Source organism: Pongo abelii, chromosome 3 (assembly GCF_028885655.2).
Source record: "Pongo abelii isolate AG06213 chromosome 3, NHGRI_mPonAbe1-v2.0_pri, whole genome shotgun sequence".
Lineage (NCBI taxonomy): Eukaryota > Metazoa > Chordata > Mammalia > Primates > Hominidae > Pongo > Pongo abelii.
This window is the reverse complement of record NC_071988.2, coordinates 187,668,247-187,729,194: the sequence shown is the minus strand read 5'-3', so window position 1 is coordinate 187,729,194 and position 60,948 is coordinate 187,668,247. Positions and strand designations below refer to the sequence as shown.

At 36.9% G+C, this 60,948-nt stretch overlaps 1 pseudogene; it reads right to left on the bottom strand.

Annotated features, from left to right (window-relative positions):
- Nucleotides 1-15,721: 15,721 nt before the first annotated feature.
- Nucleotides 15,722-17,187, bottom strand: LOC100459865 (E3 ubiquitin-protein ligase TRIM38-like; annotated as a pseudogene).
- Between the last annotated feature and the right edge of the window lie 43,761 nt (nucleotides 17,188-60,948).

Genomic DNA, 60,948 nt, shown 5'->3' with positions numbered 1-60,948 from the left:
TGAGATCAGGAGTTCAAGACCAGCCTGGCCAACATGGTGAAACCTCGTTGCTACAAAAACACAAAAATTGGCCCAGCATAATGGCGGGTTCCTGTAATCCCAGCTATTCAGGAAGCTGATGCAGGAGAATGTCTTGAACCCAAAAGGCGGAGGTTGCACTGAGCCGAGATGACGCCATTGCACTGCAGCCTGGGTGACAGAGGAGACTCCGTTTCAAAATAATAGTAACAATAATAATATAATAATATCAATGATAAATTATAATATTCACATGTTCTCCAGTATTCTGGGATTATCATTTTCTTTCCCTCACTGCAGTATAAATATGAGTATCAATGGGTATTTTAATAAAATCCAAAAGGTGAAGGAATGTGAGGAGGAAGGAGTTACTTGGCCTCTTTTGTGTTATTTCTTCGTCTTACACGAACCTGCTGCTCCAGGCTTTCCTTCAGTAATGCCTGCCTATCCTATAGGCCACGGCTCCTGTGCATCCTCATTCTCTGAAATCTGCTTCCTCACCAAAGGTGGACTAGCATCATAGATTTCCTTTGCATGAACAAATTAATATGGCACCCAAATTAGCAAATGAATCTTGCTACCATCTCTGTATATTTTGTGTGTGTGTTTTGTTGTTGTTGGTGGTGGTGGTGGTTGTTTTAGAGACAGGGTCTTGCTCACGTTGGAGTGCAGTGAAGCAGCCATGGCACACTATAACCACAAACTCCAGGGTTCAAGTGATCCTCTTGCCTCAGCCTCCAGAGTAGCTAGGATGACAGTGTAGGCCACCACACCCGGTCACCCGGTTAATTTTTTATTTTTGTAGGGACTGAGTCCTGCTATGTTGTCCAGAGTGGTCTCAAGCTCTTGGCCTCAAGTGATCCCCTCACCTTGTCCTCCCAAAATGCTGGGATTACAGGTGTGAGCCACCACGCGCAGACCCTGTATATTGTTAAGGTCTGGCATGTTTTCTTTCTGCTAGAGTAAGTTATTAAAAACTATTAAATCATAATAGTGATTAACATGAATTATTTACTAATTTCCCAACATGCATTCAATCCTCACAATCACTCAATGAAGTCAGTACAATTATGAAAATCTCCATTAACAGATGAGGAAAATTTGGCTTAGAAATATAACCAACTAGCTTAATGTCATGAAACAAGTTTGTGAGTCAGGAATCAAGCCCAGGTCTGTCTGACTCCAAAGCCCGCCATCCTTTACCATTTCCAGCATAAAGTATACTAAATCTCCTTTGGAACCAGGTGGAAAAGTGAATGAATGAACAGATGAATGATTAATTGCACCCTTTTTTTCATCTTATTAATGGTGTTTAATAACTTAATTTTGAACTAACTCAAAGAAGGGCTGGTTTTTGTCGAGGGAGAGCATTCTGCAAATAGGGGCCATTAAGCAGACAGCCTGAAGGACCACCTGCCAAAGATTGAGCAGAGGATGTTTCTGAGCTGTGTGGGAGGCAGAACTCCATAACCTCCAAGGTCTCTTCAAGGTCAAGTGATGCATTCTATGATTCCAAGAGGTTTTTAAAAAATGGAAAATTTAGAATATATATGGTCTATATAAATAGAAATAAAATTAATCTAACTTCATCTTTCTTTTATGCTTTTCCAAAAAAGAAACAATTATTTTAGGGTGAATCCAGGAGATAATAATCAGAATATCAACATTTTGAACTCTATCAGCTTTAATTCATTTTTCCCTTTGAGTTTATACTTTTGTAGCACTGACTTTTCTCTAGAGTCAAAGAAAATAACAATGGTAAATAACGAGCTCTTCATGTTCCTGAAACAAACTACTCAATGCTAGAAATGTCGGCTTCAGCATGTGCTGAGAAAACATCCAGATGTTAGCCAGCTGAAACAATATATCCTAGTGCATCTAAATAAAAAATTCATCTTCCTTTAAAAATTGGAAGTCAAAATGGGGTTTAGGATTCCCAATAAGGGTCAAGAAACTGCAAGTATTTATGAATCTCTGAACCTGCCTATTGCCAGAAGGTATCTGTACAGTTCCTAGAACACTGAGAATTAAAAAGTAAATAAAATGCTAGATATAATAGCTAACCTTTCTGATTACTATAAATTGAGCTAACAATAGCAAAAGTGCCTAGTGATTATTTGGTTATTACTTGTGAGTTTCACATACCGTGGTCATGGGTTGCTCGGAAGAATGAGCTGTAGGAAATGCAAGAGACAGGAGAGGCGATAGAGGAATTGGGAGTTGTGCAGATCATTGGGAGGTCTAGGGACAGGGAGGGGCATTCTCCACCCACTCCCCCTCAACTCTTTAGAAGGGCAGATGAGTAAAACTGTCAAGCAAACAGAACAAAAAGCTAAGGAATCTTGAAAACTTTAGAAATCAACATTGCTTTTCAGAGTCACAGAAGAAGAAAAGTTCTTTCCTATAGAAATGAAATTGAAGAAAAAATGAATTAGAAATTAAGACATAAAACGTGGATGCTTTGATTTTTCCTCAGGACTCCTGCCATCAGTCGAGCCAGGATGGACTAAAGTGTGTTTCCCAAAGTGCGACCCATCCCCCCAGCATTAGACTCATGGAGTTGATTTAAAAAACAAAAAACAAAAAACAAAAAAAAAAAAAACAGAGTGGAAAAAAAAGAAACCAATTTCTGAGCCTCACATTAGACTCAATGAATAAATATTCATGGATATTGGGCTCAAACAATTCACATTTTATAATAACACCCAAGTGATTCTTATTTACACCATAGTTTGAAACCTTTGGGATGTGAATAGCATTTTGTGGTAACTAATATTTTAGAGAAATGTGAAGTGCAAGGCCATGATTAATTTTGAGCATGAGAATAAAGGAAGAATCAGCTTAACTTTTAGAAAACAGGAGGCAAATTTAGCAAACAAACAAACAAGAACTGTTGAAAAATAAGGAAGCTAGAATGAAGTTTCTCTTTTCTAACGTCCCTTTCTTCATTCTGTCTTAGAACAAAAAGGAGAGGCAGGAAGTAAAAGAGGTTGACTCGTTTGTTAACAGAACATTATCTCAGTTTACCAAGATTCTTCCACAGTCAAAGTCACTTTGCTTATCTGTTCTTTTTCATGTTGGGACAGCTTTAAAACTAACAATAACCCAGAGCTACTCTTAGGCAAAACTGGGAAATAATAAGTTTTCCTAAATAAGTAATGGAGAGGTTGCGTTAGTGTCCTGTGCCTGCCATAACAAATCACCACAAACTGGGTGGCTTAAGACAACAGAACTTCATCATCTCGCAGTTCTGAGGGCAGGAGTCCAAAATCACAATGTCGACAGGGCGGTGCCCTCTCCAGAGACTCTGGGGAAGAATACGTTCCATGGCTCTCGCTAGTTTCTGCTGGTTGCCAGTCATCGTTGGTGTTCTCTGGCTTGAGGATGCACCACTCAATCTCTGCCTCTCTCTTCCTGTGGCACTCTCCCGGGTGTGTCTCATCTTCACATGTCATCCTCCTCTCTCTGTCCAAATTTCCTCCTTCTTATAAGAATATTAGTCACTGGGTCTGGCACAGTGGTGCACACTTGTAATCTCAGCTATTCAGGAGGCTGAGGTGGGAGGATCACTTGAACCCTGGAGGCAGAGGTTGCAGTGAGCCAAGATTGAGCCACTGCACTCCAGCTTGGATGACAGAGCAAGACTCGGTCTCAAAAAAAAAAAAAAAAAAGGAACATTAGTCATTGGATTAAGGCCTACCCCAATGCAGTATGACCTCATCTTAACTTGATGACATCTGTAAAAATCCTATCCTATTTCCACATAAGCATAATGTCACATTTACGGGGACTAGGAGTTAGGAATTAAACACATCTTTTTGGAGTACCCAATTCTACCCAGTACACTAAATGAATGTTAAATGGATGCTGGGAGACAGAACTGAAGTTGTATTGTTTTTATTTCATATTGCCTTCTTCTCTGTGTGTCTATACCGTTTCCTATTCTGTCTCTTACAAGGACACTTGTCATGGGATTTAGGCCCACCCAGATAACCTGGGATAATGACCTCATCTGGAGGTCTTTAATAAGTTTATCTGAAAAGGTTCTTTTTTTCAAGTAAGGTAACAGTAACACATTTCAGGGATTAGGACGTGGACATATCCTTTTGAGGGCCACCATTTAACCCACTACAAGGTGATAAAAACTATTATTTTTTTATTTTTGTAGAGATGAGGTCTCCCTATGCTGCACAGGCTCATCTCAAACTTCTGGCCTCAGATAATCCTACTGCTTTGGCCTCCCAATTTGCTGGAATTAAGAGGTGATGGAATTTAAAAACAGACTGTATCTTCACCTTTTCTGAAAGGGTTTGAGTATATTCTTGCCTAGAGCAGATAAAATTACTCTTCAAGGTCATTCCTAACTTATTTAATTCTCTAATTTTATAATCTTATGAGAATTTGTGTTATCAAGACCTTAGTTAAAGCAGAGAAAAACAATTCTAGGCAAATCTATTATTAGTAAGTCAGACAAAAAGTATTCTATTTTCAATAAGTTTAAATTCACGAAAATGATTTCTTCAGAAGGACAATGCATGTTCATACTTAACTCTAAACAAGGAAGATTTTTTTAACATTTAGGAACTTATAAAATGATGTAAATCTGAAAGACAAGCCAAGTTATAGCTTGAATAGATATTTATTCAGCATTAATCTCTCAAATCATTTGTGACATATAGGTCAGACCTGGGCAGTGAGAAGATTTAAAAGACACAATATGTGCTAAAACCAAGTCTCGGGGGGGATATTTTGTCCTTTCTGTGTCTGTACAAACTCCCTCCCTTATCCCTAACCCAAAATTTGAAAATTTTCACGTGTTCCAAATGACTTAATTCCAGTGAAGACTTAAGGAAAAATAGAAGATGATTGTAATGAAATGTATCAATTCCCATCATCATTGTTTTTAAATCTTGAAGTTACTCAGGCATTCTAGGTTTTATATTCCAAATATAACATAACCTGGAAGGTAGGTTGTGTTTCCAAAATACTCTAATAGGCAGCCAACTGATTGAAGGACTCAACAGTAGTGAGTTTCAAACGGGAAACGCCTATGAGAAGAGGGCTGCCGACGTGAAAGAGAATGAAGTCAATTTCTTCACACTTCTTAGGACCCAGCCTTAGAACTTGCTTTCTAATATTTGGAGTATTCAGAAATATTTCTGAGGGTGAGGTACTCAAAATTTTCCTATACAATTCCCAATTTCAGGATTAAAATCAGGAAAACCAAGAAAAAAAGCACAAATTCATGTAGATACACACATAGAGTCATGTCCTGTATTGACAAGTCTTTGAAGGCTAATTCCATGAAGTAACCACACTGAGCCCAGAAACCAAGTCAGCCCATCAAAATCTATAATTTTTCTGCCAAAGCAAAGTAAATTTACCATGTTGCCAAAATTCACGTGAAAGTATATAGCATCTATTTCTCTTCTTATTTTGTAGTTGTTCAAATCAGTGGTGTCTAAAACAGAGTATGCATGGTCATCTACAAGGGTGAAAAAGAACATCTGCTTATATTTATTTTTAATCTTAAAACATAAGAAAGAAATCAAGCTTTACTTATATTTAAAATATGTATTTCTATAATTCATAAATTTTAAAGTGATTATATTGAGATACATAGCCATAATGTTTTTACTCATTTAGATATGTAATATTTTTACTTACATAGATACATAATTAAAATGAATTGGAGGCTCCTGATTTAACCAAATTGGAAATAATTTAGTCACTTTTTTCTTTCCCTATAAAGCATGGATCTTCATCGTTTTTTGGATTTCTGAATTTTATGAGGATATAAATTATATAATATAAATTATACTCATTTCAATATAAGTATAAATTATATGTAAGGTCTTGAAAATGTTTTTGAGTCATTGTAGGCTAAACTGGTCCACATGCTTGTACAAACAGTTCAATAGGATAACATCTACATAAAAGCATCCAACATATTACATCTCTAGGAAAATCTCTTCCAAAAACATGAAGAAGAACATTAAGAAATTATACCGCAGTCATTCTTGTAGTTTAGATAGTATAGAGAAAACAAAAAACAAATGAGGTCAAGTTAGTGATTTCTTCAGTCTTCATAAAAAAAATCAGTATTTACTAAAGCTGCATATGAGACATCCTGCAATTTAAATGTTGCAGTCTAAATCTCAGGGAGTTTTGGATTCCATTTACTATCTAAATTATTTTTCCCTCCCTGACATTTTTAAGTCAACGAAGAAGCATACGAACTACTAGAGATTTGTTCTAAGAATTGACCAATGACCTTTATGGGCAGGGACTGTCTTGCCCTTGTTTTAAAGCTCACTAAAATAACTATGCCCGGCTGTCATGTCAAGACAAACTGATGTGCCATGGTCACTTACGAGAGGTGCCATGAAGATTTTATTTCTAACAGTAGTTCGAGTACAAAAATTGAAGAAATAATCTGTGCTTTCTGCCTGCCACCATCTCTCCCTGCTCTTCTAGCACAAAATCCTTTTCATCTTGTAAACTCCTCCGTTTTTTTGAGTCTGCTATCAATAAAAGGACTTGTCCTCCGCACCTGCAGCGGTGGGCATGTGATGGGCTACTTCAGACCCCCAGGCACATTCATCAGTCCAAGGGTGAGAAACTGGCTACACAAGGTCAATTAGAGTCACTTTCAGTATTAAACTAAATGCTGTGATTGGAGGGACTTCTTTTCCTTTTAGATCATTGGTACCAAAGACTGTACAAGCCTGGGTCTACCAGAGCCATTTTTTGCCACCAAGTGGAAAAAGCATACTTGAGAATAAAACCAACACTGAGGAAAGAAGAGTTGACAGAGGAAGGGAAATAGAAGGTACTCAGTTTTACGTCTGTGCTTTTCTATTAGGTTGATGCAAAAGTAATTGCAGTTTTGTACCAACTTAATATTATATGGGGGCAATAAATTTTCTCTTGGCATTAGATTTCTACCAGGTGCAACTGAGAAAAGTCCTCTTACCACAGGGATGATATGCTAGAATACACCGAGGCTACTATTATAGTAAAGTCACTCTTACTTTCTAGATATATTTTCTTGAGTGGGATAAAGGTAAATCTCCAAATAGCCTAAAATCATGGCTGTGGCTATAGTCACTGAGTGTGTCAAACATGTGAACAATACACATTACATGTCTCTTAATTCACACATACATATACGTGCACACACACACACCCCCCTCTGAATATTGCGCTAACATAGCTAACAGAGTACTATGCAGAGTTGTTTATTCAACAAGCATAACTGATTAACAACAACATAATGTTTGAATTTTCTCTAGTAATACCTATCCACCAAATAACCTATTTATTTCTATTTTGGCAGCATTCTTTTATTTTCTTGCCTTCTAATTTCCTATTATCTCCTATAGTTTCTTTTAGGCCATACAATGTTAAAAAAAAGGTAAGTCCAGATTTTTATAATATTTTATGACTTGACAGTTTTTACATGCTGAAGATTACGGAATGGAAATTATCATTGAGATCCCCCTTCCCCCACCAAAAAAATTAAACATTTGTTCAAGACCTTAGTCAATTTAAAATATTTTGCTAAGTCAACTAAATAAGCAGTATTCTTTGAAGAAGGCCAATAAATGATTTCACCTTTTCTTAGATTGTTATTACTTGTATTTCTTAAAGAATAGGGCCCAAGGGGAGAACTCCTTTAAAAGAGAAATAGGAGTAAAATCACTTTCAGATCTTTCTCCCTAGGAGAAGTTGATTCTTCTACTAGCTTCTTTCTCTGCTATGATGTATTATTAAAAATGGGAAGACAGTGTTGATGGCATGTGTTGTATAATAGCTTTGTGGGGTGCCATTTATTTTACTTTAAGGAGAGTTTATTTCATCTTGGGCCAACTGGGAAAGCTTTTCAGAGGCCATGAGCACACTGGCTTTCTTCATATTAGATAAAAGCAAGGACATTGCTCATACATTGATCTGAAGTTATTCAAAGCCTGAGTTGGGGAAGAGAGAATTTCCTTCCTTGGTACAGAGTAGCTTTCACATCATATGGACGCATTCAAAATCTGAAAACTCTTTTTAAATTGAGAATGTCAGAGGAAAATTTTCACCTTTTTTGATGTGTAAACTGAAAATGCGGAAATTTTATTAGATGAAAAAAGGAATAAAATTAAAATAAAGTTTAATATCAACTTTAAATGTCAATGTATTCTAAAAGAGTAAACAGTGAAAAACTGGATTTAAACCATACCAGTTATCTGGATATCTTAAATTACTGATTTGTGATTCATAAGTTGTAGGTTATCATAAACTGTTTGCTCGTAGAGTGCTGAGCACATGACTCCCAGGAAATATTTTTCTGGCAAACTTTTTGTTTGAATTGTCAGAAAATAAATGTTTTAGGCTCTGTGGGGTATCTAGTCTCTCCTAAACTCTGCCTTTGTAGCATGAAAGCATCCATAAATGTTACATAAATAAATGTGCATATTCTGATATAACTTTATTGACAAAATCAAGTGATGGGTTGGGTTTGGCCTGCTGTTACAGTTTGTCAACCTCTGCTCTATGCCTAACTCTGAATTATCAGTTTAGCTGCTAAGAATGGGATGGTGTATGCATTTAATAAATGGAACATTTTCCTGAAAATCAAAAGATGAGTTCTGTTTCTAAATTTACCAATATCATGTTAATCAATTCATTCTAAAGGTGTTCCCTAAGGCCTAGCTTTGTTAGGTGAAGGAGAGAGATTTTTGGAAAAGAAAATGAGGGGGATTGTCAGTGAGGGAGGCTTTAGGCTCATGCTCTGATTGGAGGCAGGCCAACTTTGCATTTGTCTACTTTATAAGTTTGAGCTGTACAAAATCTCATTTAAAAACTATTCGACTTGGAAGGATTGGGTAACTTCTGTAAGTTATTTCCATAAGTCACATCTAGCACTAGCTGTCAATTAAGATCCAATTACAGAAAGGGATGCCTCAAATGTAGCATGAGTCTTGTGTATAGGAAATTCAAGGAGAAAAAAATATATTTTAAATGAAATAAATGTCTTTGTAGAGAATTCTAGAGAGCTGAGGAATGACAACTGGATACAGATATTAGCAATGTCAAGACAAGAACACAGTTACACCAGTGCTTGCAATCTCTGGCTTGTGGGGAGCATCCCACCTTGAGGTTTTCAGAAGCTGCTCCCCACCTACACAGACTTAATAGGCGTCATGAAGAAAAGGATGCCGCTTTTCAGCAGTGCTCAGATCACATGTGACAGCCATAATTGAGTAAGCAAACGGGGTGCTGAGAAGAGGGTAATGGGCCATGCAGGTAGAAGAAGAGCTGAGCAAATCCTTAGAGGTGATTCTCATTGAAAGCAATGTGAAACTGGTAGGTGTACATTGAGCTCCAAACATTCTCCCAATGCAGAGATGAAAGTTATTATCATCTTGACAGGTCTGCAAACCATGGCCTCTGTCCAAATGCCATAACACACAAAGAAATAGAAATTAGGTTATAAATTTCCCCTTTTAGGCACACCAAAGGAATTGGAATAGTTGGTAGAATTGGGAGCAAACAAGATACTTTAATTAGATTAAAGCATGTGAAATTGTTAACTCACTGGCCAGCCCTAGGACTCAGAAATTTTGGAAAATAATTACAAAATTGATACTCTGAGTAAACACAATTTTGGGATCTCCCTAAATTTCATCCTCTAAGCTCTCTCTTCATCTTTGGTTTTTAGCCCATTAACCTAACTCTTGTCTACTTCACAGAAGCAATAAAGATACGAGATCCCAAGGTAGAGTAGCCCTCAATGGGGCTTACTGAAAACAGAGCATTCTATTCAAATGGGCAAATTTAAGCTTCTTTTAATCTCAAGAACTGGGTGAGAAAATCAGAGGAATGCAGATATGGTCTCGCTTCTGAGCCATGATGCTGAGAAATGCTCTACAACCAAAGCACTGGATATAGTATGTACTTTGGCTAAGCTGCCACCTGGTAAATGGTATTACTTATTTAAATTCTTATAATCTAATCAGAATGACTTCCTATAAACATAATTTATAGATTCAAGGAAAATACAGTCTAATATCCCAAATTACCAATAATGTTTCTATAAAACTATGTATTAGAATAAATACATAAATATTAATTATCACTAACAAAATTTGTTTGCATACACACACATACACACACAGAGTAAAAGCAAAAGTTCCCAACTTTTTGGTCTATGGTACCCTTATTATTTCAGTAATTTTTTCAAAGCACTCCTAGACCAAAAGAAATGTCTAATAATTATATTTATTAACTAGTTAGAAATCACCAAAAACTCAGCTTTATAAAGATACGATATGAGCAAAAACAACGTAGCATGATCAGTGAGGAAACTGTGAACTATCTCAAGCTTCATTATGACCAAAAGTTATCGAGGGTTGCTGTCTTTTGCTGGAAAATGTAAAACGTCCCGCAGCCCTCCTGTGAGTTTGCTGCAGCACCCCGGGGTGCCTTGGCACACTGTTCAGAAACCACTGGATTAAGACAAATCTGGCAACTATTCTGTGTCTACTCTCCCATCCCAGTTAAGTTACACAATAGCTAGTATTTTAATGTTTTCATTCTTGGCTCAGTCTAAAATTGATCGTTCTCTTAACTTTAATGAACAAAACAAAACTTGAAATTGATTTTACTTTGAGGTTTCAAAGAGAATCAGTGGTTCTCAGTACTATCTGTTTAAGCCTCTTTCTTCTTCAGCAGGAAGGTCTCAATGACCTTCACACAACTTATCTAGGAAAATGCGCGCTTGTCCTTTGTAAGGTCACAATTAATAGTCTTCACTTTTCCCAAGAAGCAAAACTGAAAAACACAGATGCAGAATATTTCCTACATTCTGACTAGATTTCTTGACTGAAAAAATCTCATTGACCATCCTTGATTAATCAGGATATTTCTAAATTAATAATCTCTTACCACACAAGAAGCTTGTCATTTACCTGTAGTTTTATCATAGGTTTTAACACATGCTGTAAGAAAAGGGCTAATATCCAGAATCTACAATGAACTCCAACAAATTTACAAGAAAGAAACAAACAACCCCATCAAAAAGTGGGCAAAGGATATGAACAGACACTTCTCAAAAGAAGACATGTATGCAGCCAAAAGACACATAAAAAAATGCTCATCATCACTGGCCATCAGAGAAATGCAAATCAAAACCACAATGAGATATCATCTCACACCAGTTAGAATGGTGATCATTAAAAAGTCAGGAAACAACAGGTGCTGGAGAGGATGTGGAGAAATAGGAACACTTTTACACTGTTGGTGGGACTGTAAACTAGTTCAACCATTGTGGAAGTCAGTGTGGCGATTCCTCAGGGATCTAGAACTAGAAATTCCATTTGACCCAGCCATCCCATTACTGGGTATATCCCCAAAGGACTATAAATCATGTTGCTATAAAGACACATGCACACATATGTTTATCGCGGCACTATTCACAATAGCAAAGACTTGGAACCAAGGCAAATGTCCAACAATGATAGACTGGATTAAGAAAATGTGGCACATATACACCATGGAATACTATGCAGCCATAAAAAATGATGAGTTCATGTCTTTTGTAGGGACATGGATGAAATTGGAAATCATCATTCTCAGTAAACTATCGCAAGGACAAAAAACCAAACACTGCATGTTCTCACTCACAGATGGGAATTGAACAATGAGAACACATGGACACAGGAAGGGGAACATCACACTCTGGGGACTCTTGTGGGGTGGGGGGAGTGGGGAGGGATAGCATTAGGAGATATACCTAATGCTAAATGATGAGTTAATGGGTGCAGCACACCAGCATGGCACATGTATACGTATGTAACTAACCTGCACATTGTGCACATGTACCCTAAAACTTAAAGTATAATAAAAAAAAAAAAAGATTTCAGCTCTCACTTATAGGCAGAGATAATGGTTTCTTGATAGCCTTAGGTTCTTCATCAAGTTAGGCCCTTGAAAAAATAATTTAATTAGAATATTTTTATAGGACTATGGTTCTTCACAAACATACAAGAAGTGTCATCTAACTAGAGAAGAATCTTGGATGCCTTGGAAGAAAAGCTAAGAGAGTGTGTGTGTGTGTGTGTGTGTGTATGTTTGTGTGTGCCTGTATGTCTGTCTCTATCGTGCACTCATGACAGAGAGAGAGATAAAGAGGAGAAAGATAAAGATTCACATTCCTTAAAGGTATGTGAACATGAACATGTGACAATGTGAATTTGACAGAATGAGTGTAGACAGGCAGGGAGTAAGTGAGTAGGAGTCTACACTGAAAGGGTGGGCTAACCAACTGTGGTAGGCTATAGGGTTTTCTCAGATCACTGGCAGTTTTCAGATAGATCTAAAGCGATTCTATCAAAACATGTTAAATACCAACGATAACCAAGGACAAATTGCCACATTCCAAAAGCAATCAGAGTTGGCCTGCATTATCCTTCCTCCACACATTCTTTGGAGGCTTATCACAACAGCAACCACATGCATTATAAACAGTGTTACCCTTCAACTAGGCAACTGGCTTCTTCCCCTGCAGTAGTTTAAAACCACCCTCTGCTCCCACAGTCGGTAAGATGTTCTGCATTAACTTTGCACTGATCTCCTCTGAAGGCAAAAACAAGATCCTTTTGCATTAATGATTAGCAAAAATCCCAAAGGCAACAGCTTTGACAAGGACCATACTACAAGCATAAGTTTGTGTTGACAGTTTCTATTCAATATAGTTACAAGTGCTCTGCCATCATCTACGAAACCTATCAGTGTACATAGACCACCAAATCATGCAACAAATCCTAAGAGTTTATTGGAAATAAATTATTGGATTATGTTTATTTAACCACAAACTTTAAAATCTGAAAAAAAACCTGGGTAAAACTGTTAAATATGGTATTCATTACATGTAGAAAGATGTTTAAAATTCATGTGAAAACATGACGATATTGCAATTTAAACTTAAATTTCAATAAGTACCTAAATTTAAAAGCCCATAATAATTATAGGATGTGCAGCCTTAAATTAAACAAGACTACTCTTGAATTAAGTAAATGCTAATGTTGTACTATCCGCTAAGTAAATACTAATTAGTTGTCACAGCAATTTTTCTGAATCTTCTCACAGTATAGTAAGATATGTGTAATGTATATTATGTGAAGTCACCAAGGGTGGGGTCTGGAAGATGTAACAAGCAAAAATAAAGCCAGATGTCAGTAAAATGCTCCCTGTTACTATGTTTTGGAGCTCCATATGGGAGGGAATAATTACACTTTGGCAGTAAGAACCACCCAAAAAGACATATTTCTAAGTTTTTATCATAATACATTTGGAACTTTCTAGAAATAGTAGCAGAAATATTATAATAAATCCCAGAAGTTTTAACATGTAAGTAGTCATGGCAATCCCCTTTTCCCTCTGGTGAATCTGAAAGATGTCTTGAAGACTGGTGATATATCAAAACTTTCTTAAAAATTTTTTTTCAAGGAATTTTCTAACCAGAGGATTGCAAACTTTAAAACAGTCATTATTGGTAAATATTCCTTTCCTAACCTCTCTGTTTCAATTGTTTCTCTGTAAAATGGAGACAATAATAGTGCCAACCTCATAAGGTCCTCCCAAAGGCTAAATGAGTTAGTACACAGCTACAAACTCACATAGACAGAAATGTCTCAGAATGTGAAGTTATTTCTCTTTTAGAGAGATAATACAGTACATCACCATATTATGTCCATTAAGGATAGTTTTTGCTACCAAGTGAGTTCAGATGATGTCTGGTCTTGATGCTAATTGAGCTTAAAACAAACTTTTCTTGAATTTTAGAATCATGGATGAGGAATTCTAGTCCTGTATATGTAGAACACTTAGCACTGTATCTGGAATACAGTAAGAATTAAGCTTGTATTTTCTTTCTTTCTTTCTTTCTTTTTTTTTTTTTTGAGATGGAGTCTCACTCTGTTGCCCAGGCCAGAATGCAGTGGTGTGATCTCGGCTTACTGCAACCTCTGCCTCCCAGGTTCAAGTGATTCTCCTGCCTCAGCCTCCCTAGTAGCTGGGATTACAGGCATGAGCCACCACGCCTGGCTAATTTTTGTATTGTTTAATAGAGACAGGGTTTCACCATGTTAGTGAGGCTGGTCACGCACTCCTGACCTCAGGTGATCCATCCGCCTAGGCCTCCCAAAGTGCCGAGATTATAGATGTGAGCCACCACACCTGGCCAGCATGTATTTTCAATCATTATATTACAGTATTATTATTACCCAATTTGAAATTTGAGAGGATAATATTTTTCTTCCTTCCTTCCTTCCTTCCTTCCCTCCTTCCTTCCTGTCTTCCTCCCTCCCTTCCTTCCTCCCTTCTCTTTCTTTCAGCAAGTAACAAGGGCATTTTATTTATAAAGCACAGTTCTATGTGACAAGATAATTTGGGTAGCGCTCACGTAAAATACAATCCCTTTTCCTGGTCCAAGGATCAGTAAGATTTCTAAAATTATAACTTTTTTGTTGCTACATAAATTGTTTATCACCCCAAGCAAAAATTATAGCCATACTTTCTATAACCATATTTAGCAGCCATCACACATACGTTTAAAAAGGCAACAATTGATTAAATTAGCAAGTAAATGTCAGCCAGTCTAATTGTGTCGCTATAATTGTGGCCATAATTGTGACTACCAAGGTTTTCTCTTATTACCACTTATAATAGGAAAAATGAAAAAACTTTAACAAATCTTTTATAAACCACTCTTAAAATGAATAACTAAACAATACACAGTTAAATCTCACTTTGACATTTTCCAAGGATCCCCTCCCCAAGAAAATGAGATTTCCAGTGTAATTTCTAATTTAATACAAGGACTGATAAAAGAAAAAAATGAACTGGGGTAATACCCTATCCTTATTCAAAGAGTATTGATCAAAGCCAAATTCTTGTTAAATAATGTTTTACACTAAAGAGATGAAACTCTTCAAAGCATTCCCCATGAATTCCCTGAGAAAGTAACTTATGTTTGGTTCAAATCTTACAGGGGGGGGAAAAAAAAGCTCTTGGAGCAAAATGCTGAGTATTCCTTTCAACATAATGACAATCAATCATATCCCAGGGTCTCTCTAAATCCAATTCTAATGTCTAAATGGGACAGACTCTTCTACTGAAGGTGTTTTCACCATTTTCCCAGTTGTTCAACTGCTGTATCTACATTCTTAGAATCTAACTAAAAGATGAAACTGAGGCTTTTGTGCATTTGTAACTAACTTTGCCTACTTTGAATATAATACCGTAGAAAGCAGAGATAATATCTCTTACCTCCTAGAGTTATTGTATGAGTAAAATTTAATTTCAACAAACATTTACTTTCAACTTACTACTTGCCTAATAAAGATATATGAAAGGTTGTTGAACCTATGAAACAACATAAAATTCTAACATTATTTACTCTTAATCTATTGCAAATCAAGAGAGAAAACAAGAAGTTGAACTAGAGAATCACATTTATACATTTCCTTTAAGTAGTGAACTTTGGTAGATTCATCTTTAAATTCTTTAATGAAAAACTCACAAGACACATTTATTAGTCATATTCTAAAAAGCCAGATACAGGCTATTTTGCATGCAATATATATATTGGCCCTTATGGGATTTACATTATATTCTCTGTGATGGTTAAACCTATAAGACTTTGCTCTTTTCCTTAACCATCTGGGGGAGGCGGGAACAAAGGAGAATATTGATAAACCTGGAAATAGGGCCAGAGAGTATAAGAGAAGGAAGCCTTTGGGAAGGTGAAGATATGGTAGCCAGTACTCATGTTGTAAAAGGATGCAACTCCAGCCTCAGAGTCCAGAAACACTCCCACAACCAAGGGCTGCTCACACAGATGAAGGGAAGTTAAGGGAGATGTAAGGGCTACATAGCCGTTCTTTTGGCATAGTCTGAGGGTCCAGAATCCAGACTGAGGCTCTTGCTTCATGTCAGTGCACCTCTGCACTTTGCCATACAAACTCCTAAATCCCACCTGGTTCGTTCCCCAACATCCATTTCGAAGGAGCATCTTCCTGAGAGGTGAAGCCCTCACAACCCAGGACACAGGGGAAGGCACTAAATCTCCTGGAAGAAGTGCTATGACGGTCCTGGGGATATCCACAAGTCACTTTTCTCCGATCCTCAGATGGAATTAGTTCACTATGAGTTCTATCTGGATCCAGAGTCACATTGACTGTAATCCCAGTACTGTAGGAGTCTAAGGCAGGTGGATCACTTGAGTGCAAGAGTTTGAAACCAGCCTGGGCAACGTGGCAAAACCCCATCTCTTGATGGCTCCTTAACATTTTCTTCACATTACAGGAAATAAAGCTCAAAAATGTTGCACACAGTATGAAGCTCCAAGGAGAAGGCCTCTGATGTTTCCAGCTTCACAGCCCAACTGCTGCCCACAGTATCATTCACATTCTGCAGCAATTTTTGGGCTGAGCCCTGACATTTTTCCCCCAGTTCCAGCATGTGGCTCTTGAATTCAGCCCCAGACCGGTCCCATGGTCCCTCAGTCTACTCAGACTCTATTGTTCTTCCTTCTCCTGTCTCCAGAGATAAGACTTCTCCTCCTCATGTAGGAAACTCTGCAGATTCTTAAAGTCAAACTCGATTTTTTTGTCTCTGAATTTGTGTCTTCTCATGAGGAGATATAAAATTGCAATTTCCATTATTGCCTTCTAAATTCATGCAGTGAGAGTGTATAATCTGGGCAACTTAAATCTATGCTTTTGAGTTGCAGTCCTCAAACTTGTCCCAAATAAACTCTGTACTTATTGTCCATTTAGTTATGTGCATTGCTGTGAACACCTTCTGCTCTGTACACTCCTCTTCAAGTTGCCTCAATTTTGTCACAGCTTTCTGGAGCTTTTCCTTGTAGCCCTGGCATACGTCTTCGACAAGAGCTGTGGTGTGCCCTTTGTGCTGCGGTGCCCACTCACAGTGCCAGCAGATGAGCTGCCCCTCATCTTCACAGAACAGGTGGAGCTGTTCCTGGTATTCCAAGGTATCACTGAAGCAAGCCGCTGTGTTTAGTTCATTACTGAGTTGAATCAGATTTTGTCCTTGGGTTAGACTAGAATCAACCACTCCACTTAGTCTTCCAATTGCACTATTACTGCGACACATTCATACAATGGCATACTGTGCTGCAATAGAAATGCACAAAACAGAACAACATGCTATGGCACATGTGATAAATCCAACAAAAAATGTTAAACAAAATGGCAAGTTGTAAAATATATACAGTATCTTACATATATGTAGTTTAAAATATGCAGAAGAAAGTCTTATGTTTTATATAGAAATACACATGTATAGTAAAAGTAAAAATATATAAATAAGAATGATCAAGAACGAATTCGGCATGGTTACATCTCTGGAAAGGGAGAGAGATAAATGACATTAGGGAAGAGACACAGAAGGTTTTAATCAAATCTAAAATAGTTTATTTCTTTAACATGAACATCTGATATGACTATGACAGAATGCTAAGAATTATTCAAGCTATGTGTGGATGATCATAGACATATATTGTTTTAATTGTTAAACTTTATGTTTGAATATTTCATAATTTTAATGCCAAAAAAAAAACCAAATAATGGGTGCCTGACAGGTGGAAAAAAAGACAAGGAAGAGACCATGCAATATATGGCTTTTCTCTTGGAAACTGTTCATGTACTACACACCACTCTGATCTTTTGGCAATCTCTTTAGCAGCAAAACAATGCCAAAATTATCTGAAGACTAAAAAAAATTTATAACACTGAACACTCAATATGACTCACAGTCTATGCTCTAATGCTCTCTTTTAATGATTTCTAAAATATTGTGTAAAATTACTGCCATTTTACGGTAAGGAAATCCAGATGCAAAGTAATCTGCACATGATCACGCAGCTGTGACAGAGCTGAGACTTGAATCCATACAGGTGTGGACCCAAAGCCCATTCTCTTTTGTCAATACTGTACTGGGAAACCATAAAAACCAGACAGAAGAGGAAGGAAGCCACGTGAAGTTCTGTCAGAGAAGCAGTTAGGGACATAGCTGAGGTAGAGTCTGCTAGAAACCAGTATAGGTAGAGAAATTCTTTTAAAATATGAGATCTGAACCATACTTCAAATAATATCTTATTACTGACTTAAAAGCAGAAAGTGGAACATGGGTGAGGAAAGTTTAAAAAGGAGTGCAAAATCATGGCAGAAAAGATCCATTTCCTTGGAGCATGAATGGAGAGTGAGAATTATAAAAAAGAGAAAACAGACAAAAGAGAGAATAGCCCTCATGGAAAACTAAAGGAAAGAGATCCAAATCAGAAATTAAGTGATAGAAAACAGATGAAGACTATTACAATATAAAAATAAGGAAAGCAGAAGAATCAAGCATTAGCTTCTGAAATTTGAATTATCCCAAACTGTTAAGGCAGAAAGAGGAGCTGAATCATCTGATTTCAAAGGTAGGAAAACTGGAACAAATGATTAAATTGAGGGAGAAATGGGGAGCAGAATTGTGGTTTGTTTATTTTTGGAGGTTAAATGGAAGCCTCTTTTGAAATGTATTAAAAGCATCTGATTCCACATAAGGAACTTTGAAAAGTGGAACAGGGAAAAGAATTCTGCTTCTGTTTTCCCTGAGCCTTCTGCAAGTACTTAGGTGGGTGTGTTTGGGTGGAAACATGAGCTTTTTGTTGAACACCCTCTGATTCTCCCCCTCCCACCTGAAGTCCTAAAGCTGTGTTTATGACAACACAATCATTTCTACAGTAACTAAAAAGCTGTCAGCAAAAGAGGATTATTGCTTAAGTTGAGAAATAAGCAACTAAAAAACTCTTAAACCACAAAGCACAGGCTCCCATGCCAATATACAAGTGACAAAGCCAAAGTAATGCAAATACGGAAAATGTTATGTGCTGGACAACCTCAACTGACCTTCTAGAAACTGGTCTTTAAACTTCATGGAAAGATTTCAACAGAGTAACCCAATAGTGTCAGACTTTGATATATTTTGCTGACTCCTCGAACGCTAATTTATCAGTGGGTATCTAAACTCAATATATGGCCTCTGGTTTGTAAACCATTCCCACCCCTGTGCCATATTCAGAATTCAAACTGAGCCATTTGGATTCTGTGATAAGAATTCTGAATTCCTGGTTGGGTGCGGTGGCTCACGCCTGTAATCCCAGCACTTTGGGAGGCCGAGGTGGGTGGGTCACCTGATGTCGGGAGTTCAAGACCAGCCTGGCCGATGTGATGAAACCCCGTGTCTACTAAAAATATAAAAATTAGCTGGGTGTGGTGGCACGTGAGTGTAATCCTAGCTATTCGGGAGGCTAAGGCAGGAGAATCGCTTGAACCTGGGAGGTGGAGGTTGCAGTGATCCGAGATCGTGCCACTGCACTCCAGCCTGGGCACAACAGAGTGAGACTCCGTCTCAAAAAAAAGAAAACAAAACAAAATTACAAATTCCTTGTGAAGGTTTGAAATGGCCCAAACTCCATCAAAAAATACATCTTTATTTTTTGAAAAGTAAACTATCTGTTCAATGAATGTTGCCTAAGAGCTCCAGGAAAAACTATCATGTATTGCCATTGTAGGAAAGATATGAGATCATCTACCAGTGCAGTAGTAGAAAGGCTACCACATGGTCTTCTGCAGTGAGCTCACTTTCCTTCTTTTTGCTAATTTGATTTCAGAGTGCTTCACCCTTCTCTTTTTCCCATGTGTTGCTACCAACAGAGAAGAGTTTTAATATTGTTGACAACAAATTATTTATATGCTTAACAGGTTATAGTATAAGAAAAATATCTTTTCAGTAAGTATGCTAGTACATGTCAAGGAAAAATGTAATTGGAAAAGAAATGTTATCTACCTTAAGCAAATATTCATTCTAAATAAAAGGAAACTATACATTTCCTCCTCTACATTTTTTGCTGCTAAAGCATGTCTTAGACCCTGTATTTTAATCAGCCAGAGAGCAAGTCATAAGTTGATACGGAACAGGACTGATATCACGAAAGGAACTTACTTTCAACAACTGTGTTTCTGGAGAATGAAAATTGTCAAGAAACTTTTAAAAGAATTCATGTGTCATTATTTACATAATTATAAAATAAAAATGAAATTTAGGATTTTTCTAATGCTAAATAGATGCAATCATAGTAAAACCCGCAAAATGTTGGCATTTCCCATTCTTCAAGTTTTGGTAACTTAGAGAACTTTAAGTCTGTTGAGCCACTAGTGTGCATTTCATGATGGAGAAGGCTCCTTACTCGTATTAATGAGTTAAGGGGCTTCTTTTGATGCTTCCTTTGAAAGTAGCTACAGAAAGAGGTAGTGTGATTGTTTTAAGAAAAGCTAGAATCTGTTCTAACCCTAGCTATTTTTACAAGCCAGGTGACCTTGGCTAAATGAATCAGTCCTCAGAGTCTTCATCAGCAAAGCAGGAACAACTGGAAATCCAATGAAAGCCTCAGGCATACCTATCTGCATATGTGTGTATACCTCGCCTCCAAAGCATTTGTGTGTATACGTATGTGTGGAAAATAAATCTAGAAATTGTGACAATGTGACAGTGCCAAGTCAGAAAAAGTCAGAAGGTCAGCATGTGGAAATTTATTCTAAAATGTATGCAAAGCAATGGCTAGAAGGGGCAAAGAGTAAGATGTTAAGATTCCAAGAAACCAAAGCAGAGACAGAAACAGGAAAAATTGTAGGATTTGTGGTATCTATAAAAACAAATCACTTACTAAGCGGAGACCCAATATTTTCTGATTCTGAAATTTCAGAGAAATTTCTCTAATGGGAGCTCAAAAAAGTGTACTCTGTATAAATAAAAATTACAATGTCTTTCCAACTATTTCTTTACATCCGTGACACAATGAATTAGACATGGCTGTTTATTGTCATGAATCTATCATCTTACATAAGGATTACAATGCCAAGTCATAGGTTGACAGAAGCAATTTTTTGGTGTATCAGAAAAAAAGTGGCTGGGCACGGTGGCTCACGCCTGTAATCCCAGCACTTTGGGAGGCTGAGGTGGGTGGATCACAAGGTCAGGAGTTCGAGACCAGCCTGGCCAATATGGTGAAACCTGGTCTCTACTAAAAATACAAAAATTATCTGGGCTTGGTGGTGCATGCCTGTGATCCAGCTGCTCAGGAAGCTGAGGCAGAAGAATCGCTTGAACCCAGGAGGCAAGGTCGCAGTGAGCCGAGATCGTGCCACTGCACTCCAGCCTGGGCAACAGACTGAGACTCAAAAAAAAAAAAAAGAAGAAGAAAGACACAAGACACTGGCGCGGTGGCTTACACCTGTAATCCCAGCACTTTGGGAGGCCGAGGCGGCTATATCACAAGGTCAAGAGATGGAGACCAGCCTGGCAAACATGGTGAAACCCTGTCTCTACTAAAAATACAAAGATTAGCCGGGCGCAGTGGCGGGTGCCTGTAGTCCCAGCTACTCGGGAGGCTGAGGCAGGAGAATCGCTTGAACCCGGGAGGCAGAAGTTGCAGTGCGCCGAGATCGCACCACTGCACTCCAGCCTGGCGAGAAAGTGACACTCTGTCTCAAAAAATAAAAAATAAAATAAAATAAAATAAGGGTCAGATATACAGCTCGCTACTGGCTGCAGTGGGCTTATTATAAAGGTGTTTATCTAGAGTAGCAATTCCCACATGTTTTAGTCTCTGGATCCCTTCGCAATCTTAAGACTTATTGTGGACCCAACGGGCCTTTCTGTAGCTGGAATCTGGGTCCCCTTGATCACATTGTCCCAATTTATGCTACTGGGACCAGTCAGCTGTACCAGTGTACCAGTGTACCAGTTAGCTGTACCAGTGTACCAGTATGCAACTGTACACCAGTCAGCTTTAAGGTTCAATGCAGGTCTTCTTTTTTTTTTGTTTTTTGAGATGAAGTCTCGCTCTGTCACCCAGGCTGGAGGGCAGTAGCACGATTTTGGCTCACTACAACCTCTGCCTCCCAGGTTCAAGTGATTATCCTGTCTCAGCCTCCTGAGTAGCTGGGATTTCAGGCGTGTGCCACCACACCTGGCTAATTTTTTGTATTTTTAGTAGAGACAGGGTTTCACCATGTTGGCCAGGCTGGTCTTGAACTCCTGATCTCAAGTGATCCACCCCCCTCAGCCTCCCAAAGTGCTAGGATTACAGGCCTGAGCCAACATGCCAGCCCAGGTCTTATTACTCAAAGTTATTATTCATAATTTTTCCAGGGTAATAAGAATTTTGTAAGAAGTCTGAATTTAATTGGAACCTGAGTGGCCGCTTTCAAATTTCTATTTCCTAAGACTCAAAACCAGCAGCCGTCATGTTATCAATCATTAGGAAAATGAGCTCTACACTTGCCAAATCCAAAGTTGATAATACTGTATTGGTTTAAATCTGAGAGCAAGTCTTTGGTAAAAAGTCAAGAGAGACTATTTTTGCCAAACATTGGAGAGAGAGTTCTGAGCTATCCTCACATAGCAATAGATTGCCATTGGGATTAAACTCACCTTTCTTAAGATTCATTCTTTTCAACCATCGTATTAGCAAATGTACAGAAGTTATTATAGTTAAGTTATAAATAATTTTTTAACAAAATAAATGTTCATTGGTTATAGTAATAGATAATAAAAAACTTAGAAAGAGTATACAAAAATAAAAATTCTACAGTTTACCTTCAACATTTGGTGTACAGTTGAACCTTGAACAACACAGGTTAGAGCTGCTTGGGTCCACTTATACATGGAGTCGTTTAAATAAAAATTACCCTGAGTGTGCCTGCCTCTCCTGCCTCCCCTTCCACCTCCTCCACCTCTTCCTTCTCTGCCACCCCTGAGACAGCAAGAGCAGCACCTCCTCTCCCTCATCTTAATCTATTCAACTTGAAGACCACAAGGATGAAGACCTTTATGATGATCCACTTCCACTTAATGAATAGTAAATATATTTTATTTTCCTTATAATCTTCTTAAGCTTTTCTCTAGCTTAAGTTATTGAAAGAATACAGTACCTAGTATATACCACATACAGAATATATGTTAATTGACTGTTTAAGTCATTGCTAAGGCTTCTGGTCAACAGGAGGCTATTAGTAATTAAGTTTCTGGGAAGTCAAAAGTTATGTGTGGATTTTTTACTGTACTGGGGCCAGTGATCCTGACCCCTGTGTTATACAAGGGTCAACTGTATAACTTTCTAGACTATATAGATGTATTTGATGTATTTATAGGTAGAGAAATAGATATATATATAAAAACTAAAACAAGATAGTAATAGATATATACATATATATAATTAGCATCATGCTGCATTTAGAGTTGTGTACTTATTTTTAATCATAATTTTATGAAAAGCATTTTTTGATCAATTAGCATTCTTTGAAAATATTTAACTTCATGCATCATAATTTTAAAACTCTTCCCTTGTTGTTAGCTATTTGTGTTATTTGATAATGCTTTGAAAACCATATATTAAGTACAAGTATAGAAATAGAAATTATCATGATAACCACTGTAACAGTAACAGGCAGATTATAATGCAACTTGGATATCATCCTTTGCTCTAAAAAGATGGCCATATTTTACATTGACATATGAGTAAGTTTCACGGAGTGGAGAGAATAATTTATTTAAAAATAAATGCTTTGACACTTAACAAGTCAGTTGTTTTCTTAAAAGCCTGCTATAGAATAACAGAACAATTATAGAATCATTACTCGTTTCTTTTCTTCCTCAGTGTTATTTCCTAATGAATTTTTCTAAGTGGTTTGTCCTGTCTAATTTTATCAGTCTAATAAGAATCCATGCTTCAACTTTCTCACTGCTCTAGGCAGAAATCCCTGTGAACATGTCAAATCCATGGGTGAATGGACAAATTGGCATAGTGGGAGAGCACACACACAAAAGTGAGATGATGGCTGACCGATTTCCCTAATTACTGGAGTTTTAATAAGACAATAAAGCCCTTGCTGAGGATTTCCTAAGTTTTATTGGAAGTCAAGACTCTCCATTTGCAAAATAAGAGGAGCCCAAAGTGATTCACAAAAGGGCAGTGTTACATTCCGTTTACAGTTGAGGGTCACTGTTAGTGCCAAATGAAGCCATAATGCCCAGCATTGCTGAACATGCAAACAAAGCAAAGCTAAACAAAACAAAAAAAAAATTTTAAAGGGGAAGTGATCTCAGATGGTAAGCATGACAAAATAGTGAGGCCAAAATGATTGAATCTCACCAGTCCTTTAAAATTGTAGCCCGAAGTCTCCACTCCTCTGGGCATCTGAACCCATAAAAACAATTGAATCATGTCAATTCTCTTCTTACTCTGCACAGCCCATCTTTCCAACCAGCAAAGATCTTAAGAATACGTTCTTTTCTCACCTAAACTACTAGGGCTTTACTTAAATTAATCCTGCAGCATGCACTGTTCCTCATGCCCGTCCTCCACCCTTCTTATTAGTTACTTAAATGTCTACATATTATCTCTAAACCCTAATTCCTTTATTTCTTTTTTGAAGGTTGCTCTTAGAGAGTTTCACAACCGTGAATCAGTTTCAACTTTTTCTGACATCCTCTATTTTTTTTTTTCAGATCAATGAAACAAGAACAAAGAGGAGAATCAGGAAGTCAGCAGTATGTCTCCTTTATTCCCCCATGCTTTAGAATAAGTCTTTCTTTGGTAACCCGGGGTATTTACTAGCTTCTTATTAGGTTCAAAAGCCATACAGCAAGGGATTGCAGTCTGCCCTGCACACAAAGTGTAGACAAATGTACCAGCTTAAGAAAAGTCCATAGCTCCAGCCTTGTGTGACTAGAATTTATGATCTTTAGTTTCTGTTGCTTTTATCTACATTTGACAATCAGACCCTAGAAGGCAGGGTCATTTGACATGAAGATGTACTAAGTGGTTTATATAGTCATTATGCCCAAGGAAAGGAAGCATTATCTTTATCTTCTTAATAAAAAAATAAATACACAAAGATTGATTATTCATTTTGTTGTATAAATTATTTTTTAACTTTTACAAGGACATGGTAATTTCCTGTGCTTTATAAAAGATTTAAAGCTTGCCAATACAGATAATATGGTATTTACTGTATCTAATTTTAAAAACGTATGAAATGCATATTTTACTTTTTAGAACTAACTACAAAAGTATATTGATGTCCATGTAATGCTGACTTGTAGAGTAGGCTCACTCAATGAGTGTTCTTTCTTTCAGAAAAAAAAATCTTTGGAAGTGGCACTGGTGGTCATGTTTGTTCAGATAGCACTAATTGGTCCCCAGAGCTGTAGAAAATTAAGACAGGTATAAATACCTGACCTCAGTTTGATCACTTAGATTCTTTTCCATAGGAGTTTGGAATTGAAATTAAGAGAAAATAATTTCCTTAGCTTATACTGCAACTGAATCTTTAAACTTGGATGATATGGGACAACCATGTTTGCAGAGAAAATCATGCTACAGGGAGAGAGAGAGTTTGAAGCACATATATAGATGAAAACAGAGATGCAAAGCCCTGTGGTCAGAGTTAGAGGGGCTGAGAGAATAGCTACCTTAACTTCTGTCTGCTTTCTTGCTCTTGATTCCAAGAACTTAGTGTTATGAATAACCTCTAAATTTTCATATTTACTTTTCACTTCTATGCTCACTTAGAAGGGATTATGTAATGTTTATTTATAACCAAAGGGACACCAAGGTTTACAGATGCAGAAGTGATAGTATTTTTCATTTTGTATTTTGTATTTTTCAATTCAAGGATCTCCATTTGGTTCTTTTGTATGGTTTCCTTTTCTCTGCTGAGATTACCTTTTTGTTCTCTTATTATATTCATTTTGCCTTTAATTCTTTGAACATATTTACAATAGCTATTCTCTAGTCCTTGTGTGCTAAATCCATCATTTCCATAATGCTGAATCTCTGTTTTTTTACTACTTTTTCTCCTGGCTATGGACCACTTTTTTTTTTCTTTTTCTTCCTCCTCTTCTTCACATATCTAGTAATTTCTATTGTGTGCTGGACATTATGAGTACTGCCTTGTTGCATGTCTGAATTTTGTTGTCTTCCTTAACTTTTGTTTTGTTCTGGTAGGCAGTTCATTCATGTGTAGCTCTGCTCAATCCTTTCAAGGCTTGTTTCCAAACATTGTGAGCATGGTCTAGAGTTGCGTTTACTCTAGGGATACGTTAGCCCTATTCCTTAGTGATGGCCTGCCTGAAACTTCTACTGAAATCCCAAGTGTCTCCTGATATTCCTCCATCCAGTTAGTTGAAATTAAAGCTTGCAATAGCTTCCAGCCCTTTGCAAGCTATTGAAGTTGCTGTGTTCTTAGCTCCCTGGTAGGTTTTCTTTCTCTTTATTTATTTATTTATTGCCTATTCCTGTGGAGTCTTGCCCTGAGAATGTGTAATTTAGATTTCAGGAATTCCTTCTTTTTGCAGTGTTCTCCTCTCTGATAACTTTCTTCATACATCCCAGCTGTTTCACTAGCCCAAACTCTGATCTCTGCACTTCAATTCAGCAAACACTCTGTGCTTTATTTGAGTTCTGCATGCTTGTACAGTAGATTAGAAAGTATCTCCAAACAGAAAGTCAGGGACACCATACAGCTTGCCTCGTATACTGCCCACCACTGGGAATCACTCTCTTACACCTTTAATCACAAGGCTGAAAGCAATAATTTTATATATTTTGTCCTATTTTATAGTCATTTAAGCTGGGTGGATAGTTTAGGACCAGTTGGCCTATTGCAGAGTGCATCTAAATATACATATTATAAACTTGTTTCTTAAAATTAATTTTATCTACAATGAGTTTATGTGCTTACTACATAATTTGTTTACTATCTTGCTTATTAATTAAGTTTCTTCATGAATTTTAGAATTCTGTTTATGGGCTTAGTTTGGATCAGAGAATTTCTATAACTTTGATCTTATACACGTTTCATCTATGCTTCTTCCACCCAACCCAAGGGATGTCTCTCTAGTAGCAGGTCTTGTAGTGGTATTTTGGGTCACCTATCCTACAGCCATTTGTGAGATCTGGACACAGAGCATGTGGGCGTCTTTGTTTATTCATGATCATAGGGTCTCTGTGGGTCCTCTAAGTCTATGGCTTACTAAAATCTGTAGCCATAGAAGCTATCAGAAACCGTGATCATTTTCAAAGGCTTCTTTCATGCATGTAGAGCCCTCCTACTTGCAGAATTCAAATAGCATATAAAGTCCTCATCCCTGTTCACTTTACCCTGTGGGAACAGAGTTCAAAACTACTCCTACAGGTTAGTGTATCCAAAGCCCAATAGGTCAGCCCTCCTATCATAGGTCAATAATAAGATTTATCTGTTTAGTTTTGGGTTAACTCTTTTTAAATTTATCTATCATTGCTATGTGTGTAGAGCAATGCGTGAAATTACTGAGCTGTCTTGACCAGAATACATCTCTAACTACAAATCAGATTTCTTTCCCTGAAATTTCCACAATTTGAATATAAGACAGACCAAATAGTTCTGATTTTATGGAGTAAAAGCATTGTATAAGGATGTCAGAAAAAATAATAAAGTGTCAGACAGCATACCCTCATCAGAAAGTAATACCCTGTATTATAGAAGGAACAGAATCATCATATGAATTGTAACTAAAATGTTTTTAAAACTCCAACTTGTCTCCTTTTATTATGTACAGATAATGAACTAATATCGCTTTTAAAATAAAGTGTTAGAATTACTGTTATATTACATATGCTTCATCCATGATTAGCCACAAATTTTTAAATCCCTCCTTGGTTATATATTCCTATGGTATAAAATACTAGAATTGAAGTAGGTACTCTCTAATGTTCCTTCCATCTCTCTTTTATTCTCTATGTAAACTTACTGTCTCAATAGAAAATTGACATGATATTATAGCCTCTTAGTTTATTACTATTAGACAAACTATTCGAGAAAGATTCACTGAACAAGTTAAGACACTCAAATCACAAAGCTTATTGAATCAACTTAAAGCACTTAGGACATTGTGCAAGTGGAATATAATGGCCACACTACCTGAGTCCTTGGTCAGGCAATGTTTATGTATCCTGTCTTCTCTCTTTTTCTCTCTCTTTCCCGACATCTTGCCTCCCTGCAACCTCAGCACGCAGCCAGTGTGATTATAAAGGCCATAATTGAGATTGAACAAGTTGGCTTAGCAGATAAGAGGTGCCTGGAGTAAACACTCTTTTTCCACTCAAAAGACACAAGAGCAAGTGTACTTGCCATAGCTCAAACTCACCAATAACTAGCTGAGCAGCCATAACTTTGATCCATTTGTTTTGGGAAAGTATATATGGGGCCAGAATGGATGCCACCAACAGGTGCACAAAGTGATAAAACCTGAAAATCATAAATATTCAGTGACTTTATTGGTTCTTCCCTTCTTTGTACCTATCTTCAAAACCTATGCTCTCTTTACTAATTCTATTCATTTAATCTATGTCTAGCATGCCTCAGAGTCTATTTTTACTTACAATCAATCCTGAGTATTTTAGTCCATTTGAGCTGCTATAACAGAATACCATAGATTAGGTGGCCTATGAAAAACAGAAATTTATTTTCCACAGTTCTGTATGATGGGAAGTCTAAGATCAAGTCACCAGCAGATTTGGCTCCTGGTGAGGGACCTCTTCCTAGTACATAGAAGGCCACATCCTCACTATCACCCCACATGGCACACGGGGTGATTGAGCTCCCGCATGCCTTCTTTATAAGGTCCCTATTCCCATTCATGAGGACTCTGTCCTAATCACCCATGACCTAATCACCTCCAAAGACCCGAACTTCTAATAGCATCACCTTACGGTTAGGATTTCAACACATGAATTTGGAGGAGGATGAAAATATTCAAATCATATCACTAAATTTTATTTATCTGTTTATCTAATTGTTTACAGCAAATTTGAATTTTTTTAATATTCATTAAACATATGTTTTCTAAAGTTGTAACGATATCTAGTAATTTTCTCATGCTGATTATGTCAGGCATTTGACTACACTATCACATACCAATAGAAACCCTTTGTTGCCTATCTGAGAAGCCAACTTCTTCCATAGAAACAGAAGGTGTTTGAGTATTGGCCCACCATGTACCTTCTGGTGCTGGACTCTGCTCCAGTTATGGGGACAGTATCATGACTAGTTCCAGCTCATTGAGATAATCTCATTCCCCTTACCAGGAACTGGCATTTGACACAGTCCTAGACAACAAGACCAGTGGGGACATCTGTTGTGGGGATTCTGGGGACGGTTTTCCTCACTGATAATAGGAGCTTAGTAAGAAACACTTCCTTTTCAGGACATTTTTCACCTTCATATGCATTTCCGATCTGCAGTAACCTCTTGGTGACAGTCAGTTTTTGAAGAAAAAAAAAAAAAGCCAAAACAATAAGAATGGCAGAGGAGAAAGAGGGAAAGAAGCAGAGGATTTGGTGACACAGTGAAGCCGCTGAATTAACTCTGGAATGACCCTATGTCCAATATTCTTGTTATGTAAGAGTTTCCTTGATGTTTCAGGCACTCATGGCTGAATTTTCATAATATATTGGTTAAAAAAATTTGACTGATACAGAAAAAGACTGAATTTTAATCATCTCAATACCCCTAGCATACAAAATTGTAAGTTGTAGAGCTGTGATTCAAATATAGCTTTGTCTGGCTCCAACACCCATTAAAATATCATACTAAATGAGTGGTTAATAATACATTGATACATACAGTTAAAATGTTTTCATCTTCCTTGATTTCTATACAAGGGTTCCTTGACAAGCCCTGGGAGGCCATGCTCTCACCTTTATTTGTGTTTCCCACCATCTCAAAGTCCCGACCCGGCTCAGGATCTTGTCACCCTTTTTTCCTTTATCTGCCTTTTGTGCCTTCAAATTTTTTTATATTAATGACAGTAGGTAAAATCAGTTAAACTGATAAGTTATACAATATGCAATCATTCTCTGTTTTTCCTTATTCACTAATATTTTTCATTTCTTTTTGTCTTAGACAAACCACATCACTGATCCTTAATGACCTCATTAACTAGTAGTTACTGGAACAGCTGCAGCTTTTTATTCAACTAGAACTTTCTTATATGCTAAACGTAGCCCAGGAAAAAAAATGTCTCCATAGGAGGGCACTCCCTTAGGAGAAACCGTCTGTGACATTCTTTGCATTGGCACTAGAATCTTTTCTAAGTGACCCTGAGTTTCACTATTTTCTTTTTCCAGGTAAAGCTATCTCTTGATAGCTATTCTTTTTTTTTTTTTTTTTGAGCCTTACATAAAATTTCTTCAACTTTAAATGTGAGACTCATGATTTTTATCCAGAAGATGAACAATGTTTTTTGTGAACAGTTAGTTGAGCCATGTTGAGACATCATGTGAACTTCTGGAAGCCCCAGCATGTTTCATGGGGCTCAGAACCCTTGCTCCCTGAGAAACACTAATCTTCAAGAGTTCACCAAGACTGTCAGAATGAATTAGCATTAAATGCTATATTCATTATCTCTTCAACTTTAGGAGGTGAGAGGGAAGGTTCAGTTTCTACGCCAAAGATTCCTCTTTTTATGCAGTGAAATCAACAGAGTAGTCATGTATAGGCCTAAGTTGATACATTTGGAAAATATTACAGCAACACTACATTTATCTGGATATCCCAATCACCTAAGACATGACAAACAATAGGTAAATAACCAAAAATTTCCCTGAACAAAAGCACCAAGTATCACAATATCAATTTGCTAAAAGTGACATACATCCTTTTTAGAGCAGGCCTTCAAGTTCTTCTCAGAACCCATATACTCATATTTTAGCCATTATTGTAATAAATTTGACTACCTTGTTCCTAGAAATATCTGTTCAGAAATGTCTGTGAATAATATATTATTCATATTGACTGAACATGAACAAGTTTATTATTCATCTGGCTGCATAGCAGAAAGACATTCTTAGGTTTCACAAAGCTTTGAAAAATGTATTAAACAAGTAACTTGTACAAAAATTTTGAATATGCACTCAAGAGAATTAACAATTGAATTTAAGAAAAAAAAACACATGTGAAGATAGTACTATTGAAAAGATGTATAACGATCGTTGAATTGATATCGAGCCTTTGCAGAGATGAGAAAACAGACATCAAGAGGAAAATATCATTGTTAATAAATACAATTATCAAAGTTTTTTGCTAAAATGAAGTCATAAAAGAACAGCTGCAGAATATTAAATTACATTTATATATACAAGAAGAAAAGTCAGGGATAAAATAAATAAAAAGAGGAAAAGCCAAATAAAGTACATAATTTCTTATTTTCTATACAGGGTGGGTATTCCTTATCCAAAATGCTTAGGATCAGAAGTGTTTCAGATTTTGAAATTTTTTCAGATTTTGAAATATTTACATATAGATAATGAGATATCTTGGGGAAGTGGCCCAAGTCTAAACACTAAATTCAGTTGTTTCATACATACCTTATACATATAGCCTGAAAATAATTTTATACAATACTTTAAAATAATTTTATGCATGAAACATAGTTTATGTACATCAAACTATCAGAAAGCAAAAATGTCTCTATCTCAGCCACCTGTGTGGACAATCTGTGGTTGTTTGGCATCATCATCATTCCTGAATCTGAATTTTTATATGCTATTTTTATGTATGTTTTTATATGCTATTTTTATGTATGTAAAAAAAGCAAGCTTTTTTTTACACATATTCACACATAAGCACTTAACAGTAAAAAAAATGGACATACTATTAATTCAGAGAAAAAATAATGTGTTCAGGTTAACTAAACAGCACAGTATTATCACCAGAATGCCTGTCAGCTATTAATCATAAGAATAATAAAATATATGATGCAAAAACAAACAAGGGCAGGCTTCCAGTCTCTGTCTACAATGCTGTATTTTGATTAAAAGGTTACTGTACACCGTATTTCTTTTTTTTTAGGTGAGAAGAAATATCAGAATCTGGAACCAGGAAGTGAGTCCTCTAGGGATGAGGAGGTATTCAGCTGGATGGCTTTTTAAAACATTTCCTCCAGAGTTTTCTGCCTGATTAAAAACAGTTTTTGTCCTAGAAGTCTCTCTTTGATTTTATAAACTGACATGATCTCTGTTATACATGCATGCTGCTCTAGTCCTTCAATAAGCCCATCTCACATTTTCACCATGTCATATGTAGGTACTTTTTCTGCCGTGTTAACAACATCTTCTTTGTCTTCATTAATAAGATTACCCTGATTCAGAGCCATTTTGGCTACTTCACCATCCGTCAATGAATGAGTAACTAGAACCTCATTTCTTCCAGTTTACTGACAGACTCTGAAGGGTTATTTTTTGCACATGTAAGGAGGTCAAACATTTTTTTTCTCACTTGACTTAAGGAATTCTTCTAAGTCATTACCTTGTGCCTCCTCATCTCTGAACACAGTTACAATCACTCTGTGCCAAGCATTGGCAAAAGCATGTGTGGCATCCTTCATGCTAAACTTCTCTTGAAAACCTTACACACCCAGGCCTCTGTTCACTGCTGCTACCATGCTGGTCAAGAAAGTGTTTTATATTTACCCTTTCTTACTCTCAGAATATTCTGGTCACATGGCTGAGTTAATGAAGTCACATTTGGGGGAAAGTACATGGCATAAACATTATTTTTTATGACATTTCAGCTGGAAGATGAGCAGAATATTTGTCAAGGATTAACAGAATCTTGCAGTTGGCATCCGGTCCAGCTTCCCTGCAGTGAGCATGTACCACTGGTACAAAATGTTTATGAAACCAATCAGAAAAGATATCTCTGGCGATCTATACCTTTTTGTTAGCATAATAATGAACTGGTAAAAAATTCACTCCCTGAAAAGAGTAAAGATGCAAACTTTTGCCTATCACAGCAAGTTTACACTTATGCATGCCTGCTGCATTAGCACATCCCAGCAGAGTTATTCCGTCCTTGGAATCCTTCATTCCTGTAGGAGCTGTCTCATCAGCTGTAGTTAGTGTCTTTCTGGAGTGATAACACCAAAATAGTAATGTGTTATCAGCATTATAGACTTGTTCTGGTGCCAGATTTTCATCAGTGATGATCTCAGTGAATTCATCAATGAATTTCTCCATTGCTTCATGATCAACAGATGCTTTATCACCACAAATTTTTAAAAATTTAATGCTGTGTTTTTTCTCAAATTTTTGTAACCAGCCTGTTACATATTCACAGTTCCTTTCAATTTTCAGTTTATCATGATAGATCTTTGTTTGTTTCATGATCAACACACCATTAAGTGATGTGTGTTCACCGAGACACTATCAGATGCACTCTGCCCCAGCCTAGAGCATATAGAATCTGTATATATTTTGATAAATTTATACCTAAGTATTTTTGGTGTTATTGTAAGTTTTAATTATTCATTGTCATTATATTGAAACATAATTTATTTTTGTATATTGACCATGCAATCCTGCAACCTTCCTAAACTCACTTATTACTTACAGGAGGTTTTTTTTTAATTTTTGTAGATTTCTTAGAATTACATAGATAATTACATAGTATATGTAAACAGAGATAATGCTACTTCTCCCTTTCCAATTTGTATGCTACCTATTTCTTTTTCTTATGTTGTTGCACTGCCTAGGACTTTCACTACAATACTACATAGGAATAGTGAGAGTCTTTACCTTGTTCTCAGTCTTAGTAAGAAAGAACTCCATCTCTCACCTTTAAGTGTACTATTAGTTTTAGGTTTTTTGTAAATGCCCTTTATCAGATAAAGTAAGTTTCTATTTCTAGTTTGCTGAGAGGTTTCTCATGAATAGTTGTTAAATTTTGTCAAATATTTTCCTGCATTTAAAAAATGATCTTATATTTTTTCTTTTTTTTGATATACATTTTATTGATGGATTTTTCAAATGTTTAAACAACCCTGTATCTCAACATAAAATTATTGGCCATACTGTATTATCATTATTTTATTCTGTTAAATTTGATTTGCTAATATTTTGCTGAAGATTTTTGTTTCTGTGATTATGAAAGATAGTGGTCTGTAGTTGTATTTTTCTTATAATGTCTTTATAAGGTTTTATAACCAGGATAATATTGGCCTTATAAAATGAGTTAGTCCTCTTATCTTTTCTAGAAATGGTTGTGTATATGATTGATATTATTTCTTTTTAAATTGTTTGGTAAATTTGCTGTTGAAGCTATCTAGGTCTGAAGCTTTCTTTGTTGGAGATGGTTAACTATGAATTCAATTTCTTTGGTAGATATAGAATTCTTCTGGTATAACAATGTTTTTTAACTACCATTTTCTACAGAGAGAAGAGAAAGATTATTCAGTTTTTCCTCCAAAAAATTGTTATTTTATTAGAGATAGTTGTGATGCATAAAACATGAACCTTCACATACTGACATATTCACTGTTTGTAGTATATCTACAAGTTTTTGTCCTACAACCCAGGAATTCTGATACATTTTGCACAATTTTTGAATAATTCCCATCAAAGAAGAAAATGTATGGTTTTTTAATGAATACTATTTTTTATGCTTTATTAAAAGTATACCATACATACTTATAAAAATATACATTATTACAATTTACATTTAATTTTTCTTAGACATCAGTGAGACCCTATTTTTCCATTGACAATTCACGTCATGTTCGGAAGATTCCACAGGCTAGCTTCTGCCTCATAAATTGCACTTTTTCTTTCATACACTTGGAGCTCACCTATTGCAAAATGTCACACATTAGGGAACACATGATGGTTATAACTATAAATTTATAAATTCTAACACTAAAAGTCCCAGGATTTCACAGAGGCTAAAAAACCAAATCCAACAGTATTCTGATAAGGCAAAAGCTACAAACAAGAGTTGATGTGAAGCCAAATTGGTCTTGAATAAGAGGAAAGCAGAACTGGCAACAACAATAATAATAGGACCAAAAGTCTTATGGAAGATAGAATCAGGGTATATTTGTAGAAGTATGATAAATAGTAAGGCAAATACATGAAAATAATATATGAAAATAGTGCAGAAAATATATTAATTAAAATCTTTTAGCAATACAAGGAGAAATATACAGAAATGTAATTATAGTTTTGCCCATAACTGACAACCCTACTAATGAAAAAAAGAAAAATTAAAACTAAAATTAATAAAATAAAAAATTGCTGTGTATTATATGTCAACTCCAAATAAGAAATAGATATAATTTTCAGTGGTAATGTTAATGAAATCACCATTTACTAAGCCACACAAAATATCATATATGGACATATTAATTTCTACTTTTAATGATCTGATAACAATATATTCATTTATACTTATTTATAAATTAAAAGTATAACACTTGTAAATGTTTTGAAATATTTCCTAATATCATTTTGTGTGATTATAAAAAGGCTGTGATTCTAGGTTATCTTTGGTTAACCTTAAGAAAAATTGACAGTACAGCTAATGTGATGACTTTTGCAAAAAATACACTGCTAATTTGCAGACTATTGTCTAAAGAAGGGATAACTGAAGTAGATAAATTTTATAGTACCAGTTGCTATTAAATGAATTATAAAATTGTTGTATTTTTATTTTTTAGAAAAAAGAAATATTTCCTAATAAAGTAACTGAATTGAAAAAATATTTAGAAAAATATTTCTAAAAAATATTTAGAAAAAGTTGAAAATACTGAATATAATTATAATAGGGTACAGCTAAAGCATTTTTACTAAAAATTTTTAAAATGTACATTCTTTTATTATTTAATTAACCAAAACAACTAAAATTTGCTAGAGTCATAAGAAAATTTTCTGATTTAAAATTTAAACAACCACACATAAATTTAATAAACTTGAAAATGAAAATAAATATGATGCTTCTGATAAATTTTAATATGAAATGACAAAAGTCAACTAGAAAGCCAGAGAACTATTTACGTGACAACATGAAAGTCATCCAAGAACTGCTGTCAAACACAGTTGGGGAGAGGAGGTCAATTAAACATGACAAGCCTTTTAAAGAAATCTTTCAAGCATTCAAATTGATGATTTCCTGGTAATACATATTTCTAAGACTAGCAAAAAATTATGAAATTATTTCATGAGCCAAATGTGCTTTTTTCCACCCAAATCTGGCTATGTCATGCAAAAACACTCTATCTCACTTATGAATATATGAATATAGGTGTGAAAAATCTTTTTTTTTTAAATACAGAATGTAGTTATACTTGATAAAATAACCCACTGCAACTAAGTTTGGGTCATCTAAGAAATGCAAAAATTTTCCAATATAAAGAGGTCATTTTAAATAACATTTTAGTTAAGTAACGAAAAATGTAATAATCATAGCAGATGCTGAAAAGATTTAGGAACAGATTGTGAGACTTGACTATGCCCCATCCAGAAGCCCTGGAGACCCATACACTGATGGGAGGGTTCCTAGGGCCATTATAAAGAGGATGCTGATCTCTGTTTAGTTCTGAACGCATGGAACCAAAGAGAGGCACTTGCCAGAGTCAGCAAATAAAGACAGCTGGTCAGAGCAGGGAGGATGGCCAACCATAGATTGTGCTAAAGGGACTGGGTACCAAAAGGAAACAGAAAATAGGGATTGCTATTTATGAGATGCACAAAACAGAAGCAAGGGAGGGCAAACTGAAAGTTAGGAACTTGATCTGTAAACACAGGCCTGGGTCTATAACATGTTCCTTCCTTCTGGTCTTGGTAAGGAGTGGATTCCTAAAATGAATAGGCCAGAAGAGTTACCTAATAAACCCCGATACATCCTTTGCAATATTCTTTAATTTGATAAGATAAAGAATACCTATTCTAAATGCAGAATCAACATTTTAAAGATATTTCCTTTAAATAAAAGCATAAACTCAAAAGTATTCATTTGTTTTTAAAATTCTGCATCTACAATAAATGACAAAAGTATTTTTATATATATATACTTTCAGTTCTAGGGTACATGTGCACAACGTGCAGGTTTGTTACATATGTATACATGTGCCATGTCGGTGTGCTGCACCCATTAACTCGTCATTTAGCATTAGGTATATCTCCTAATGCTATCCCTCCCCCCTCTCCCTACCCCACAACAGGCCCCGGTATGTGATGTTCCCCTTCCTATGTCCGTGTGTTCTCATTGTTCAATTCCCACCTATGAGTGAGAACATGCGGTGTTTGGTTTTTTTGTCTTTGCAATAGTTTGCTGAGAATGATGGTTTCCAGCTTTATCCATGTCCCTACAAAGGACATGAACTCATCATTTTTTATGACTGTATAGTATTCCATAGTGTATATATGCCACATTTTCTTAATCCAGTCTATCATTGTTGGACATTTGGGTTGGTTCCAAGTCTTTGCTATTGTAAATAGTGCCACAACAAACATATGTTTGCATGTGTCTTTATAGCAGCATGATTTATAATCCTTTGGGTATATATCCAGTAATGGGATCACTGGGCCAAATGGTATTTCTAGTTCTAGATCCCTGAGGAATCGCCACACTGACTTCCACAAGGGTTGAACTAGTTTACAGTCCCACCAACAGTGTAAAAGTGTTCCTATTTCTCCACATCCTCTCCAGCACCTGTTGTTTCCTGACTTTTTAATGATCGCCATTCTAACTGGTGTGAGATGATATCTCATTGTGGTTTTGATCTGCATTTCTCTGATGGCCAGTGATGATGAGCATTTTTTCACATGTCTTTTGGCTGCATACATGTCTTCTTTTGAGAAGTGTCTGTTCATATCCTTCACCCACTTGTTGATGGGGCTGTTTGTTTTTTTCTTATAAATTTGTTCGTGTTCATTGTAGATTCTGGATATTAGCCCTTTGTCAGATTTTAGTAGAGAAGGGGTTTCACGGTGTTAATCCAGGATGGTCTCGATCTCCTGACCTTGTGATCTGCCCGCCTCGGCCTCCCAAAGTGTTAGGATTACAGGCGTGAGCCACCGCGCCCGGCCTGTTAGTTTTAATAAAAGAAAACAAATATTTTTAATAGATCAAAATAATAGGAAAGTTTTTATAAAGGAGGTGGTATGAATATCAGTCTTCAGGGACTAATGAGTGTGAAAATGGAAAATGCAGAGAATTCCAGGTACACCTGGTTTCTCAGAGAAGCCCAGCATTTATCAGGGTGTTAATAGAGGAAAAGCGGTCTTGAGTTTCTTAATCAAGTTTATGCACAAGTATTTAAGTTAGCAAATGTTTTCAAAGAGAATAATAACTTGATCTGATGTTAATCTGACATAAGTCAGAGAAAGATGACTTTAATTTTGCCTATATAGAGTGTATATGGGAATTAGAAGTAGAGAGAGAAACACTTTTGAGAAAAACTAAGTTATTGTGAAAATATAGTGAGTGCAACCTCTGTGAGTGAGAAAAAAAAATTCAGTCTTGGGGAAAAAATCAGCATTTAAGGAGAAGTTAAAAAAATGATTTGGAGAAGGAAACACAAAAGCATGTCTTGTAAGTGCAAGGAATATATTGCATTCCAGAAAATAAAGGAAAACTTAATATGTTGCTGAGAAGTCAAGGCAGATGAATAGTGAGAAAAAGTATATTAGATTTGGTGTTTAGGATTTATCCATGATTTTAGTAAGTTGGTAGCAAAAGCCTGTTGTAAACTGCTAATGCTGTGTAGATGTGAATCAAGGTTAAGAGAGGACTACCTTTTAAGACATTTCATCATCAAGAAGTGTCATTTTTAAGGTAAAGGGACAAGAGCATTAGGTATAAGGAAATAAATCAGTATCAAGGAACATATTGAAGTTGTAAAGAAGAGAAAGGGAAAAAGCTGGGAAAAAAATCCCCAAGGGGTGTTAGTAGAGAATGCGATTAAAAATGAGTGGAGTGGATTAATTTTGGCAAAGAAAAAAGTCTTTTCCCCCTCAGCATAGAAAAGTATCCAGTGAAACTTTATAGACATAGTAAGGGATAGCAAGATTGAGGGAGTTTACTACATATGATCCAAATTTTCTTGGTCAGATGGGAAATGGGACATCTGCTTAGAATAAAGATATTGAGTGGGATTGGGTATGTAAGGAAAGTGAAAAGGATTTGTAACAACCATTGTGGAAAAATGATGTAGAGCATTCACAAAGATGGATGAAATTGTTTCCAAGTAGCAGTGTTGCCCATCTGATCTTGAAGAACATGGTTTTGCAGTTCAGGATTGGCAGTTTCTCCAGTGGCACTTGGGATTCTGGGACCATGATCAAGAAATAAAATGAATAGGTAGCATGTATGTGGTAATCTATAGTTTATAATATACAGTTACATATTGGAATAAACTGGCAGTTGGAATTAACTAGAATTAGAAATGAACAGGGTGGTAATCATGCTGTACCTTTAGTGGGCACCATCTTAAAATTATTGCCTCCAAATGCACAGAGAGGCCAATGAAACCATGCCAAGGGTGTGGGATGAGGAGCTTCAGGGTCATAATGAAGTTCAAGGGCACATTCTGTAGCAAGAGTGTGAAGCGCGTCGGAAGTTAGGATTTTGTGGTCAAAGAAAAGAATTGCATTTTGTTTTACAACATACGCTGTGGAAAAAAAAAATCCCCACAACTTTTATCGGGTTATCTCAATTCTTGAAAAACAAATAAGCCTTGTTTTTACCATTTATTTCTGCAAATATTTTATCATATATGAAATTATTATATTTAGTTAGGTCTATTGTTAGTCTTTGAAATGTTAAATATTTTACATTAATCACCTGATATTTCTGGCTTCTCTTTGATCAAATAATTATATCTATAGCTATATCTTTGTCCATGTCCATAGTTATCCTGGCAACTATATCTACCTATATATCTATTTTTGATTGGTCTTGCACTAAATTTGTACCATTAGCTTATGATAATTGATATTTTATTACAGATAGAATTTATATTGGAAATATAGTATGCATTCTTTGTTTCTCTAAATAAAAATGCAAAATCCCTTAACATTTTAGGCCATATTAATCATGCTTGGGGGAGGAGCCAAGATGGCCGAATAGGAACAGCTCCGGTCTACAGCTCCCAGCGCGAGCGACGCAGAAGATGGGTGATTTCTGCATTTCCATCTGAGGTACCGTGTTCATCTCACTAGGGAGTGCCAGACAGTGGGCGCAGGTCAGTGGGCGAGTGCACCGTGCACCAGCTGAAGCAGGGGCGAGGCATTGCCTCACTCGGGAAGCGCAAGGGGTCAGGGAGTTCCCTTTCCAGGGGTGACAGACGGCACCTGGAAAATCGGGCCACTCCCACCCGAATACTGTGCTTTTCCAACGGGCTTAGGAAACGGTGCCCCAGGAGAGTATAGCCCGCACCTGGCTCAGAGGGTCCTACGCCCACGGAGTCTCGCTGATTGCTAGCACAGCAGTCTGAGATCAAACAGCAAGTCGGCAGCGAGGCTGGGGGAGGGGCGCCCGCCATTGCCCAGGCTCGCTTAGGTAAACAAAGCAGCCTGGAAGCTTGAACTGGGTGGAGCCCACCACAGCTCAAGGAGGCCTGCCTGCCTCTGTAGGCTCCACCTCTGGGGGCAGGGCACAGACAAACAAAAAGACAGCAGTAACCTCTGCAGACTTAAATGTCCCTGTCTGACAGCTTTGAGGAGAGCAGTGGTTCTCCCAGCACACAGCTGGAGATCTGAGAACGGGCTGACTGCCTCCTCAATTGGGTCCCTGACCCCTGACCCCCGAGCAGCCTAACTGGGAGGCACCCCCCAGCAGGGGCAGACTGACACCTCACATGGCCAGCCAGGTACTCCAACAGACCTGCAGCTGAGGGTCCTGTCTGTTAGAAGGAAAACTAACAGAAAGGACATCCACATCAAAAACCCATCTGTACATCACCATCATCAAAGACCAAAAGTAGATAAAACCACAAAGATGGGGAAAAAACAGAGCAGAAAAACTGGAAACTCTAAAAACCAGAGTACCTCTCCTCCTCCAAAGGAACGCAGTTCCTCACCAGCAACGGAACAAAGCTGGACGGAGAATGACTTTGACGAGCTGAGAGAAGAAGGCTTCAGACGATCAAATTACTCCGAGCTACGGGAGGATATTCAAACCAAAGGCAAAGAAGTTGAAAACTTTGAAAAAAATTTAGAAGAATGTATAACTAGAATAACCAATACAGAGAAGTGCTTAAAGGAGCTGATGGAGCTGAAAACCAAGGCTCGAGAACTACGTGAAGAATGCAGAAGCCTCAGGAGCCGATGCGATCAAATGGAAGAAAGGGTATCAGCCCTGCAAGATGAAATGAATGAAATGAAGCGAGAAGGGAAGTTTAGAGAAAAAAGAATAAAAAGAAATGAGCAAAGCCTCCAAGAAATGTGGGACTATGTGAAAAGACCAAATCTATGTCTGATTGGTGTACCTGAAAGTGACGGGGAGAATGGAAACAAGTTGGAAAACATTCTGCAGGATATTATCCAGGAGAACTTCCCCAATCTAGCAAGGCAGGCCAACATTCAGATTCAGGAAATACAGAGAACGCCACAAAGATACTCCTCGAGAAGAGCAACTCCAAGACACATAATTGTCAGATTCACCAAAGTTGAAATGAAGGAAAAAAAGTTAAGGGCAGCCAGAGAGAAAGGTCGGGTTACCATCAAAGGGAAGCCCATCAGACTAACAGCGGATCTCTCGGCAGAAACCCTATAAGCCAGAAGAGAGTGGGGGCCAATATTCAACCTTCTTAAAGAAAAGAATTTTCAACCCAGAATTTCATATCCTGCCAAACTAAACTTCATAAGTGAAGGAGAAATAAAATACTTTACAGACAAGCAAATGCTGAGAGATTTTGTCACCACCAGGCCTGCCCTAAAAGAGCTCCTGAAGGAAGCGCTAAACATGGAAAGGCACAACCGGTACCAGCCACTGCAAAATCATACCGAAATGTAAAGACCATCGAGACTAGGAAGAGACTGCATCAACTAACGAGCAAAATAACCAGCTAACATCATAATGACAGGATCAGATTCACACATAACAATATTAACTTTAAATGTAAATGGACTAAATGCTCCAATTAAAAGACACAGACTGGCAAATTGGATAAAGACTCAAGACCCATCAGTGTGCTGTATTCAGGAAACCCATCTCACGTGCAGAGACACACATAGGCTCAAAATAAAAGGATGGAGGAAGATCTACCAAGCAAATGGAAAACAAAAAAAGGCAGGGGTTGCAATCCTAGTCTCTGATAAAACAGACTTTAAACCAACAAAGATCAAAAGAGACAAAGAAGGCCATTACATAATGGTAAAGGGATTAATTCAACAAGAAGAGCTAACTATCCTAAATATATATGCACCCAATACAGGAGCACCCAGATTCATAAAGCAAGTCCTGAGTGACCTACAAAGAGACTTAGACTCCCACATATTAATAATGGGAGACTTTAACACCCCACTGTCAACATTAGACAGATCAACGAAACAGAAAATCAATAAGGATACCCAGGAATTGAACTCAGCTCTGCACCAAGCAGACCTAATAGACATCCACAGAACTCTCCACCCCAAATCAACAGAATATACATTTTTTTCAGCACCACACCACACCTATTCCAAAATTGACCATATACTTGGAAGTAAAGCTCTCCTCAATAAATGTAAAAGAACAGAAATTGTAACAAACTATCTCTCAGATCACAGTGCAATCAAGCTAGAACTCAGGATTAAGAATCTCACTCAAAACCGCTCAACTATGTGGAAACTGAACAACCTGCTCCTGAATGACTACTGGGTACATAACAAAATCAAGGCAGAAATAAAGATGTTCTTTGAAACCAACGAGAACCAAGACACAACATACCAGAATCTCTGGGATGCATTCAAAGCAGTGTGCAGAGGGAAATTTATAGCACTAAATGCCCACAAGAGAAAGCAGGAAAGATCCCAAATTGACACCCTAACATCACAATTAAAAGAACTAGAAAAGCAAGAGCAAACACATTCAAAAGCTAGCAGAAGGCAAGAAATAACTAAAATCAGAGCAGAACTGAAGGAAATAGAGACACAAAAAACCCTTCAAAAAATCAATGAATCCAGGAGCTGGTTTTTTGAAAGGATCAACAAAATTGATAGACCGCTAGCAAGATTAATAAAGAGAAAAAGAGAGAAGAATCAAATAGATTCAATAAAAAATGATAAAGGGGATATCACCACCGATCCCACAGAAATACAAACTACCATCAGAGAATATTACAAACACCTCTATGCAAATAAACTAGAAAATCTAGAAGAAATGGATAAATTCCTCAACATATACACCCTTCCAAGACTAAACCAGGAAGAAGTTGAATCTCTGAATAGACCAATAACAGGAGCTGAAATTGTGGCAATAATCAATAGCTTACCAACCAAAAAAAGTCCAGGAGCAGATGGGTTCACAGCCGAATTCTACCAGAAGTACAAGGAGGAGCTGGTACCATTCCTTCTGAAACTATTCCAATCAATAGAAAAAGAGGGAATCCTCCCTAACTCATTTTATGAGGCCAGCATCATCCTGATACCAAAGCCTGGCAGAGACACAACAAAAAAAGAGAATTTTAGACCAATATCCTTGATGAACATTGATGCAAAAATCCTCAATAAAATACTGGCAAACAGAATCCAGCAGCACATCAAAAAGCTTATCCACCATGATCAAGTGGGCTTCATCCCTGGGATGCAAGGCTGGTTCAATATACGCAAATCAATAAACGTAATCCAGCATATAAACAGAACCAAAGTCAAAAACCACATGATTATCTCAATAGATGCAGAAAAGGCCTTTGACAAAATTCAACAACCCTTCATGCTAAAAACTCTCAATAAATTAGGTATTGATGGGTCGTATCTCAAAATAATAAGAGCTATTTATGACAAACCCACAGCCAATATCATACTGAATGGGCAAAAACTGGAAGCATTCCCTTTGAAAACTGGCACAAGACAGGGATGCCCTCTCTCACCACTTCTATTCAATGTAGTGTTGGAAGTTCTGGCCAGGGCAATTAGGCAAGAGAAGGAAATAAAGGGTATTCAATTAGGAAAAGAGGAAGTCAAATTGTCCCTGTTTGCAGATGACATGATAGTATATCTAGAAAACCCCATTGTCTCAGCCCAAAATCTCCTTAAGCTGATAAGCAACTTCAGCAAAGTCTCAGGATACAAAATCAATGTACAAAAATCACAAGCATTCTTATACACCAATAACAGACAAACAGAGAGCCAAATCATGAGTGAACTCCCATTCACAATTGCTTCAAAGAGAATAAAATACCTAGGAATCCAACTTACAAGGGATGTGAAGGACCTCTTCAAGGAGAACTACAAACCACTGCTCAAGGAAATAAAAGAGGATACAAACAAATGGAAGAACATTCCATGCTCATGGGTAGGAAGAATCAATATCATGAAAATGGCCATCCTTCCCAAGGTAATTTACAGATTCAATGCCATCCCCATCAAGTTACCAATGACTTTCTTCACAGAATTGGAAAAAACTACTTTAAGGTTTATATGGAACCAAAAAAGAGCCCGCATCGCCAAGTCAATCCTAAGCCAAAAGAACAAAGCTGGAGGCATCACACTACCTGACTTCAAACTATACTACAAGGCTACAGTAACCAAAACAGCATGGTACTGGTACCAAAACAGAGATATAGATCAATGGAACAGAACAGAGCTGTCAGAAATAATGCCACATATCTACAACTATCTGATCTTTGACAAACCTGACAAAAACAAGAAATGGGGAAAGGATTCCCTATTTAATAAATGGTGCTGGGAAAACTGGCTAGCCATATGTAGAAAGCTGAAACTGGATCCCTTCCTTACACCTTATACAAAAATCAATTCAAGATGGATTAAAGACTTAAATGTTAGACCTAAAACCATAAAAACCCTAGAAGAAAACCTAGGCAATACCATTCAGGACATAGGCATGGGCAAGGACTTCATGTCTAAAACACCAAAAGCAATGGCAACAAAAGCCAAAATTGACAAATGGGATCTAATTAAACTCAAGAGCTTCTGCACAGCAAAGGAAACTACCATCAGAGTGAACAGGCAACCTACAAAATGGGAGAAAATTTTCACAACCTACTCATCTGACAAAGGGCTAATATCCAGAATCTACAATGAACTCCAACAAATTTACAAGAAAAAAACAAACAACCCCATCAAAAAGTGGGCAAAGGACATGAACAGACACTTCTCAAAAGAAGACATTTATGCAGCCAAAAAACACATGAAAAAATGCTCACCATCACTGGCCATCAGAGAAATGCAAATCAAAACCACAATGAGATACCATCTCACACCGTTAGAATGGCAATCATTAAAAAGTCAGGAAACAACAGGTGCTGGAGAGGATGTGGAGAAATAGGAACACTTTTACACTGTTGGTGGGACTGTAAACTAGTTCAACCCTTGTGGAAGTCAGTGTGGCGATTCCTCAGGGATCTAGATCTAGAAATTCCATTTGACCCAGCCATCCCATTACTGGGTATATACCCAAAGGACTATAAATCATGCTGCTATAAAGACACATGCACACGTATGTTTATTGTGGCATTATTCACAATAGCAAAGACTTGGAACCAACCCAAATGTCCAACAATGATAGACTGGATTAAGAAAATGTGGCACATATACACCATGGAATACTATGCAGCCATAAAAAATGATGAGTTCACGTCCTTTGTAGGGACATGGATGAAATTGGAAATCATCATTCTCAGTAAACTACCGCAAGAACAAAAAACCAAACACCGCATATTCTCACTCATAGGTGGGAATTGAACAATGAGAACACATGGACACAGGAAGGGGAACATCACACTTTGGGGACTGTTGTGGGGTGGAGGGAGGGGGGAGGGATAGCATTGGGAGATATACCTAATGCTAGATGACGAGTTGGTGGGTGCAGCGCACCAGCATGGCACATGTATACATATGTAACTTACCTGCACGTTGTGCACATGTACCATAGAGCCTAAAGTATAATAATAATAATAATAATAATAATAATAATAAAAAAATCATGCTTGATATGTGTATGTTTATTTTATCTTGGACTTTGTTAAATTAAAAAATAATTCTAATGGTTTGTCTTGATTGATTTTTTTATCTTATAGATAGAAGTTATAATAAAAATGATTGTTTTTCTCTCATTTCCAATATTATTTATTTTACTTCTTTTACAACCAATACTTTTATCATTTTTTATTGCGTCTATTTGATTCTTCTCTCTTTTCTTCTTTATTAGTCTTGCTAGCGGTCTATCAATTTTGTGGATCATTTCAAAAAACCAGCTCCTGGATTCATTGATTTTTTGAAGGGTTTTTTGTGTCTCTATCTCCTTCAGTTCTGCTCTGATCTTAGTTATTTCTTGCCTTCTGCTAGCTTTTGAATGTGTTTGCTCTTGCTTCTCTAGTTCTTTTAATTGTGATGTTAGGGTGTCAATTTTAGATCTTTCCTGCTTTCTCTTGTGGGCATTTAGTGCTATAAATTTCCCTCTACACTCTGCTTTAAATGTGTCCCAGAGATTCTGGTATATTGCCCATCCCACAGAAATACAAACTACCATCAGAGAAAACTATAAACACCTGTATGCAAATAAACTAGAAAATCTAGAAGAAATGGATAAATTCCTCGACACATACACTCTCCCAAGACTAAACCAGGAAGAAGTTGAATCTCTGAATAGACCAATAACAAGCTCTGAAATTGAGGCAATAATTAATAGCTTACCAACCAAAAAAAGTCCAGGACCAGACAGATTCACAGTCAAATTCTACATGTGGCTTGCCAATTATCCCAGCACCATTTGTGGAACAGGGTGTCCTTTCCCTACTTTGTGTTTTTGTTTGCTTTGTCAAAAATCAGTTGGTTGTAAGTATTTGGCTTTATTTCTGGGATCTCTATTCTGTTTCATTGGGCTATGTGCCTATTTCTATACCAGTATCATGCTGTTTTGGTGACTATAGCCTTATAGTATGTATAGTTTGAAGTTGGGTAATGTGATGCCTCCAGAATTTTTATTTTTTACTTAGTCTTGCTTCTGCTATGCAGGCTATTTTCTTGTTCCATATGAATTTTAGGATTGTTTTTTCTAGCTCTGTGAAGAATGATGGTATTTTGATGGGAACTGCATTGAATTTATAGATTGCTTTTGGCAGTATGGTCATTTTCGCAATACTGATTCTACCCATCCATAGGATATGTTTCCATTTGTTTGTGTCATCTATGATTTCTTTCAACAGTGTTTTGTGGAGGACTTTTATCTCCTTGGTTATATATATTCTTAAATATTTTTTTTTCTGTTGCAGCTATTGTAAAAGGGGTTGTGTTTTGATTTGATTCTCAGCTTGGTCACTGTTGGTGTATAGCAGTGCTACTGATTTGTGAACATTGATTTTGTATCCTGAAACTTCACTGAATTCATTTACCAATTCTAGGAGCTTTCTGAATGAGTCTTTATGAATTTCTAGGTATACAATCACATCATTGGTGAACAGCAACTATTTGGCTTCCTATTTACTGATTTGGATGCTCTTTCTTTCTCTTGTCTGATTGCTCTGGCTAGGACTTCTAGTACTTTGTTGAATAGAAGTGGTGAAAGTGAGCATCCTTGTCTTGTTCCAGTCCTCAGCGGGAATGCTTTCAGCTTTTCCCTGTTCAGTATTATGTTGGCTGTGAGTTTGTCATAGACGGCTTTTATTATCTTAAGGTATGCCCCTTCTATGTCGATTTCGCTGAGGGTTTTAATCGTAAAGTGATGCTGGATTTTGTCAAATGCTTTTTCTGTGTCTATTAAGATGATAATGTGATTTTTTGTTTTTAATTCTGTTTATGTGGTGTGTCACATTTATTGACTTGCATATGTTAAACCGTCCCTACATCCCTGGTATGAAACCCACTTGATCATGGTACCTTATCTTTTTGATATTCTGTTGGATTGGGTTATCTAGTATTTTCTGTAGGACTTTTGCATCTATGTTCATAAGAGATATTGGTCTGTAGTTTTCTTCTTTGACTGTATCCTTTCCTGGTTTTGGTATTTCCTGGGTTCATAGAATGACTTAGGGAGGATTCCCTCTTTCTATATCTTGTGGAATAGTGTCAGTAGGATTGGTGCCAGTTCTTTGAATGTCTGATAGAATTCAGCTGTGAATCTTTCTGGTCCTGGACTTTTTTTTTGGGCAATTTTTTTATTACCACTTCAATCTCACTGCTTGTTATTGGTCTGTTGAGAGTGTCTATTTCTTCCTGGTTTAATCTAGGAGGGTAGTATATTTCCAGGAATTTATCCATCACCTCTAGGTTTTCTAGTTTGTGCATGTAAAGGTGTTCATAGTAGCCTTGAATAATCTTTTGCATTTCTGTGGTGTCAGTTGTAATATCTCCCATTTCATTTCTAATTGAACTTGTTTGGATCTTCCCTCTTCTTTTCTTGGTTAATCTCGCTAATAGTCTGACAATGTTGTTTATCTTTTCAAAGAGCCAGCTTTTTGTTTCATTTATATTCTGTATTTTTTTTGCCATTGTTTCTATTTCATTTAGTTCTGCTCTGATCTTGGTTATTTCTTTTCTTCTGCTGTGTTTCGGTTTGGTTTATTCTTGTTTCTCTGGTTCCTTGAGGTGTGACCTTAGATGTCTATTTGTGCTATTTCAGATTGTTTGATGTAGGCATTTGATGCTATGAACTTTCTTCTTAGCACTGCTTTTGCTGTATCCCAGAGGTTTTGATAGGTTGTATCACTATTATCATTCAGTTCAAAGAATTTTTCAGTTTTTATCTTGATTTCATTGTTGATACAACAATCATTCAGAAGCAGCTTATTTAGACCAGGCACAGTGGCTTATGCCTGTAATCCCAGCACTTTGGGAGGCTGGGCGGGCAGATCACCTGAGGTCAGGAGTTTGAGACAAGCCTGGCCAACATGGCGAAACCCTGTCTCTACTAAAGGAAATACAAAAATTGGCCAGGCATTGTGCTGCACACCTGTAACCTCAGCTATTCGGAGTACTGAGACAGGAGAATCACTTGAACCCAGGAGGCGGAAGTTCCAGTGAGCTGAGATCACACCACTGCACTCTAGCCTGGTAGAGAGAGTGAGACTCCATCTCAAAAAAAAAAAAAAAAAAGCAGATTATTTAATTTTCACGTATTGCATGGTTTTGAGGATTCCTTTTGGAATTGATTCCCAATTTTATTCTACTGTGGTTTGAGAGAGTACTTGTTATAATTTCGATTTTTGTAAATTTATTGAGACTTGTTTCATGGCCTATTACATGGTCTTCTTGGAGAATGTTCCATGTGCTGATGAATAGAATGTATATTCTGCAGTTGTTAGATAGGATGTTCTGTAAATATCTGTTAAGTCCATTTGTTCAAGGGTATAGTTTAAAGCTCATTTTTTCTTTGTTGACTTTCTGTCTTGATGACCTCTTTGGTGCTGCCAGTGGAATATTTAAGTCCCCCACTATTATTTTGCTGCTATCTATCTCATTTCTTAGGTATGGTAGCAATTGTTTTATAAATTTGAAAGTTCCAGTGTTAGGTGCATATATATTTAGAATTGTGATATTTTCCTGTTGAACTAGTCCTTTTATCATTATGTAATGCCCCTGCTTGTCTTTTTTAACTTCGATGCTCTAAAGTCTGTTTTGTCTGTTATAAGAATAGCTATTCCTGCTTGCTTTTGGTGTCCCTTTGCATGGAATATTTTTTCTGCCCCTCTACCTTAAGTTTATATGAGTCCTTATGTGTCAGGTGAGTCTCTTGAAGACAGCAGATATGTGGTTGGTAAATTCGTATTCATTCTGCAGTTCTGTATCTTTTAAGGGGATCATTTAGGCCATTTACATTCAAAGTTAGTATTGAGATGTGAGGTACTATTCTACTCATCATGCTATTTGTTGCCTGAATACTTTGTGGGGTTTTTTTTTTAATTGTGTTATTGTTTTATAGGTCCTGTGAGATTTACGCTTTAAGGAGGTTCTATTTTGGTGTATTTTGAGGATTTGTTTCAAGATTTAGAGCTACCTTTCACAGTTCTTGCAGTGTTGGCTTGGTAGTGGCAAATTCTGTCAGCATTTGTTTGTCTGAAAAAAAACTGTATCTTTCCTTCATTTATGAGGGTTAGTTTGGCTTGATACAAAACTATTGGCTGTTAATTGTTTGGTTTAAGGAGGCTAAAGATAGGACCACAATCCCTTCTAGGTTGTAGGGTTTCTGCTGAGAAATCTACTGTTAGTCTGATAAGTTTTCCTTTATAGGTTACCCGATGCCTTTCCCTCATAGCTCTTAACAGTCTTTCCTTCATCTGGACTTTAGATAATCTGATGACTACGGGCCTAGGTGATGTCTTTTTGTGATGAATTTCCCAGATGTTCTTTGAGCTTCTTGTATTTGGATGTCTAGATCTCTAGTGATGCCAGGGAAGTTTTCTTCAAATATGTTTTCCAAACTTTTAGATTTCTCTTCTTCCTTGGGAACACCAATTATTCTTAGGTTTGGTCGTTTAACATATTCCCAAACTTCTTGGAGGCTTTGTTCATTTTTTAATTCTTTTTTCTTTGTCTTTGTTGGATTGAGTTATTTAGAAAGCCTTGCCTTTGAGCTCTGAAGTTCTTTCTTCTACGTGTTTGTTTTGCTGAGACTTGCCAGTGTATTTATTTCTCTAAGTGTGTCCTTCACTTCCAGAAGTTGTGATTATTTTTATTTATGCTATCTATTTTTCTGGAGATTTTCCCAATCATATTCTGTATCTTTTTTTTATGTATTTAAGTTGGTATTCACCTTTCTCTGGTGCCTCCTTGAGTAGCTGAATAATTGACTTTCTGAATTCTTTTTCTGGCAGTTCAGAGATTTCATCTTGGATTGGATCCATCAGTGGTGAGCTAGTATGATCTTTTGGGGGACATTAAAGAACCTTGTTTTGTCACATTACCAGAATTGTTTTTCTGGTTCCTTCTCATTTGGGTACACTATGTCAGAGGGAAGATCCTGGGCTCAAGGACTGCTGCTCAGATTCTTTTGTTCCACATGATGCTCCTTTGATGTGGTGTTCTCCCCCTTCCCCTAGGGTTGGGGCCTCCTGAGAGCCGAGCTGCAGTGATTGTTATCACTCTTCTGGATCTAGCAATACAGAAGAGCTACGGGGCTCCAGGCTGGTACTGGGGAATGTCTGCAAAGAGTCCTGTGATATGATCAGGTCTCTCAGCCATGGATGCCAGCACCTGCTCCATTGGAGGTAGCAGGGGAGTGAAGTGGACTCTGTGAGAGTCCTTGGTTGTAGTTTTATTTAGTGTGCTTGTTTTTTGTTGGTTGGCCTCCAGCCAGGAGGTGGGGCTTTCAAGAAAGCATCAGCTGCCATAGTGTAGGGTGGATGTAAGCTTGCCCTGGGGTTGCCTGGATAAGTATTAGGGTTTCTCAGATGGTGGGCAGTGCCATGGACCTCCCAACAGATTATGTCCTTTGTCTTTGGCTGCCAGGGTGGGTAGAGAAAAACCGTAAGGTGGGGGCAGGGTTAGGCATGTCTGAGCTCAGACTCTCCTTGTGCAGGGCTTGCTGCAGCTGCTCTGGGGGATGAGGGTGTGGCTCTCAGGCCAATGGAGTTATGTTCCCGGGGGATTATAGCTGCCTTTGTTGTGTTGTACATGACTCCAGGGAAGTTGGGGAAAGCCAGCAGTGACAGGCCTCACCCCGCTTCCACACAGCCACAAAGGCCAGTCTCACTGCCGCCATGCCCGGACAACAGCACCAAGTTTATTTCCAGGCAGCCAGCGAACAGGGCTGAGAACGTGCCCCAGGCTACGAGCCTCCCCACTGAGAAAGCAAGCAGGGCTTTCAGGTTTCATACCTCCCCAGCTGCCACAGCTTCTGTGCTTGTATCTGCACTCCCTGTTCACTGCATGTCCTGGATTCTGTCAAGGAAACTTCATGTTTGGTAAAAACTGTTACAAAGTTCAGCTGGAAGTTTCCATCTACCAGTGGTATTTCCAACAAATTGACCCATTTTAAGATAGAACAAGATAATGTTGAAAATGAAGCCTGCAACACCAGACCGTCCACATTAAATTTGGGAGGAAAAAATTAGTCTTATTTGTCCCGTAATTGAAGAAGACCAACAATTAACAGCACAAACAATACCCAACACTATAGACATCTCAATTGTTCAGCTTACCCAATCCTGACTAAAAAATTAAATTTGAGCAAACTTTCCACTCAACAGTTGCCAAAACCATTGCACCCAGAATCAGCTACCAACAATAGCTGTCATTTCAATGGAAATTTTAAACAAGTGGGATCAAGATACTAAAGCATTTCCTTAAATAATTGTAACAGGAGATGAAGAATTGCAACATGGCTTTACCAGTATGATCCTGAAGACAAAGCACAATCAAAGCAATGGCTACCAAGAGGTGAAAATGGTCCTGTCCAACCAAAAGCAGATCAATCAGGAGCAAAGATAATAGCAACAGCTTTTCAGATACTCAAGGCATTTTGCTATTGACTTTCCAGAGAGCCAAAAGACAATAACATTTGCTTATTATGAAAGTGTTTTAAGAAAGTTAGTCAAAGCTTTAGCAAAAAAAACACCCAGGAAACTTCACCAGGAGTCTTTCTCTACCATGACACTGTTCCTGCTCATTCCCTCATCACACCAAGACAATGTGATGAGAGTTCTGATGACAAATCTTTAAGCATCCACCTTACAATCCTAATTTGGCTTGTCTCCTTCTACCTTTGTTTTCTTAAAACATCTGTAAAAGGTGCCCATTTTTTTTAGTTAATAATATGTGTGTGTGTGTGTATATATATATATACACACATATATAAAATATATGTATATGTATATATATGATATACTATATATGTGTGTGTATATATATGTGTGTATATATGTGTGTATATGTGTACATATGTGTGTGTGTGTGTGTGTGTGTGTGTGTATAAATTTGGGTTATTTAGAAAGCCTTGTCTTTGAGTTCTGAAGTTCTTTCTTCTGTTTGATCCTTTTGCTAAGACTTCCCAGTGTATTTTGCATTTCTCTAAGTGTGTCCTTCATTTCCAGAAGTTGTGATTATTTTTTATTTATGCTATCTATTTCTATGAGAGTTCTGACAAGAAATCATTAAGCATCCACCTTACAATCCTGATTTAGTTCTTTCTCCCTTTGTTTTCTTTCTTAATTTTAAAATATCTGTAAAAGGTGCCCTTTTTTTCAGTTAATAGTAATAATATATTGGGTTATTTAGAAAGCCTGTTCTTTGAGTTCTGAATCTAAATATGGGGTTATTTAGAAAGCCTTGTCTTTGAGCTCTGAAATCAGAGCTGTAGTCTTTTATATATACACACAAACAAAGGTAGAAGTCATTCATATATATATATATATATATATATATGACTATATTGACATGGTTAAATTCCCAGGACTCAGTTATTTAGGGATGGAGTAAATGGCTCTTTAACTTGATGAAGCTTATGTTGAGAAACAAAATTCATATTTTAATTTAATTTAATTTAATTTTTTAATTCAATTTTCCGTGAATATTTTGAAGCCTCCTCATATAAAATGCAATTTCCTATCATCTCAAGGTTATAGACAAAGGAATTCAAGGTAAAATAATCAAAAGTGATATGAAAAACTTTCTTAGATGGGCAGATAAAGGAAAACCTTACTGAGCAGAATATTACAATTTTACAGGAGTTGGCAGATCATATGCTATTTTATAGTTGTTCTTCCTGCTTGTCAATATATTCTAATCCGTTTTTTTGGATTTGACCAATAAGTTTAGCCACTTTTTTTCTTTTAAGAGAGAAGAACTAAGAAGGAGTTATAAAGGGATATAACACTGACCTAAGCAGAATTATTGCTTCTTCCTGATACATTTATTTTAATTCAAATTCTTTCAACTATTATTGAGGTTAAATATGTTTCCATATATTTATTGGCCATTATTATTTATGTGTGTGTGTGTGTTTATATGTGTGTGTGTGAGCGTGTGTGAATTGTCTATCATGAAGTCTTTTTTGATCCCCAACCAAAAGTGATTTAATTTACTTGGAAGTTAAATAGAATTTTTCTGTACCTCTTTTGACACTTACTACACTTGACTCACTATTTAAAATACTTTTGTGTTTGTCTTATCTTCAGTGTGTGAATTCTTTGTGGTGTGAAATTATTTCTTTAATCTGCATTCCCTTTTTACCTAAAATAACATAATGTAGCATAAAGTGGAAGCTCATTAAGTATTTCTTGAATTATGCTGAATCATGAGTGGGTAGGGACCTGGTCTCAGATAGCCTCATCTAGTCTTTTTTAAGTCTTTAGGTATTTTTTATTTATTCTGTCTTACGAGTTTAGTAACAGTCCTTGTCCTAAGACAGTATATAGATTAAAGAAAAAATTGTCATATCATTTTTAATTTTTTGATGTTAAGCACAAGTTTATTTCAATATAATACATTATTTTCATTTCTGTCTCTTCATAAATATCTGTCCCTTGTTATCATCATTTCTCTCTCTTTGTAGATTTGTATTTGTCCTTTATCTACATGTTGATGCTGTCTCTTGTGGCAATGACGGCTGTGTTCAACAACCTGCTTCAAGGGTCTCTGCCAAGCCTTGTCTTGAGCAATTCCAACTTCCTCCAACTGCATACAGAGCCCGGAGGAACCATTTACGAACACAACTAGTTAAATAAAATTATTATATTAGTTTTAATAACATAACAGATAACAGTATTAACCTCAAGCACACAAACTTAAAGTGGAATCAGGTTGCTGACCCTGCCATTATTCTAAGTATATATAAATAAATGTTGTAATCAAGGGTACATGTTACTAAATAAAGCCAAAAATATCATGCTATTAGAAATGGTGAGGTTAGAATCTATTTGTTTCTCTATGGATTAACATCATGATGTCTAGAGAATTCAGTTTGTCATTGCTACTTATAATCCTTTAATACACTGATAATAAAACAGAATGAAATACTGTGCTTGAATGGATATAAGCTAGTCCCATACATCCATGGGTCTGCAACAGCTGAACTTCAGCAGATAGCAAGAAGACAATATTAACTGGGTTGTGTGAAGTCCTACAAGCCCACACAGAGCTTGTTGCCATGGTGGTGGCTAGAACAAAACTAGCAGCCAAAAGCTCCAGAGACAGAGAAGGTCAAAGGATGCCAAGTGGTGCACAAAAGGCAGCTGAAACAGATCCTTTTCAAGTGGTGAATTGTCTCTGATGATTAGGATCTGGAGTCTGCTATCAGAGATCAGGCAAGCAAATTAATATACTGAATTCCGATCTAAGAGAAATATTCTGACAATCTAAAATACACAATATAATGATCCATCCTTATGCACATTCTTGCCAAACACAAAAAAAAATCTATCAATATTCATCAAAATAGAATTTTTCAATTTTTTTTGCTTTTTTTTTTAAATGAGCAATTATCAATTTTTTAAAGACCATTCATATGGGTCAGTACCAGTTCAATGGAAACAAGTGTGAGCAACAGGTAAGTGAAGAGATAAAAATTATAAATGAATGAAAAAGCAAACCCTCAGATCAGGCATCATTTACCTAATAAAGGTTCAAGTGGCAGGGACAGACTGGCACTGACAAATGACAATGCTGAAATTACCAGCAGTCCTCTTTGAAAACCAAACCTATGGCTTTGAACACTTTGCATTACATTAACAATAAAGAATTCTAAATATTTTTTCAAATATCAACATAAGAAAATGTTGACATGGTATCAAACTATAGTAATGAATAAAACATCGTATATATGAACTGTACAAATAGTCTTGTCTATTTTGATAATTGCGTTGAAAACATTCAGGTAGCCCAACATAGATATAAGAAGCAGCTAAAATTCCCACTGGGTAACTCTTTCTATTGTATTTATTTTAATACAGGAAAAGGCTACAAATGCCTGCTTCTAATTCTCCCTAAAATTAAAAATTTATGTGAAGATTCAGCAAAAAATAGATAGAAAGGAAAATATGTGTATGTGATTTCTTTAGAAACAAATTCTGATCTAATTTTAGAGATCTGGGGCATGTATTACTTTAGGAAATGTTTGTTTTTAGTATTTACACTTTGTAATTTTTCCCCCAATCACTAGGATACTTTAAGTATGTTAGGGTAAATGTTTATTTAGTGGACACCTAGAGTACTAAAAGTCTAGAGCACTCCAAAAGATTCTCAGTTATCTTTTGATTGATTTAATTTGTAATTACTATAGTGGGTTGAATAATGTCTCCCCAAAACTTCTGTCTATTGAGAACTTCAGAAAGTAAGCTTATTTGAAAATAGGGTCTTTGCAGATGTAATTAGTTAAGGATTAACATGAGATTATACTAAATTAGAGTGGGCCCCAAATCCGATGAAGTGTCTTTATAAGAAACAGAAAAAGGACACACAGACAGACCAAGAAGGCCATATGAAGAGGGAGGAAGAGATTGGAGTTATGCTACCACAAGCCAAAGAACACTAGTAGCCACCAAGAGCTGCAAGAGGCAAAGCAGGACTCTTCCCTACAGCTTTCAAAGGGAAAGTGGTTTTCTGGCTTCCAGAACTGTGAGAGAATAAGTTCCTGTTGTTTTAAGCCATGGTTATTGCAATTTGTTATGGCAGCCATAGGAAATGAATGCAATGGGCATAATCCATTCCAGTGTCAAAGTCTTTCTTTCATCTAAGTTTAGCCTGTAAGTAGACAATCTGTTCCCTTTACTATTAGATCTCAGTTTAACACATTACTGAATTGGTTGTAAATAATGTGTAACAGAGGTGCTCAAGAATTAATTCTTTTTCCAAAGGTCCTTAATTTGAGGAAAAGTTAGTTCACTAATAAGATGTATCCTAGATCTCGTTACTTACTGCTATTCTTCATGTTTCCTCCTCTTTAAATACTTTTAAAGTTATTTTAAAACTAAAGCTCAAAATTAATTTGCCCAAAATGGCAGATTTAATGAATTAATATTTTTCAAAATACTATGTTTGTTCATCTCAACTTAGCCTTTACATTTTACAAGATGCAATAATCAAATTTTTTTATGTAAATGATATTTCATCTCTCGAAAACTATCAAAGAATAAAGAGCAAGCTCTACACTTGCCATAGGCAAGGTGATCTCAACTGTCACTTTACAGGTTGTACTTGAGGGGGACTTTATTTAATCCTCCCTAACATTTCCTGTGGTGTATAAAATGACTCATTCAGGCTCTGCCATTCCAGCGTTCTTTTCTTGCCCAAGAACCGGTAAAGTCTGGCTTTCCATCTGGGCTTCCTCCAGGTCTCTTGCCCTGTCAGAGTGTCAAGGCCAGCAGGAGTTCAGTATTACTTACCCTTTATGGGATCTTGTTCGTACCAACTGTATTATTCTTTTATTATTATTTTAGGTTGTCACCTAAAGGGCATAATCACTCTTATAGGTAATTCAATGGTTCTAAGCCACAGTTGCAGGAGCCTTTACGAGAATATCTCTTTAAAAATCATAGGGCTGGTTGGCCGGGCGCAGTGGCTCACGCCTGTAATCCCAGCACTTTAGGAGGCCGAGGCGGGCAGATCACGAGGTCAGGAGATCGAGACCAGCCTGACTAGCATGATGAAACCCTGTCTCTACTAAAAATACAAAAATTAGCCGGGCATGGTGGTGTGCGCCTGTAATCCCAGCTACTCAGGAGGCTGAGGCAGGAGAATCGCTTGAACCCAGGAGGCAGAGGTTGCAGTGAGGCGAGATTGTGCCACTGCACTCCAGCCTAGGCAACAGAGTGAGGCTCCATCTCAAAAAAAATTAAAAAAAATCATGGAGCTGGTTATAATTTGCTGCTTACAAAAGCCACCAGGCCAGATTACAGGTCCTATGAAAATAAAATCAAAGTGATACTCCTTACCAATCATGTATTAGAATACTTGAAGTCAGACAAATGCTTTGTTCTTTAAAACGGAGATATGTCTAAGTTTTGAGAAGGCACTCATATCATTAGTCTCACATGATGGTCTAAAACAGGGAACTTCTCAGTCATAATTTCTTCAATCTTCTGAGGACAGAGAGTGTGATACTCCTTCCAGAGGGGTAGGGTTTCTTATCAGTGAGCCTCTAAGTTCAGGTGGATGAGATCAAATGAATGTGTTGACATGGGCAAGGCCAAGGAAACCCTTAAAAAAAAAATAGCAGCCCCTGCCTTGGGCTCCTGGAACATGCAGTGCAGAACAAAAATGAAAGCTCAGGATGCCATGCAGAACAAGTGCTCTCTTCCGCACTACAATCGTATCTCCCAGCATCTAAGGATCCATTTTATAAGTAAGAACAACAGTTGGTTCCTGTCCCATAATATGTCAGAGTATGTGCCTGGAAAGATGAAGTATCAACAGAATTAAATGGCACCCCATGGGTTCCTGATACCTAGCATAAAATATATTTTTATCACTTGATTTTCCTTCTTCTGTGACAGGTTAGCAATGTAAGTTATAACTACATTTTATGATGTTTATGAGCTCTACGTTATACTGAGTAGAAGTTTGAACTATAACCAAACTCCTTAACGTGGTGTTTAAGATCTTTCATAGTTTGACGACTTCTTACAGCTTTAATTCTTTCCCAACTCCTCCCCTTGACTCTTGGCTCCAGCAAATCTGAAGCTCTTTCATATTAGGAAGAGCTGTGCTAAGTGTAAGGTTACAGCAGTTGGCCAAACACCATTCTTGCCTTCAAGAAATTAACAAGACTTATAAGTACAGTAACAGTCCCTATACAGGAGCATAGGACACCTAACCTAGTCTTGGAGTAGTAGAAGGCTTTCTAGGGAAAATATCTATAGCAATATCTGAACAATAACCAAGGGTTAGGCGATTGAGGTTGTGTGGACAAGTATTCCCTTACAGAGAAAACAGCCTGTACAAATTCTTGGCCGTAAGAAGTTCCTTATAAACATCACAAACATTCTTTAGTTTATCCACAGTTTAATTTGTCCATGGTTTCTAAGTGCCAGTTATCGTGGGTGAATTTAAAGTGAGCTCTCAATATGAGTGTTCTCCCCTCTATGTTCTCTTAAGTTTGATCAGTTTCCTATGATCAAACCAGTTCTACGAAAACGAGAAACATGACTACAGATGTAAGACCGGAATGTTGTAGGTACTATTTTGTGAATTGCTATGCCCCAAGTACAGTATTCTTCCCTAAACAATAATGCCTGGCCCCACGTGGCTCTGTTAATTATTTTATTTCACTCACTTTTCAAATCGTTCTCACTCTTCATTAGACTGAAAGCCTGCGATCTCCATAAATGACCAGTCCTGAAAGCAAACTTAGCTTTCAGCAGCTGTTTCTCTTCTGTAACTTTTTATATTTCATACAGTTCAGCTTCATTGGTATCCCTGACAATATCCTCATTCAAAATACAGAAGTAAAGCAGAAACAATGTTATCAACCATGCGTGCTAAAACCATGATGTTTCCCCACCTCCATATTGGCCTGACCCTTCTCATTTGTCATACCTTGGCCTCGTCTCAACTTCCTCTAGACATCCCCTATGCTACTGGAAAAATATGTTGAAGGAGAACTTGGCAAAATACGGCCCTTCTTTGGCTAAATATACATGCGTAATACACATATATATTCAGAAAACAAGTAGGCAGAACTAATTTCACATATACCACAGTGGCACCATATCTGGTCTCCATAAATGTCAGTTAAGCAGCAGAATGAGGTTGGAGTTGGTCCAGAGACTAGAAACTCTTGTCTGTTCAATTCTTGGCACTTTCTTTTGACTTGCAACATTATGTTTCACAAATATTTTATCCTTTATGGCACTCAATTGTCCTCCTCTCTTAAGTGGCAATAATGGCTTCCTGGTGTCCATTCTCACGTTGTGTCTACTTCCCAATTTCTGTGTATAGTATACACTGATTTTGATACGTGTTCAATTTAGAGAGAGCAAGGAAATATACCTACATGAGGAAAAAGCAGAGCTTTTTCTGGTTTGTAAAACTACTTGAGTAAAATCAGGATATGAGGTACATATTATATTGCCCATGTAAGCCAATTTTGATTGCCAAAATCCGATGCTGAAATATGCCCACATTTTTACCCATCACTCGTGGCATTTACTATATACTCCAAAAGATAAAATATCGTGTTATAATGCTAGAAGTTTTGCTAGGAAATATCCACAGTCTTCAATTTAAATTTTAAAATAAATTTCCTCTGCTAAGAATAAAGATACAAAAACAGAAATCAGCAGACTTTTTTTAGTTCCAACAGTAAATAAATTCTGATTTTAACTACCTTCATTTGCTGCCTGGTTTTTTTAAAAGTAAAAAACAAACAAACAAACAAACAAATAAAATTAAAACAAAAATCTGTGGCAATGCTTTTCTTCAGAAGAGCTCAAAGAAATCTATAAATACTCCTTCAACCATTTCTGGTATTCTAACTTAAAATGTTCCATCATGCAAGACTTACAAACAATTGTTTCTTACAAAATTACTTCTCGTACAAAGTTTAGTATCAGCTCTTATAAGTCATTTCCTATGATTTCTGAATCATTTGGTGAATAGTTATGCATCTGTGCATAACTGAATGACCTAAATTACTTTAACTTCTGATTCAACATGCCCCTATTTCATTTTTATATTTAGTTATATTTTCTTCCCAAGTTTCAATGTCAACATAGAGCAAGGATATTCATAAAAAGTCTTTAAACTACAGCTTTTATGTTTACTTCCTCAAATAAATTTTGCATCTTTTCTTCTGCTAAATTTCTGGTTTTTTGTCTTCTAAGCCATCTTAAATCTGGAGAGGAATCTCAAGATAGGTTGACTAGTTTGACCTCCTAACAAATGTAGGGATACCTTTTAAA